A 55456-nucleotide genomic window follows, 5' to 3' on the forward strand; every position below is an offset into this window, starting at 1 on the left:
AGGTACACGTCTAATTGACTCAAATGATCTCAAATAGCCTATCAGAAGCTTCTAAAGAAGCTCGGTAGATCCAAACTTCTTGGTAGTCTTGGTAGATCCAAACTTTTTCCAGTTAAGAATGATGGATGCCACTATGTTCTTTGTTACCTTCAATGCTGCAGAACTGTTTTGGTACCCATCCCCAGATCTGTGCCTCGACACAATCCTTTCTCTGCACTCTACAGACAATTGCTTCGACCTCATGGCTTGGTTTTTGCTCTGACATGCACTGTCAACTGTGGCACCTTATATAGACAGATGTGTGCCATTCCAAATCATGTCCAATCAATTGAATTTACTACAGGTGGACTCCAATCCAGTTGTAGAAATTGTAGAAATCCCTAAAGCCAACACCTCATTTGGCCGCCTTTCGTTCCAGTTCTCTGCTGCCTGTGACTGGAACGAATTGCAAAAATCGCTGAAGTTGGAGACTTTTATCTCCCTCACCAACTTCAAACATCTGCTATCTGAGCAGCTAACCGATCGCTGCAGCTGTACATAGCCTATTGGTAAATAGCCCACCCAATTTTACCTACCTCATCCCCATACTGTTTTTATTTATTTACTTTTCTGCTCTTTTGCACACCAATATCTCTACCTGTACATGACCATCTGATCATTTATCACTCCAGTGTTAATCTGCAAAATTGTAACTATTCGCCTACCTCCTCATGCCTTTTGCACACAATGTATATAGACTCTCTTTTTTTTCTACTGTGTTACTGACTTGTTAATTGTTTACTCCATGTGTAACTCTGTGTTGTCTGTTCACACTGCTATGCTTTATCTTGGCCAGGTCGCAGCTGCAAATGAGAACTTGTTCTCAACTAGCCTACCTGGTTAAATAAAGGTGAAATAAAAAAATAATAAAAAAAACTAAACATCTCAAGGATGATCAATCGAAACAGGATGCATCTAAACTCCATTTTGAGTCTCATAGCAAAGGGTCTGAATATTTATGTAAATAAGTTACCCTACCGTTCAAAAGTTTGGGATCACTTAGAAATGTCCTTGTTTTTGAATGAAAAGCACATTTTCTGTCCATTAAAATAACATCATATTGATAAGAAATACAGTGTCGACATTGTTAATGTTGTAAATGACTGTTGTAGCTGGAAATGGCTGATTTTTAATGGAAAATCTACATAGGCGTACAGAGGCCCATTATCAGCAACCATCACTCCTGTGTTCCAATGACACGTTGTGTTTGCTAATCCAAGTTTATAATTTTAAAAGGATAATTGATCATTAGAAAACCATTTTGCAATTATGTTAGCATAGCTGAAAACTGTTGTTCTGATTAAAGAAGCATTAAAACTGTCCTTCTTTTGACTAGTTCTGTCTGGAGCATCAGCATTTATGGGTTCGATTACAGGCTCAAAATGGCCAGAAACAAAGAACTTTCTGAGGAAACTCGTCAGTCTATTCTTGTTCAGAGAAATGAAGGCTATTCCATGAGAGAAATTGCAAAGAAACTGAGGATCTCGTACAATGCTGTGTACTACTCCCTTCACAGAACAACGCAAACTGGTTCTAACCAGAATAGAAAGAGGAGTGGTAGGCCCCAGTGCACAACTGAGCAAGAGTATATTAGAGTGTCTAGTTTAAGAAACAGATGCCTCACAAGTCCTCAACTGGCAGCTTCATTAAATAGTGCCCGCAAAACACCAGTCTCAACGTCAACAGTGAAGAGGCGACTCTGGGATGCTGGCCTTTTAGGCAGAGTTGCAAAGAAAAAGCCATATCTTAGACTGACCAATAAAAATAAAATATTAAGATGGGCAAAGGAACACAGACACTGGACAGAGGAACTCTGCCTAGAAGGCCAGCATCCCGGAGTCTCTTAATGTTGACGTTGAGACTGGTGTTTTGCGGGTACTATTGTTTTGCGACTACTCTTGTGGGTACTGATAATGGGCCTTTGTACGCCTTTCTAGATTTTCCATAAAAAATCAGCTGTTTCCAGCTACAATAGTCAAAGATCAGATTTTTTTCCCCCAACAAAGCGAGTCAAGATCTGCTGCGTTATGAACTAGGCATTATCATTCAGCACAATTGTTGTTGAAAGTAGTTTCTACAGCTGAATCTTACTTATGGAAAGCTATAACGATAGACATTTAATACATTTCTCTTGAAACCATGGTTTTAATTACCATCATTGTTCTATTTATGTGTGTTTAATGTCTGTTTTATTATGCATGTTCAATGATAATATGAGTACAGGAATTGGTTTGAAGTGGAAATGAAAATACATGCAATATGTAGCATAGGCTGTAGGTTTAAGGGTTAAAGATTAAACGTATGAGGTAGTTGGATATAAATGTCAAGTAAAGGGATAGTCCATTACAAATACAACCTAACATGAGCTAAATTTGATCATTTTAAGGTGTTGTGGACATCTTTTCAGAAAGAATGAGACACCACGGTAATACTGAGAAAAGTTCAGAATTGTTATTAGTTTTCTTTCATGCAGAATCCTCAACCTGAGTCCTCTTCAAAACTCTCTTCATGAATCCGAAACAACGATTTCATGGCGTGCAGAGATCCTATGGACAATGAAGTGTCGTCTCCCACTACTCTTGCAAAAGTGCAGATGACAACACCATCATTTCCCACTCGATGTTTCCAGACAGTATAATAGAAAAGTCATATGCCTGTGGGGAGAAGACCGCCTACAAGATCAATTATAGTTTTGCACCTTACTTGCGGCACCACCTCCTGGACAAGTTGCAAAATAGCATTTTACATTTTAGTAATTTAGCGGACACTCTTATTCAGAGCAATTTACAGTAGTGAGCGGATAGATTTTTCGTAACTGTCCCCCGTGGGAATCAAATTCACAACCCTGACGTTGCAAGCGCCATGCTCTACCAACTGAGCCACACGGGACAGTAATGTGCTGCTTTTTGATGAATCACAGAACAAACCACTTCAGCTTGTTGGATTCGGGCTAAACTTTGAACATTGAGATATTAAAGACATGATAGATCAGACGCATAGTATATAAAGGAGTGTGATCTGTAGAAAGACAGTTGCTGTGGAATGTGCTGGGTGGACGGGAGAGAGTCACCGAGTGCGACTGGTGATACGAGAGGACATCTGTGGATTAGGCAAAGGAGGGGTTGAGTTGAGGAGGTCAGGTCAGATCCCCCAAAGGGAGAAATAATTTTTATATTATCCTGTTACCCTCTTACTGTCGAACCATAAAATGTAAGGATTGGAGAGAAGGAGGGGTGTCTAAAGTGGAGTATATATATTTGTGATGGTGAGAAATGTTTTTTTTTGTCTGAATTACATCTGTAACGACCCTTTGGGAAGAATTAAACTTGGTTAAGCTTCTCTAGTGTCCGTGAATGATTTACTCTGAAAAATTTGAACCTAACAAGCTAAAGCAAATGGATGTTCACGTAAGGTTTTTAAACCCCACAACCAACAAGGTTACCACACACTACCTGGACTCATCTTTCATGGGACATGGCTCAGCAAAGGACTGTCCTTCACAGTGTTGACAGATAAACTTAACACGTTTCACCTCCTACAAATTTCGATGTTTGGACCAAATGCTAAGCACAAGTTTTACAGAGAATTCATATCTAATGCCCTGGCAGAAGACACAGACAGAGAGATAATTGACATTGAAACATGTTCCTTGCAGTGTTCAGAAAGCTTTTCGAAATGCATTTGACTTCATAGACTGGGACATAGTGTCTGAAGTCTCTCGTTGGTTTATCTTGATCAGCAAAGACAAGCAATGACACAAGTATTTAGTGAACAATGCTCTGCAGTCATCCCAGTATCCCAGTACGGTTTGAGTTGAAAGCTCTTATGAATGAAAGGTGTGTGGTGTGAAAAGGATTGTGATGGAACTTCATTTCAAATGAAGTGTTTTGTATCTGTGCCAGTGCCCAGACTCCTTTATTTGTCAACACATGGTTCCCAATTTATACTGAACAAAAATATAAATGCAACATGCAACAATTTAAAAGATTTTACTGAATTACAGTTCATATAAGGAAATCAGTCAATTGAAATAAATGCATTACGCCCTAATCTATGGATTTCACATGAATGGGAATACAGATATGCATCTGTTGGTCTCAGATACCTTGGACATTCCTGCAGTCAGCATGCCAATTGTGTGCTTCCTCAAAACTTGAGACATCTGTGGCATTGTGTTGTGTGACAAAAACTGCACATTTTAGAGGGGCCTTTTATTGTCCCCAGCACAAGGTGCATCTGTGTAAGGATCATGCCATTTAATCAGCTTCATGATATGCCACAGGTGTCAGGTGGATGGATTAATATTGGCAAAGGAGAAATGCTCACTAACAAGGATGTAAACAAATTTGTGCACAACATGTGTGCGAAATAAGCTTTTTGTGTCTATGGAGAATTTCTGGGATATTTTATTTCAGCTCATGAAGCATGGGACCATGATTGGCTGAGATAATGGATGGGCTGGACATATCAGGAGATGAGTTTGGATTCGTCTGTCTATAACATGAGCTGTTCAGTATGTGTTGATAGTCCTTTCTACCGGGCCGTTTTTGAACGATATAACGTTAGTCCTCAAGAACTACAAAAGTATTGCTACTTTTCTCAAAGACATTGAGGCCTTGAATTTAGCATGCACTATCGACAGATCAGTTGGAAAAAGTGATGGGCTACTTTCTGCACGTGCCACGATCAGTGTGAACTGGAGTGACTTGACACAACGCTGTCCAAACAAGATGTAGCTACAAACAAAACTGAGTTAAATGGTTCCAGTCTACCGTAAAGCGTTCATCCATGTATATGAGTATGTCTAGCTACATTTTCAGATATTATACGTTTCTAATTTACTCAGTCATTTTCATTGCAAGTTAAAGCGTACTGTTAGCTAGCTAGCTAGCGAACGTTAGCTTGCTGGCTCGCTAGCTAATGGTATGTGTCTGATCTATGTAGTAATATTATTTAAATCAGAAATTCATTTGGATTGCTAGTTATAGCCTAATGTTAGCTAGCTAATGTTGAATCTAGTTGTTAGCTTTAGCCACCTGCAGATTCATACTATCCTTATGACAATGTTTGTATTGGTAGTAGTATGAGTTGGGATTATGCCGGTTCATTGTTTAGCTAACTAGCTAGTCTAACAAAAGTCAGATGATTACATGACCCATCAAGTTAGCCAGTTGTATCTGGGGGTGATTACGGCCATCTATTGTATTTCATGAACATGTGTACATGTCTAGACAATAGTGACCCATCCACATCTGCTAGATGTAGCTTGGGGGTGGTTCTAGAATTTTCACATGACCCATCAATTTAGACAAGTGTGTCGGAGAAGCTTCATCTAATAATTATACCATTTTTTACCTGGACACTTTCTGGTTTTGCTATGCTAATTACCATTTCACTGAGCAGTTTACTTACACCTTCTGTGTCCTGTGCATGTGAGAAATAAACGTAGATGTTATTTGATATAGTGTGTGTTTACCAGAGACGGTAATGTGAAGAACAACAAGGACGAGAAAGTGTATTTTTACCTGGAGTTTTTCCTTATTGCAGGCTACTACTTTTAGTCTTAATCTTTGGTTGTTTACTAAACTACTCACTCTGTTTAGCACATGGCCTCACATGTGAATCCGTAGTCCCACCCACAGAAATGGGTGGGGCTAAGGCTTAAGAGATGCTGAATGGGTGGAGACAGAGCTCTCCAGTAAGTATACCAAAACATTCAAGGACCAACTTTATCAACTTTCAAAGGAGAATTACTTTCCCATTATTCCTCAACTGCAGTGTATGATATACCATTTTCTAGTTCTGAGTCTCTACTTTTATCCAATGTAAAAAAACAGAAATTCAAATTCTGCCACATAAGACCAAATTGAGGGGGTCGGTCACATTTTTGCTCAGTGTGGACATGAAGAACAAAACGTAAATGCTGTATGTAAACAAGCCTTTATTGATTGAAAAAATGTATTTCCTCTACCTCAGCTAAATTATGAGGAACATTTAAGGAAATCTCTTTTGATTTCTCTCTTACTATTCAACAAACCTTTTGTCAAGTTACTGTATGTCGATATTATGACTTTGCTGTCAATGTGTGAAAATAATGTAAATGAATCCACAATTTATAAGAAAAATAGAAACTTTGATTCTTTGTTTTGACTCTTCAAGGGTGGAGGTGATAGTAAAACAAGTGCGTAATCTACAACCACCAGATCTACATGATCTCTGAAGTACATTCTCCAGGAAAGCTTTGCAACAACTTTTCAAATTTAATTGGTATAAAATGTGTTTTCCAGATATCAGTGGTTCTATTTTTCTACTCTAAACTGACATTTTTGTGTGTGTTAACGTTGTATCAAAATACCTACTCGAGCAGTTATACAGACCACTGGCATTAGCTTGTGTGCCTGACTGTTTTTGCATTCAACACTGCATTGTTCCTTTGATCAGTTTTTGCAGATATACCTAAACACTTCTTGTGGCCCCTTTGTTGATCTGAAAGAATGGATGGCTGGGGGGCTTCCAGAGTTATTGGAGTTTCAAGAACCTGTCAGTTCTTTAAAGGGATACTTTGGGATTTATCTACTTCCCCAGAGTCAGATGAACTCGTGGATACCATTTTTATGTATCTGTGTGCAGTTTGAAAGAAGTTCTTAACAATTGCTAACTAGCTTTAGCGCAATGACTGGAAGTCTATGGGTATCTGCTAGCATCTTTCTAGTTATTGTGTTAATGCTAGTTAGCATTGGCTTGCGAAACTAACTCGAACTTCCTTCATACTTGACACAGCGACATAAAAATGGTATCTACGAGTTCCTCTGACTCTGGGGAAGTAGATAAAGGGCATCATTGCCAAATATCCCTTTAAGGGGTCACTTAGTTGTCTACTCTAAGAATTGAGTTAACAGCCTGGGCTCAGGCCTATGACATTGTTCCTGTTCAAATACCTTAGAATGCAAAGGAAGTGGGGAGGAAGGATGTATTGTAAATGTATTTGAACAAGGCCTTGGTGTTTAGTTTAGTAATCGTCGATCTTGTACTCGTATTTGTAATCCAAGATGGAGTTCGTGGAACTTTCCGGTGCCGACGTTTGCCCCTCTCCTATGAACCACGAGTCGTACCAAGCAGTGGTGGGCTCCGCCTCTATTGTCGTGGGAACCGGCGTGGTCGTCGGGGGCAACGTTGTTGTCGATCTCATCAGTCTCTGTTGCCGTAGACGACGACGGCGGTCGAACTCTAGCTTTTGCTTTTGCTTGCGACGCACATTAGAATCTATGGCGGAGGCCCCGCCGGGATGCCCCACATGCCTGTTGCCATTGGAGACCGTGTTCTGTCTTGTTTTCCCGCCGTTGCCGTGGCTGAGCAGGCGTATGGGCTTGTTGCCGTGCAGGGCCATGATCTGTGGATGAATAGATGGCATTTATATAGTGCTTCAATGGCTCTAAAGTGGCTAATAGGTAATATAATTGCAGGTGTAGCAGTACCCACTTGTTTGATGCGGTCCCAGTTGGACTTGGCCAGGTTAAAGCTGCAGGTAGTTGCCCCTGCCTCGTAGCCCACCACACACAGCTTGGTCAGGGGGGCGAAGCCTTCTGCCCGCACCGTCACACGGTACTCACCTGGGTTCAACAAGCGCCAGTAGTCCCCTGTTACAGCTGTGGAGGGAGCAGAGAGGAGAGGGCTTAGACTGCACACTCACTAAAGATGGCACTTGCAGACTCCTGGACGTCCACTGCATGTACATTTGTTCAGGGGGAAGGGACAACAGGTTGTTACCAATATCTACCCCAGCTGTAGTTTAATGAATATACCAATATAACAGTGCATTCATGTGTTCACAGCAGTCAGAATGCCAAGGGCAGTAGGCTATGGTACATGGTTAACACAAAGCCAGACACTGTACCCACCTGTAGAGACATCATGGTTGACCCCCTCTACAGAAACTGTAGCATTAGCGATGGGGTTCCCCTCATTGTCTTTTACCACGCCCCTGATCCCACGCTGCACCTGGGTGGGGTGAAAACCAGGGTTCAAAAGGTCAGTCACTCTACAGAAGTGGTATACAAACTTTTTCAGTGGGGACCCCATTTTTCCCACAATTTCTTGCGATCCCAGAGATGGATGTCCTTCTGGAAGGTTCTCCCATCTCCACAGAGGAACTCTGGAGCTCTGTCAGAGTGACCATTGGGGTCTTGGTCACCTCCCTGATCAAGGCTCTTCTCCCCCGATGGCTTAGTTTGGCTAGGCGGCCAGCTCTAGGAAGAGTGTTGGGGGTTCCAAACTTCTTCGGACCTTCAATGCGGCAGACATTTTTTGGTTACCCTTCCCCAGATCTGTGCCTCGACACAATCCTGTCTCGGAGCTCTATGAACAATTCCTTCGACCTCATGGCTTGGTTTTTTTCTCTGACATACACAGTCAACTGCGGGACCTTGTATAAACAGGTGTGTGCCTTTCCAAATCATGTCCAATTTACCACAAGTGGACTCCACTCAAGTAGAAACATCTCAAGGATGATCAATGAAGACAGGATGCACCTAAGCTCAATTTCGAGTCTCATAGAAAAATAGAAAAGGGTCTGAATACTTGTGTAAGTAAGGTAATTTTTTATATACATTTGCAAAACAAAACAATTTTCACTTTGTCATTATGGGGTATTGTGTTTAAATTGAGGAAACATTTTTATTTATTCCATTTTAGAATAAGGCTATGACGTAACAAAATGTGGAAAAATTCAAGGGGTCTGAATACTTTCCGAATATTATATACATAATATTACATTTTGGCGACCCCAGATTTGAATACCACTGCTCTACGGCCACACTCCAGGACTGTGTGTGTGTTTGGTATACTCTCAAAATGTGTTAATAGTTTCTCTGTGTGTGCATACGTGTGTCTCTGTGTACCTGCTCCATGAAGGTGAGCATGGCCTCTCTGTTCTTCTCCCACTCAATGACCAGCTCACTCTGATGGGGGAACTTATCACAGCCAAGGAACACTGACAGCTCCAGACAGTTAGTGTGCAGGTAGCTGAAGTCATTCATACCTGAGGATGGAGGGAGAGGGGGGAAGATAGGTGAGAACCCGCAATGCAAATGATGAACCACCAGAGAGCGCCATTATCCCCAAAACTGGGTCCTTTACTCTGATCAATGTTACATTACAGGTTTCAACCTTTTTGAACTACTGTATGTAATGTCGACTATCATAAAAAATGGCTTAATGAACAGCAGACAACAATGGAATAAAAAAGGGATGTTGTCGGTCCTTACTTCCTGTGACGGGCTGCCACTTGGCGCGATTGACGATTCCAACGCCTCCAGTGATGTCATTGCCGTGACAGGAGCCGTGGGAAGTATATGTCATCGACAGGTGAGTAGAGGCATAAGAGATGGCCAACCACCTATAACACACAAACACACACACACAGTCAGATAGGGTAATCTGATCCTAGATCTGTGGTTAACTTGGGCTCCCGAACGGCACGGAGATCTAAGGCACTACATCTCAGTGCTAGAGGTGTCACTGCAGACACTCTGGTTTGAATCCAGGCTGTATCACAACCGGCTGTGATTTGGAGTCCCGTAGGGCGGCGCACAATTGACCCAGCGTCGTCCGGGTTTGGCCGGTGTAGGCCGTCATTGTAAATAAGAATTAGTTCTTAACTGACTTGCCTAGTTTAATAAAAACATTTACTTCATGCTACACACCTGAAAAAGGAGGCATCTGCTGTGGCCCTGGGTTCATCCTCAGGCTCTGCGTACCCCCCTCTCCCTCTGTCATCCTCCCCTCTCCCTCTGTCATCCTCCTCTTCCCTGTGGCCATAGCCATGTCCCCTCCACTCCTCCTCCGGCTGCTGGTATCCTCTGTTATACTGATCTTCTTCTCGCTGCTGGTATCCCCTGTTCCACTGGTCTTCTTCTGGCTGCTGGTATCCCCTGTTCCACTGGTCTTCTGGCTGCTGGTATCCCCTGTTCCACTGGTCTTCTTCTGGCTGCTGGTATCCCCTGTTCCACTGGTCCTCTTCTGGCTCCTGGTATCCCCTGTTCCACTGGTCTTCTTCTGGCTGCTGGTATCCCCTGTTTCTATCGTCTTCCTCCGGCTCCTCGCGGTCGTAGTCCCTCCCCCACGCCGTCACGTCAAACTCCTCGTACCTAGAAGAATGATTTAAATGGAGATGATTGTTTATTTGGTTTCATATCATTATTACTCCTGCCAAAAATACCAAGAGTGCAGGAAGAGAAAGAGAGAAGAAGCGCCTCGTACTGTCTCTTCTTGCGACTCTGTGCCCTCTCTCTCTTGCCCTCTCTGGTGCTGGTGCCGGCGGTCTTGGTTAGGTGGTGATTGTCGTATGGGTACGCCACAAACCTCTCTCCCCCCTGGAAGTTGGCCCCCAGTACGAATGGGTGGCTCTCCATCCACAAGATGATGGCTCGAGTCTCCACAGCAATCTGCAGGACAAGAAGAACAAACAGCAGCCGTCTTTTTAAAATGTAACTAGGCAAGTCAGTTAAGAACAAATTCTTATTTACAATGACGGCATACCCCGGCCAAACCCTAACCCGGAGGATGTTGGGTCAATTGTGTGCTGCCCTATAGGACTCCCAATCATGGCTGGATGTGATACAGCCTGGAATCGAACCAGGGTCTGTAGTGACGCCTCTAGCACTGAGATGCAGTGATTTTGACCGCTGTGCCTCTCGGGTCCCCTTGTTAAGTTGATAAACAGAGAAATGGACTTGCTTGTACTGTCTCTGCTCTTCACACCATCTACATTTCCTTCCCTCCTGTTTCTCCCCTCCTGTCTTCATCCCCTCTCTTTCTCCCTTACCATCCCCTCCCTCCCTCCCTCCACCTCCTTCCTCCACACACCCTGTCTTCATCCTCTCTTTCTCCCTTACCATCCCCTCCCTCCCCTCTCCCTCCCTCCACCTCCTTCCTCCACACACCCTGTCTTGATCCTCTCTTTCTCCCTTACTGTCCCCTCCCTCCCCCTCTCTTTTTCTCCCTTACTATCCCCTCCCTCCCTCCCTCCCCTCTCCCTCCCTCCACCTCCTTCCTCCACACACCCTGTCATCCCCCTCTTGATCTGCAGGGATCTTGACATGGTGATTGGGGATCAGTTTGGGCACCATGCCCTTGTCCTCAGCCTCCCACAAAACACTGTTCAGGTCTGGGAAGTTCTGGAAGATGTCGTGGCCGTCCTCCGTCCAGTGGCCTGTTGTCCAACCACTCAGCTCGGAACCCTATGGTGTCAATGGGACAGGATGTTATGGAGATATGGGCTGCATTTTTACTGCAGTAATATCAATGTGTTAAAACCAAACGTCTTAGGATTTGCTTGAATATCTCTAGTCTTGACTTGAGATATGTTTTCTTCTCTTGAGGAAAATAAAGTTGGGTGCTAGACTGTTCCTGCATACAACAATACTTTCCTACAGGACAACAAGTTGGCTAAATCAGAAACTGTCTGGCACCCCTTTTCCTTAATAGAAGAAAACAGATTTGCACCCTGGAAGTGTAAAGTATAAATACAGGCTGTATTTCCCTGTAAGGGTCGTTCTTGAATTACGGTGGCATTTTGGCACGGCATTTTGGAAAATAATTACTTGATTTTTCATTGAAATGTAGTTGGGTACATCTTCCCATTCTAAATCAACTAATATGGTAGCTTAATGACTTAAAATATGTTTTTACCATTACGTTAACATTGTGCCACCAGTGGAGTAGTAACACCAATGAGGATTTTGTGAAATGGAGGCCACAAATGCTCAAATCTAAGGTTAATCCTTTAAAAATAATTTACTGAAGGGATTCATTATTTAATTTAATTAAATCGGCTGACACAAAATGATAAATGAAATTCTCACGGGAGAAAATGCTCAAGGTCTTTGTATATCTTTGTAATCAGCGATTTTCAAAGTGGTAACACCAACGACATAAAACTGAGGGACACATTATACTAGTAAAACAATAGGCGTTTTTATTGATCTACAGCAAGGTTATTCAACTCTGACCCTACGAGGTCCAGAGCCTGCTGGTTTTCTGTTCTACCTGATAATTAATTGCACCCACCTGGTGTCTCAGGTCTAAATCAGTCCCTGATTAGAGGGGAACAATGAAACAATACAGTAGAACTGGCTTCAAGGTCCAGAGTTGAGTTTGGGAGATCAAAAGTATATGAAATAATTTTGTTTACTGTCTAGCATTCAAAATAATAGATCTCTAAACACCAAAACATGTCACTACACCCCTACACATCACCAGTGGGACAAGCCAATTTGCTAGCCCCCAGTAGTTTCAACAATGCATACAAATAGTTGTTTTGCAGTACATATGTTTTCTTATTAAATAACATTGAAATAAAATTTGAATGTACTATTTTTAATAGTTTGGCCATTTTTAATTGTTTTTACATGGTGCCAAAGTCAAGGGACAACATTTACCACCGCAATCCAAGAATGAACCGTATGATATCCAGTACTGACCACTGTCAGGGCCTTCTCCTGCCCATCAGGGTTGAGTGAGGGCACCAGGTGGATACGTATTTCCTCCACCAGGCGGCGCACTCTGGGGTTGCCATCATTGTACTCCTTACACAGGTACTGCAACAGAAGAAGAACCATCTCCCGCCCCGTCGCCTCGTTTCCATGGAGACCGGCCGTGTAGCGGAACTCCGGCTCACCTAAGGAGAAAAACACAGATTGTCATTGTCTTAGCCTGGAATAACAAACGGGTGCAGTTAGCCTGGAATAACTAATGGGTGCATGTTCTGAAAACTGTGGACACAGACACAATATTTGTTTCATCCCACCTATCTCGTGTTCTGTGGGGTTGCCTGATATCACCATGGCCAGGATGTCCAGTCCGTTGGAGCTGCGACCCAGGCTGTACATACTGGTGATGTTGGGACACTCCTCAGACACGGACTTCATCATCTACCAGAAGAGACGCACAGGGGAAAGCAGCATTTACCAACCTTGGTCCGGGACACCTTCAGTGGGGTCTGTGCAAGTCTTTGTTCAAGCCCAACAAATCGTATTAAATGAATCCCCAAAGTGTCACGACAGAGTTGAAGTCAGTTGTCACAATCTGTCAGACAAAACGTTAGACCTGATTCAAGTTCAAACAGGTGGCACTGATGACCTTAAGGTTTGAAGTCCCCTGAAATGGGAGTGTTCCGTCTCACCGTGACCATGTCTGAGTAGTTGTGATGTCTGAAGTCCAGGTACTGGACTGGAGTCACCTCGTTCTGCAGCCTCTGGTAGGCACTGGTGGGGTCTGAGGAAATAAAAATGCACAGTGTGAACGTTTGCACGTGTTTTACTATCCTTGTGGGGACCAGAAGTCTAGTAGGGTGGGTGCGTGTGTCACTCACCAGGCAGTGGGCATCCTAGTACCTCCAGCCTCATACAGCAACTACCATTCCAGCTCTGAGGGATAACTCTGATGTAGCGTGCTAGTATGGGCTCAGCTAACTGATTCAGCACAGGGGTATCCTTATCGGAGTTACCAAAAAACAACTAGAGACAGAGAGGGGGGGGGGGGTAAGAAGAGAGGGAGAGACAAATATATTTGACATGGTGAACTTTTGTGCCACATTAAAAAAAAGCATGAGAGTGAACCCTGGGACCAAAGTACATTTGAAGCAGCGAGGCTGACAGACTCACCCAGTCAGAGTAACCGTCATGGATGGTTTTCCATTCTCTGCTGTCATTACTGAATTGCACGTAGTACGATGTCACAAAGTCACTCCTGAAACAGAAAGACGCACACACATTTTGTCACCATTTTGTCTTTGATATTTCTGAAATTCACTGTGTGTGTGTGTGTGTGTGTGTGTTTGGTTTGGTTTCACTATCCTTGTGGGGACCAGAAGTCCTCACAAGGAGGGAAAAACAAGGAAAAAGTATATTTTAGTGTTAGGATTAAGGTTAGGGATTAGGTTTAGGGTGATCTGTTAGGGTTAGATTCAGTTTCAGGGTTAAGATTAAGGGTTAGTTTTAGGGTTAGGAGTTAGGGAAAATAGGAATGGGAACTCCTGTTTTGGTCCCCACAAGGATAGTAAAATAAACGTGTGTGTGCTTGTGTGTCTTACTCGTTGCGTGAGTCTCGTCCCTGTGTTATGATCCCAGTAAACTCTGTTGCTCTGCGAGCGTCCATCTCAAACCAGTGAATATTGTCCTCTGGGTTAGGACACCACGCCCCACCATGCATGTCCTCCTCATCATCCGAAGCCTGGAAACCATGGAAACCATACAGTGTTGGAGATGAGGGTAAGGGGGCTTACCGTCAGGTTCGAATTAGTGTGAGGAGTGTACCTGCATGTTGAGTCATGCTCTGTGTTGGCTAGAGCAGTACTGAGACTTAGGGTTAGTCAATGTGTTAGGGTTAGTGTATAAGGGTTAGACTTAGCATGTGAGAGTTAGTGTGTGAAGGTTAAGGTTAGTGTGTGAGGGTTAGTGTGTGTGAAGGTTAAGGTTAGTGTGAGAGGGTTGGTGTGTTAAGGTTAGTGTGTGTGTGAAGGTTTAAGGTCAGTGTGTGAGGTTTAGTGTGTTAAGGTTAGTGGGTGAGGGTTAGGGTCCGTGTGTGAGGGTCAGTGTGAAGGTTAGTGTTAGTGTGTAAGGGTTAGGGTTACCTGTATGTTGAGTCGTGCCCTGGTTTGGCTGTAGCGGTAGTGAGACATAGAGGAGGCCAGCAGCTGGTCTGATTCTATCCTATGAGACTCCATACCCAGGGGAGGACACTCTGCCACCAGGGGAAAACATCTCAGTCACACACACATCACAAAAACTTCAAACCACAATGGAAAACCTCTGAAGCTCTTGCTAAAACTTTTGCTAACAGAGTGTTGTATCATTGGATGGTAGCAAGTTACTTACTTTTGGGCTCCTTGAATACGTGTGGTCTCTGCTTGGCTTTGGCCCTCTCTTCCTCCTCCCTCCTCTGCTGAGCTCTCTCTGTCAAACAGGACCATAGTCAATCACTAACTACAATTCCAGTAATGGATTCTCTCTGTGTGTGTGTGTGTGTGTGTGTGTGTGTGTGTGTGTGTGTGTGTGTGTGTGTGTGTGTGTTTATCGACAAATGCAGTAATGCCTCAGAGGATCCACATGCCTTCACATTGCAGATAGGCAGGAAACCAGATGTATTCTGTTTCTCCAAATTCAGGAATGTGCTGATTAAATTCAGATTGTTCTTTTTTTCTTCAGTAAATCTAAGACAGGCCGCACACTGTTGTATCCGAACTTTCATAACCACCAGTCACATTTTATGGGTAACCCTGCTTAAAGTGTCTATCTCTAACTGGATGTGAAAGCTGTCACATTTTGTATTAAATGTGATTTTGTTCTACATCCACATGTGCAATCACAGATAGTGGTGGACAGAGTATCCCCGCCCCCCATTCTACAAGGTGTTGAATGCGTTCCACAGGGATGCTGGCCCATGTTGACTCCAATGCTTCCCACAGTTGTGTCAAGTTGGCTGGATGTCCTTTGGGTGGCAGACCATTCTTGATACACACGGGAAACTGTTGTGTGTGAAAAACCCAGCAGCGTTGCAGTTCTTGACACAAACCGGTGCGCCTGGCAACCTACTACCATACCCCGTTCAAAGGCACTTAAATATTTTGTCTTGCCCATTCACCCTCTGAATGGCACACATACTCAATCCATGTCTCAAGGCTTAGAAATCCTTCTTTAACCTGTGTCTCCCATTCATCTACACTGATTAAATTGGATTAAACAAGTGACATCAATAAGGGATCATAGCTTTCACCTGGATTCACCTGGTCAGTCTGTCATGGAAAGAGCAGGTGTCCTTAATGTTTGTACACTCAGTGTAATCTCCCATAGACAAAAGTCCCTGGTTCCATTCTGATTATACATTTAGCTGGTTCTACTCTCCTCGCTGTGCAGGAGGTGCAGTACACAATGGAACATGTGGCAACAGCTGTTGGTTCTTATCCCGAGTGTTTCGATCTTCATTCTAAGCTCACGATTTCAACATCTCTCCCCTCCATTACTGTTCGACTCACTACTCCCTTATGTTGTTTCTCTCTTTCCCTCATCTTTCCTTCCAGCATGTTCTGTAACCTCTCTCTGCTGTCCCGTCTCTTCCTTTCTTTCTGCTCCAGCTCAAAGCTTCTTCCATGCACCAATACAGGTTAAAGACGTTTACATTTGAGTCATTTAGCAGACTCTGTTATCCAGAGGGACTTACAGAAGCAATTAGGGTTAAGTGCCTTGCTCAATGGCACAGCAACCGATTTTTCACCTAATTGACTCGGGGATTCGAACCGGCGACCTTTCCTTCCCTCGCAACACATCTCTATGGTTCAGATTTGTCCTGCTCTACACTTTTGTCCCTCGTCATAGCAAGTGGAGCCATACTGAAGCTTCACAGCTACGTGTTTGCAATGCCCAGGTAGAGACTGATATCTGTGTTTTTTTCCCTCATTCGCTTTAAGCGGAAACATGAACCATTAGGGACTGATATTCCTCCACTACATTATGAATCTGTGAGTGACATGGTCATATGTTCACCTGCTTGACTGGGAGCTTTGACAGTGCAAAGTTTACTTGCAATGACTCTGATATGTGGTTGTTTTACCTACCTTAGTTTAATGGAGACAAAAAAATGCTGGGTTGTTTGGCTGACCCATCTGCTGGGTTGTTTGGCTGACCCATCTGCTGGGTTGTTTGACTGACCCATCTGCTGGGTTGTTTGACTGACCCATCTGCTGGGTTGTTTGACTGACCCATCTGCTGGGTTGTTTGACTGACCCATCTGCTGGGTTGTTTGACTGACCCATCTGCTGGGTTGTTTGGCTGACCCATCTGCTGGGTTGTTTGACTGACCCATCTGCTGGGTTGTTTGACTGACCCATCTGCTGGGTTGTTTGGCTGACCCATCTGCTGGGTTGTTTGACTGACCCATCTGCTGGGTTGTTTGGCTGACCCATCTGCTGGGTTGCAGACATTGGGTCACTTTGTTTTTTTTGTTTTTAAAAAAAACATTTAATGTTTTTTTATATTTTTTTACATTGTGACCTTCCATTATAGAATTTTGTTTTGATGTGGATTGAGGCCTATACTGTACATTCATATCAGTTGTGTTCCTCCGTTGTATTCACCTTTCCTATTTCTAATGTGGGATTGTGTTTCTGTGCCCAATTGGAAACTAAAAAACTATGGAAATAGATTGTGATGATACCCATGAATGACTGCTGCACAATGTGCTTGTTTTATTATTTTTTAATCAGGGATCAAATTTGATTTGATATATATGAAATTGTTTGGTGAAATATGCATAAAAGGAGAGTAATTGCCCATAATTCTGCACTTTAGTATCCTTTTGTACTTCCAATTTTGATCATCATGATTTAGTGACTGCAAAGAAACTGTTTTGATCTACTGGGATTTTTAAAAGAAAGACTAACTTTCTGTTTTGTCTGTTTGGACAGAAGTGTGGTTGCGTTGATCTTTTCGCAGGACAGTTGTGTTCCTTTTCATGAATGTATTTGCAATTCCGATGGTATAATATCGTTTTGATGAATGTATTTATGTTTTGAGAAGGCAACTACATTTTGACAACGCATTTTCTGTTCTGCAAACGGGAGTTCTGTGTCTTGTGGACTTTGTTATGAAAATCAACAACGTGATTCCAAGAATTGCTCGTCAACCCAGAATGAAAGTTAATTTAAAAAAAACGACTGATCGTTAAATTAATGTTTGGGTAATCCCAACAACCCAACATGTTGGGTTATTCACGCAACCCAATCGGTTGACTGGGTCAAAATAACCCAGTGTGTGTTCTATCCAATATTTACCCATATTTACCAAAAACCCCAAATTGGCTTGTTTTTAACCCAGCATTTTTTTGTGAGTGCATTGACTGTAAGTTGCTCTGGATAAGAGTGTCTGCTTAATGACCAGCATGTAAATGTTACTGTGTATGTGAAGTATCTACAACTGAAGATAGATAGATCACTGTCGTTCAGATCACAGTGGAAAATAGGCTGTGCACAATACCTCTATCCTCTCGCTCCTTTTCTCTCCTTTGGATCTCTCTCTCCTCCTGTTTTTTCGCTGTGGTAAACAAAGGAGGGAAAAAACAATCATGGCTGAATTTGAGGTTACTTTCCCCCACCTCCCCATTACATGTACCAGTATACTGTGTATGTGGGGTGTTTTCAGTGGAGTGAAACATTTAGAACGTTGCAGATAGAATAAAAGATAACGTCGTGATTTCCTATTGTACCTGACAGACAATCAATCATAATATACACAAACATTCTGTAACGTTTCCCCCTCCTGAACAGGCCCAGGTGTTTCTTAAGGTTTGCCACAATATCCAAATGATAAACATGACAAAGTGTTTGAAGGGGGTAATAATCTTGATCTGACTGTTGTTTGTTCCAGTTACTTGGTATTTTCTTAATTGGGAGTTTGGAACATCAGCTGCCAAAGTCTTGCTTAACCCAAACTTAGACAACAGACCATATAATTGAAACAGTATACACTTATTTTTTTTGTTCATTCTTGTGGGGAATGAGAAGTGTTGGCCCATTACTTTTGACTCTGTGGTAAAGGCCCAGTTCTTTATTGTGTCTATCTAATCTTTATTTCACCACAGGGTCCCATTGAAATGAAAAACATATTTCTATTGAAGATTTGGCCAAGGGTTTATTTTACAGTGCAGAGTGTGTGTGAGTGTGTGTGTGTGTGTGTGTGTGTGTGTGTGTGTGTGTGTGTGTGTGTGTGTGTGTGTGTGTGTTTTTGGTTTTACCTCAGGATGGTAAATCAAGGAAAATACAGACAAGTCGAGACATTTCGCAATGCTATTTTAGGCTTAGGGGTTATGTTTAGGGTTGCAATTATGGTTAAGGTTAGAATTAGGATTAAGGGTTAGGTTTAGGGGTTAGGGTTAGGTTTAGGTTCATGGGTTAGGGTTCGGTTAAGGGTTAGGTTTAGGGGTTAGGGAAAATAGGATTTTGAATGGGAATCAATTGTTTGTTCCCCACAAGGACAGTGTGTGTGTGTGCCCGTGTGTGTACGTACTCTGTCCACCACTGTGCCCGTAGTCATACTCCTCGTACCATGGGCTTTCATAGGTGGGTGGTGGTGTAACAAGCTCCTCTGTATTGGAAGGAGAAAACACAAACCCATCATTACAGTATCCTAGATTGAGTAGCACACTGTTTCTGCATTGATTCAACAGTACATAACCGCCATGGCAAAGCCACAACAACCTGGCTCAAGCAGAAACAGACTTGCAGCCTGTCTAGTAGTACTAATCTATTTTTTACTAAACAACATCACAGAGAGAGTCTCTTTGATTTCATGTGTGCCTTCCAAAGCTCTCTGAAGCTGAAATGCAGTATGTAGTTTCAAAACATTAATACAGTAATCTTCCACTACAGTGATGGTGGAACAGAGCCTTTATTTCTGAAGCGACAACAGACACTCTGTTTGGACCCACATAAAGCTAGCATAACACGCTGCCTGTTATTTGCCTAGTTAAATGTCTCATTTAAGTTTACAAGGAATATCACAGAGCAGCCATCTTGTGAAAGGCTTCTCGCTCAAAAACAAAACCATGAAAAGCCTTTGGCTGTTTAGAACTACACTCTCACCCACTCACTCTCCTCTAAAAAGCAGGGTGATGATCTAGCCTCCTACTCTGTCATTCCCTGGACTAAGAGCTCTATTCAATCTGATCCGCTTTAGCCGACATCAGCGTAGCGGTTGTTTGGGCGGTGTTGGAGGTGGAACTGCATTAGAGCTATCAAATCCACAAGCGTCTCCAGGCATCATATCTAAAGCAGACATTGGCATTGGCTGCACAGAGTTGCATTAACCTCTACGGAATCGGAACGGTTGTTGCTAACATTCACTAATGTTACTAGAATGACATTGTAAGTAACAGACAACTTTCCAGGACATAGACATGTCTTATATGGGTAGAAAGCTTAAATTCTGTATAATCTAACTCATGTGTCCAATTTACAGTAGATATTACAGTGCAAAAATACCATGCTATTGTTTTAGGAGTGCACAACAACAAAATACTTTTATCACGGCAACTGGTTAGATACATTCAACTCTGAAGGTAAATAATGTACTTACATTCAGTAATCTTGCTCTGATTTGTCATCCTGATGGTCCCCGAGATAAAATGTAGCAACGTTTTGTCTGATAAAATCAATTTTTATATTCAAATGTAGGAACTGGGTTCTACAGTTTGAACCCCTGCTGTCTACCCCTGCATTACACCACAGACACCGCCAAAACATCAACTGATCTGACTGAATCTAGGTCTAAGCGTATGGTTTACAGGATCGACTTCCACACTATAAACCCTAAAACAGGGGTTGTCTTTCATTCTTAGAAAGGAGGAATAGCAGCATACACTGTGGCCCTCTAAACGGTGACTGACTGCCTGATTGACCGACCGACTGACTGATTGATTAATTGAGATGTAAGTCACCTGTAACAGCATAGCTCCAGTCATCTTTCTCTGTGGGGACGACCTCTGTACCATCAGGGAAAGGAAGATTCTCGGGCACCTCGTCTGTTATTGGAGAACGGAGAAAACGAGAAAGTGAGAATGGAGATCTCAGAGAAGAAAGAGAGCAGAAAAGAGAAAAGAGAGAGTAAGATCAAAGTGGCACATGAGAGTAAGGAAGGAGGCAGATGGAGAAGTAAGAGTAGAGAAATAAGAGAAAGGAGAGGGTGAGAATGGAGAGATATGGTGGAGTGAGAACAGAGAACAGAGAGAAATGGAGAGTGAGATTCTGTAGGAGGGAAAATCTGGAGGAATGGTAGAGTGAAACAGTGGTGGAGTTATGGACACAGCTAAAGTAATGAAAACCTGTTGCAGCGATCACACAAAGTTCAGATGAATGTCACTGACAAACCTTCACATGAGATGAGATTTCCATCATATAAGGTGGAAAACCTGACTCATTGGTTAAAGAGTCCAGTTGGCAAATACCATAAAGGGTTCGATTTAGAGTGGATCTAGATGAGAAATCGAGAGATAAAAAGTTATTGAATTTTAACCCCATCCCATCCCAAACCTTAACCCTTACCTTAACCATTCAGAGTTAATGCCAAACCTTAAGAATTTGGAGTTAATGCCCAAACTTAACCTTTAACACTTCGAAATTCAACATTTGGAACAACTTAGCAATTTAACATTTGAGAAAAATCTAATTCTGACGAGAGACTGTGAGGGCTGGTAGGTTATACACCTGTAGTACACGTTTAAACTAATAGCTAGTGTTTGAAAAAATACTTTGATAATAATTTTGAAGTAGTTAGTAAAGTGAATTGAAATTGTTATTTTTTTGTCATTGATGCCTTTGTTACATTCATGCATTTATTCCATCCATAGACTGTATACACAGTAAACTAAACATTAGGAACACCTTCCTAATATTGAGTTGCGCATGGACGTCGGGGCATGGACTCTATAAGGTGTCTAAAGCGTTCCACAGGGATGCTGGCCCGAATTGACTCCAATGCTTCAAGTTGGCTGGATGTCCTTTGGGTTGTGGACCATTCTTGATACACACGGGAAACAGCTGAGCGTGAAAAACCCAGAAGCATTGCAGTTCTTGACACAAACCGGTGTGCCTGGCACGTATTACCATATGCCATTCAAAGGCACTTAAATCTTTTGTCTTGCCTATTCACCCTCTGAATGGCACACATACACAATCCATGTCTCAATTGTCTCAAGGCTTAAAAATCATTATTTAACCTGAATCCTCCCCTTTATCTACACTGATTGAAGTGGATTTAACAAGTCAATAAGGGATCATAGTTTCACCTGGATTCTCCTGGTCAGTCTATGTCATGGAAAGAGCAGGTGTTCTTAATGTTTTGTACACTCAGTGTAACAGCTCAGTGCTGCCCCTTCTCATTGAATATCTCAAGTATTGCAGGCTGCCATTAGAAACGAAATTATACTTATATTTCAATATAATTCAATATTATCCTTATTTATACCACAGCATTGTTGAGTACTCGTTTCTGATTGGTTAGAAAGGCATTCTGTGTGTGATTTTAAAATAATCGATTCAAGGAAATACATCTGATGTAATAGCAGCACGAATATTGACCATGAAGATTGCTATTTTCCAATTGCCTATAATGGAGGACCTTGCTTTCTGGCAATAATAGCCCGTAGTACCCCGGTCGACCTTGAACTTCATGGCTTCAATGAAAGGGGGAAGTCGTTCTCCCCTGACTCATTCATTAATTCGGTCAATTGAGTCATTCATTTTAGGACACAGAGGGGGATGAAACATACATCTGGCGTCCCAGTAGTCCTCGTCCACCTTTCCATCCACCACAGGAGTGGGGGGCGTGGCCGTTGGGTTCTCTCCCTTCCAATAGTCATCTTCTGGGTCGACCACTGGGCCTCCGGGCTCCTCCTCATCTGGCTTCCAGTAGTCATCCTCTATCAGAGGGACACATGGACAGTAGAGGTAACTTTATTAGTGTGGAGATTTGTTTTTTAAGCAAGATATAAAACAAAATCCACCTGGTTTTTCAAGGTACAAATAAAATCATAAACAAAGTGGCTATACTATAACGTTTTGAGTGGTATTAGAACACAGGCACCGGCTTCAGAGAAATGATATAATAGTTTGTCATCTGTACACATGATCTCACCGTTGTCTGTGTAGGGGTAGTCTGGGTATGGGTCAGGTTCTGTGGGAGCTTCAGATGGGACAGAGATCAAAGTATTACAAACAACTTTGTTACTCACATAATGCAAAGCCAATAAAAAATCTCATCAACCAATTCTAGTCTGTTTTTATAGAAAACGTTGATTACAGTAGTAGAGTGGTGTGTTACTGCATTACCTGCTTCTGTGTAGACCTCTGTGGTAGTTGTAGGTGGTGGTGTGGTAGTTGTGGGTGGTAGTGTGGTAGTTGTAGGTGGTGGAGTTGTTGTAGGTGCTTCTGTCCGTGGCTCCTTTCCTTTGCCCTTCTTTGGCTTTTTGTCTGCTTTAGGCTTCTTGGTGGCCTTGGGCACTTTGGGCTCCTTGTTCTTCTTGTCTTTCTTGTCTTTCTTGGCCTTCTTTTTATTCCCTTTGCCCTCCTCTTCGGCTCTCCTGACCCTGGCTTGGAGATGGACAACGGGGGGAAAGGAAAGTTAATAAACTTGGTCATTTTGACATGTTAATCCCTGAGGGTCCAATGTCAGGTTTAACAGTATATAACAATCCTCTAACAGTCCGATAAACCAGGATATGACAAGATGGCATTCAATCAAAGGCTATACATCAACACCAACTCTCTGCTACTGAAGTAGACTGATGAGAGATAGAGAGACAGATAAACAAATATAAATAGAGTGATAGAGGGGGCAGAGAGAGATGGTGACAGAGGAAAAACAGTGGGAAACAGAGAGACAGACAGAATGACCGAAATCCCGGACCAGACAGGTGTGGGGAAATCTGCCAGACAGAATCACAGCTGAGCTAACGTCGGACAGACAGGCTTGGTGTTCTGTTCAACAGGGTCCTCTACTCACAGACACACACACACACACACACACACACACACACACACACACACACACACACACATCAAGGAGAAGGACTGCAGTGGTATCATCACACCCAAGGTCAAGGAGCTCTCATCTGGGTTTATGTAAATGTTTACACATTATGTCACATGATATTAAAACATTCAATTATCACATGCTTTTTTCTATCGGATGTGTAATGGATAAGATATAAAGATGTTCTTCTTTCTGCCGCTTCCTCTGAATGTACAGTGAGGGAAAAAATAATTTGATCCCCTGCTGATTTTGTACGTTTGCCCACTGTTAAAGAAATGATCCGTCTATAATTTTAATGGTAGGTTTATTTGAACAGTGAGAGACAGAATAACAACAAAGAAATCCAGAAAAACTCATGTCAAAAATGTTATAAATTGATTTGCATTTTAATGAGGGAAATAAGTATTTGACCCCCTCTCAATCAGAAAGATTTCTGGCTCCCAGGTATCTTTAATACAGGTAACGAGCTGAGATTAGGAGCACACTCTTAAAGGGAGTGCTCCTAATCTCAGTTTGTTACCTGTATAAAAGACACCTGTCCACAGAAGCAATCAATCAATCAGATTCCAAACTCTCCACTGTGGCCAAAGAGCTCTCCAAGCTCTCCAAGATTGTAGACCTACACTGGGCTGGAATGGGCTACAAGACCATCACCAAGCAGCTTGGTGAGATTGTGACAACAGTTGGTGCGATTATTCGCAAATGGAAGAAAGACAAAAGAACTGTCAATCTCCCTCGGCCTGGGGCTCCATGCAAGATCTCACCTTGTGGTGTTGCAATGATCATGACAACGGTGAGGAATCAGCCCAGAACTACACGGGAGGATCTTGTCAATGATCTCAAGGCAGCTGGGACCATAGTCACCAAGTAAACAATTGGTAACACACTACGCCGTGAAGGACTGAAATCCTGCAGCGCCCGCAAGGCAAGGCTCAAGAAAGCACATATACATGCCCGTCTGAAGTTTGCCAATGAACATCTGAATGATTCAGAGGACAATTGGGTGAAAGTGTTGTGGTCAGATGAGACCAAAATTGAGCTATTTGGCCTCAACTCAACTCGCCGTGTTTGGAGGAGGGGGAATGCTGCCTATGACCCCAAGAACCGTCAAACATGGAGGTGGAAACATTATGCTTTGGGGGTGTTTTTCTGCTAAGGGGACAGGACAACTTCACTGCATCAAAGGGACGATGGACGGGGCCATGTACTGTCAAATCTTGGGTGAGAACGTCCTTCCCTCAGCCAGGGCATTGAAAATGGGTCGTGGATGGGTTTTCCAGCATGACAATGACCCAAAACACACGGCCAAGGCAACAAAGGAGTGGCTCAAGAAGAAGCACATTAAGGTCCTGGAGTGGCCTAGCCAGTCTCCAGACCTTAATCCCTTAGAAAATCTGTGGAGGTAGCTGAAGGTTCGAGTTGCCAAACGTCAGCCTTGAAACCTTAATGACTTTGGAGAAGATCTGCAAAGAGGAGTGGGACAAAATCCCTCCTGAGATGTGTGCAAACTTGGTGGCCAAACGCAAGAAACGTCTGACCTCTGATTGCCAACAAGGGTTTTGCCACCAAGTACTAAGTCATGTTTTGCAGAGGGGTCAAATACTTATTTCCCTCATTAAAATGCAAATCAATTTGTAATATTTGTTTCTGGATTGTTTGTTGTTGTTATTCTGTCTCTCACTGTTCAAATAAACCTACCATTAAAATGATAGACTGATCATTTCTTTGTCAGTGGGCAAACGTACAACATCAGCATTGGATCAAATACTTTTTTCCCTCACTGTACATATTCATAGTATGCTGCATGCTAGGTATAGGATGTGGTTGTAATTGTGCTCTTGTACTGCCTAAATCGCCACGGAGGGCATTGTATTGTATTGTATTGCATTGTTTTGTTTTGGGAAACAATAAGTTGTGTAACTACAGAAGTCATTGGAGTGTATTCATTGGTATTTCCCTCTCTCTCTTCGTGGCTATTTGAATACCTGTAGGCCAGTGACCTACAGTTGAAGTCGGAAGTTTACATACACTTAGGTTGAAGTCATTAAAACTCATTTTTCAACCACTCCACAAATGTCTCGATAACAAACTATAGTTTTGGCAAGTTGGTTAGGACATCTACTTTGTGCATGACACAAGTCATTTTTCACTTATAATTCACTGTGTCACAATTCCAGTGTGTCAGACGTTTACATACACTAAGTTGACTGTGCCTTTAAACAGATTGGAAAATTCCAGAAAATTATGTCATGGCTTTAGAAGCTTCTGATAGGCAATTTGACATAATTTGAGTCAATTGGAGGTGTCCCTGTAGGTGTATTTCAAGCTCAGGGCCTCTTTGCTTGACATCATGGGAAAATCAAAATCAGTCACTCTTTTAGACCTCCACAAGTCTGGTTCATCCTTGGGAACAATTTCCAAACGCCTGAAGGTGCCACGTTCATCTGTACAAACAATAATACGCAAGTATAAACACCATGGGATCACGCAGCCGTCATACCGCTCAGGAAGGAGGCGCGTTCTGTCTCCTAGAATGGAACGTACTTTGGTGCGAAAAGTGCAAATCACTCCCAGAACAACAGCAAAGGACCTTGTGAAGATGCTGGATGGAACAGGTACAAAAGTATCTATATCCACAGTAAAACGAGTCCTATATTGACATAACCTGAAAGGTTGCTCAGCAAGGGAGAAGCCACTGCTCCAAAACCGCCATAATAAAAAGCCAGACTACGGTTTGCAACTGCACATGGGGACAAAGATCGTACTTTTTGGAGAAATGTCCTCTCGTCTGATGAAACAAAAATAGAATTGTTTGGCCATAACGACTATCGTTATGTTTGGAGGAAAAAGGGGTAGGCTTGCAAGCCGAAGAACACCATCCCAACCGTGAAGCACAGGGATGGCAGCATCATGTTGTGGGGGTGCTTGCTGCAGGAGGGACTGGTGCACTTCACAAAATAGATGGCATCATGGAAGGAAAATGATGTGGATATATTGAAGCAACATCTCAATACATCAGCCAGGAAGTTAAAGTTTGGTCTCAAATGGGTCTTCCAAACGGACAATGACCCCAAGCATATTTCCAAAGTTGTGGCAAAATGGCTTAAGGACAACAAAGTCAAAGTATTGGAGCGGCCATCACAAAGCCCTGACCTCAATCCCATTGAAAATGTGTGAGCACAACTGAAAAAGCGTGTGCGAGCAAGGAGACCTACAAACCTGACTCAGTTACACCAGCTCTCAGGAGGAATGGGCCAAAATTCACCCAACTTATTGTGGGAAGCTTGTGGAAGGCTACCCGAAATGTTTTACATAACTAAGTTATACAATTTAAAGGCAATGCTACCCAATACTAATTGAGCATATGTAAACTTCTGACTCACTGGGAATGCGATGAAAGAAATAAAAGCTGAAATAAATAATTCTCTCTACTATTATTCTGACATTTCACATTCTTAAAATACAGTGGTGATCCTAACTGAGACAGGGAATTTTTACTAGGATTAAATGTCAGGAATTGTTACATGTATTTGGCTAAGGTGTACTGTATGTAAACGTCCGACTTCAACTGTACCTGTGGAACAGAGGCTCTGTATTCATGTCATATTCATGTGTATTCAATATTCATCTCCGTTCGTAACCCAGCCAAACTGTAATGGCACGCTGTCAGAGCGTCATCAACATTGTCCTGTCCCTGTCCTTAAGAAATCTGATTCTGTGTAGTTGGTGTTTCTAATATCTTTTCAATTGTGCAAGCCATAAATATGTAGCCTATAACAGTAGAAGTAAGTTTTACATATTGCACTACAAGCTATGTAACAATGTGTACCCACAAAATAGTTACAGTACCTACTAGCTAATGTAATTTCCATGTAAATACAAGGTTTTGGTGCAATTTAATTGGGAAATGGGACTGATTAAATCCAACAGATGTGTGTGCTGAAGTTTACTCGATGTTAGGCTGTGAATCTCAGAAACAAAATGTGTTTTATAACTAACACTGCATCATCAGCCCATCTCAGAGGATGAATCCTTCCATTTTGGAGCTGGGATCTGTGGTACAGAACAGTACAGTAGAGTTAGCTGTACAAATCTGTCTCCAAGATGCTCAGCTCAGAGCCCAGCCAGGGCTGTTACTGCAGCAGACTGAATCTTCCCCAGTCCCAGCTTTGGGCCAAGAGACAGTCCAGGTGTGTGTGTGTGTGTGTGTGTGTGTGTGTGTGTGTGTGTGTGTGTGTGTGTGTGTGTGTGTGTGTGTGTGTGTGTGTGTGTGTGTGTGTGTGTGTGTGTGTGTGTGTGTGTGTATGTGTGTGTGTGTGTGTGGAGACACTGTTGGACTTGTCATAGTGACTGAAAGGTGTGTGTGGGTAATTCAGGAAACTGGTGGCTTCTTTCAAGACCAACACTCTCCTCCACCTGCCTTGTGCCCTGTCCCCTGTGCCTGCCTGATGATGTCATATAACGTTCTCCAATCCTCGTCCTGGAAGGAGGCATCTGTTCCAGCCCAACAACCAGATGCTGTTGATGATTCTACTACTAAGATTTTGATCATTAGCTGATATGCTGATAAGATGTGATATTGCTGGGCTGGAACAAAGGCCTGTACACCAGCTGAATTGGGTCCCATCTAGTAGGTAAAACCATCCATGTTTCTAGCCACAACTCAGATGGGATCCAATTCTCCACTTAGTAAAATATATAGCATTATAATATGAATGTTCCTACTAGGCAAAGACTGGTTGAATCAATGTTTCCATGTCATTTCAACCCCAAAATTCAATGTGATAACTTTGAATCAACGTGGTAAACTGATCGGATTTGCAAAAAGTCTTCAACGTAAGAGAATTTTGAATTTTTTTCATCAAACTTTTAACCTCAATGACAGGGTGACATTTTTGGCTGAGTTGAATTCACCCTAGTTGACAACTCAACCAAATGTAAACAAAAACTAGACGTTGAACTGACGTCTATGCCCAGTGGGTTAGCTTTGTTCTTACCTGGTAGGGCATCCTCCTCTGTGGCTCTCTTTTCCTTGCTAGTTTGGCTTTGTGTCTCTGTGAGTTCCTCTTCTTTAGCTGGTTCATTCTGGGACTCCTCTCCATATAGGGCCTCCATCCCTCTCTCCTCTACAGCCTGGCCTAAAGAGACAATGCCTCCTGCACTCTCCCCTGCTTTGGGCAGTAGCACACAGCATATGGCCAGCAGAACCAAACACACCACTGCAGTATGACCTCCCATCCTCCTTATTCTACCTGCCTCAGGATTCTACCTCAATGTTCCACTGAAAAGTTCCAGCTCAGTGTTCCGATTAAGTATTCCAGCTCTGATTTCCCAAAATCTTGCCAAAAGTTCCAGCTCAGAACGCTACTCAGAAATTCTACCGAAGTGTTCTATATCTGAATTCTACCCCAGAATTCTACCTCTCAGTTTTCTACTCTAGTGTTCCATGTCTTCTCTACGGTCAGGAAGATTCTGGAGCTCCAAGCCACAGCCAGACACAGACTCACTCAGAGCATGAGGCAGGGCTGGACACAGAGAGAAGAAAATAGTGAGGGAGGGAGGAAGAGCGAGGGAGAGCAGTCCAATTGTCCTGCAATTTAACTAAACGAGATCCACAGCTCTCCTGGATCGACAGCTGAAAAAGTTATGGCTGAGAGAGATATAATCCCTTCACCTGGCTGACGAGTTTCAACAGGTGCAGTGATCAAAAGGAGATCTCAGCATAGATTGAGCAGAGCAGCTCACTGGAGAAGCCAGGAGAGGGAATGAAGAATCCAGGTTGGCTCTATAGAGGCTGTAACTCCTGGTTGAAGAGGTGAAGAGAGTTTAGTTCAGCAGCAGAGCACTTCTTCCACTTCTTCCGCCTGCTTTCCCCTCTGCAGACTGCCACAAACAGGCAGGAATGAATAGGGGGAGGAGTCGAGGACAGTGTGTTTGTGCTAACAATATTGAAACCCACAAATATTTAAGGAACAGAGGAACATTATATAACTAACTATACAGTATAACTATATAACTACTGCTATACACACCATTATCTATTCAAATACTGTCCATACACACCATTCACATACATATTTATAATTTATATTCCTGTCTCAGGTCTAGAAGCTAATTTCCTGCAATTATATCCATTTTGCTTTTTACCACTATACATTGCATTTTAGTTACACTGTTTATACACACCACATATTTATTTATATACTGGATTCTTGATATATCTCATTCAAATATACCTACTGCTGTACATACAGTGCCTTCAGGAAGTATTTCTTGACTTATTACACATTTTGTTGTGTTACAGACTGAATTCAAAATGGATTCAATATATTTTTTCCTCGCCCAAGTACGCACAATACCCCACAATGACCAAGTGAAAACATGTTTTTAAAAAGTTAGCAAATTTAAATACAGAAATATCACATATACATGCTCTACTGTTCAAAAGGTTGGGTCACTTAGAAATGTCCTTGTTTTTGAAAGGAAAGCACATTTTCTGTCCATTAAAATAACATAATATTGATCATAAATACAGTGTAGACATTGTTAATGTTGTAAATGACTATTGTAGCTGGAAATGGCTGATTTTTAATGGAAAATCTACATAGGCGTACAGAAACCCATTATCAGCAACCATCACTCCTGTGTTCCAATGGCATGTTGTGTTAGCTAATCCAAGTTTATAATTTTAAAGGGCTAATTGATCATTAGAAAACTCTTTTACAATTATGCTAGCACAGCTGAAAACTGTTGTGCTGATTAAAGAAGCAAAAAACTGCCCTTCTTTAGACTAGTTGAGTATCTGGAGCATCAGCATTTGTGGGTTCGATTACAGGCTCAAAACAAAGACCTTTCTTCTGAAATGTGTCAGTCTATTCTTGTTCTGAGAACTAAAACGCTATTCCATGCGAGAAATTACCAAGAAAGTGAAGATCTCGTACAAGGCTGTGTACTACTCCCTTCACAGAACAGCGAAAACTGACTCTAACTAGATTAGAAACAGGAGTGGGAGGCCCCGGTCCACAACTGAGCAAGAGGGCAAGTACATTAGAGTGTCTAGTTTGAGAAACAGACGCCTCACAAGTCCTCTGGCAGCTTCATTAAAGGTCCTGAATGCTCTGGAGCAGGTTTTCATCAAGGACTTTGCTCCGTTCATCTTTGCCTCGATCTTGACTAGTCTCCCAGTCCCTACTGCTGAAAAACATCCCCACAGGATGATGCTCGCACCACCATGCTTCACTGTAGGGATGGTGCCAGGTTTCTTCCAGACGTGATGCTTGGCATTCATGATCTGAGAGTCTTTAGGTGCCTTTGGCAAACTCCACGCGGGCTGTCATGTGCATTTTACTGAGGAATGGCTTCCGTCTGGCCACTCTAACATAAAGGCATGATTGGTGGAGTGCTGCAGAGATGGTTGTCCATCAGGAAGGTTCTCCCATCTCCACAGAGGAAATCTAGAGCTCTGTCAGAGTGACCATCAGGTACTTGATCACCTCCTTGACTAAGACCCTTCTCCACTGACTGCTCAGTTTAGCCAGGCGGCCAGCTCTAGGAAGAGTGTTGGTGGTTCCAAACTTCTTTCATTTAAAAATGATGGAGTCCACTGTGTTCTTGGGGACCTTCAATGCTGCAGAAATGTTTTGGTACCCTTCCCCAGATCTGTGCCTTGACACAATCCTGTCTCGGAACTCTACGGACAATTCCTTCAATCTCATGGCTTGGTTTTTGCTCTGACATGTATGTATGTATGTATATATATATATATATATATATATATATATATATATATATATATATATATATACACATACACACACACACACACACACACAAACAATTTGTCTGACTCACAGACTCGGCCAACCAGCTACAGAAGAAAAAAAACAGCAAAAATAGATTCTAAACAAGATTGTTTAGATGATGAGTAGTACTGTCTCTTGAGATTTGGCCAAAAGGACCTATTGATGAAATGTGTTTAGAGTTATAGCCCACAAATCAAGTATAATATAAGCATCTGGATGGAAATTACTTAAAGTGAGTACGAAGGGTTGTTTTTGACCAATCTTGTTTTTGTCTCTGTTTGCTTGATGAAAGCAAGCTGGATTTATAGTATTTTGGCTGGTTCACATAGCGCCCGATTCCAACTTTAACAATTTACACCTTTCCTACACACTTCTCAACATTTGGTAAGTATTTATTAATCATAAAAAACAGGTTTGGAGAACCTTCAAGCACAAAAGAAAGAAAACAGTGGTTTGATTCATTCAGAAAATTGCCCATGGTAATGTTAGAAGATTAGTGGGCAGAATTATAATAGGGAGAATAGTGTAAAATAGTAAGCTATACCCTCGTCTATTGCCTTTACGACGGAACTGTGTGATGACACGGCCAAATATTGCGCCATATGTCGGGTTCAAACTGTCACGGCTTGGCTTGGTCTGCACACTGCCCCATAATGATTTAATTATGTCTTTTTTTCTACACTGAAGAAAAATATAAATGCAACAAGTTCAAAGATTTTACTGAGTTATAGTTCATTTAAGGAAATCAGTCTATTGAAACAAATTCAACAGAACCTAATCTATGGATTTCACATGACTGGGAATACAGACTGTTGGTCACAGATAACTTAAAATAAAAAGTAAGGGCGTGGATCAGAAAACCAGTCAGTGCCTGGTGTGTCCACCATTTGCCTCATGCAGCGCAACACATCTCAATCGCAAAGAGTTGATCAGGCTGTTGATTGTGGCCTGTGGAATGTTGTCCCACTCCTCTTCAATGGCTGTGCGAAGTTGCTGGATATTGGCGGGAACTGGAACACGCTGTCATACACGGCGATCCAGAGCATCCCAAACATGCTCAATGGGTGGTGACATTTCAGGTGAGTATGCAGGCCATGAAACAACTGGGACATTTTCAGCTTTCAGGAATTGTGTACAGATTTTTGCGACATGGGGCCGTGCATTATCATGCTGTAAAATGAGGTGATGGTGGCAGATGAATGGCACGACCATGGGTCTCAGGATAGTGGTAGATAAAATGCAATTGTGTTTGTTGTCCGTAGCTTATGCCTGTCCATACCATAACCCTACTGCCACCATGGGACACTCTGTTCACAACATTGACATCAGCAAACCGTTAGCCCACTCAACAACATACACGCTATCTGCCATCTGAGCACACACCCCCCAGGGGGGCCCAGTGTTGACGATCAGTGTGGCGGGAGTGTTGTTTCCTCACCACCTGAGGGGGCGACCCATCAGGAAGTCTAGGACCCAGTTGCACAGTTCAGTTCCAGTTCCGGGGCCCTGAGCTTAGTGATGAGCTTGGGGGGCACTATGGTGTTAAAAGCCGAGTTGTAGTCGATGAACAGCATTCTCACATACAGTATATATTCCTCTTGTCCAGGTGGGATATGGTTGTGTGCAATGCAGTGGCTATGGTGTCATCCGTGGATCTGTAGGGGCTGAATGCAAATTGTAGTGGGTCGAGGGTGTTGGGTAAGGTGGAGATGATATGGTCCTTTACTCACTTCGGCCACGGAGATACCACAGTCCTCATGAGCAGCGGGTGGCCCCGTCGATGGCTCTGTGTTATTCTCCTCAAAGCAGGAGATGAGTAGGCGATGAGTTGTGAAACCTGTTTCTGCAGACACTACTGCAGCATTTCTGAATATCGTCCCTGTCATTTTTTGACACACACAGACAAGCATGCACCCTTACCCACACACACACCTCCCTGAGTGGTGAACTGATTCACTTTGTACGCCTCTGGGCCGAAGAGCAGAGAAATAGGCCAATATGTAAATACTGGTAAACAATAGATAAAGACGTCATGCAGAGTTAGATTTAGGAAAGAGCTCTGTTAAACTGTGTTTGTCTCTACGCTCTCTATGGGGATTCAGACTCCAGGGATGACGTTCCAGCCAAAGAATGCTGCAGATTACGATTCCTGTTCAGACTACAGTAAGGTCAAACTGAGAGGTCAGCGTATTTGGCAATGCTACAGGCACAGAGGGGAGTGACTGGAGTTTTACTAATTTGACAGGGGAGCAGAGACAAAAGCCTCATACGTTTCTGTGGTTTTCCCATGCTCTCCTACCCTATCCCATCACTGGAGGATTTAACAGACCCAATGCAGAGATTAAACATACAAGTGAGAGGAAAAAGGTAAATCAAAGTATGTGAGATTGCTGAGAAACTTTTCAGCACTGTCTGTTCTTAGACTACAGCACCATAACGCACAGCATTCTATTATCCCTCAAAACATTTCTTTCTTCTTTGCAAAATGTGATCATTACTATATCTGATTCAGCGTAGTTTCCATAATTCTCTTGAATTGTTCTCCCAGTGGGGGTATTGTGGGACTGCATGGCACGATGCTTAATGGACACCAGCCAAAGATAACTACTCCACATTTATAAAACTCATTGTCATGAGCTGAACCTGTAAAAGCAGTGTGTTATGTAAACTTCAAGATATTTTTGACACGCACATGTGCACACACATAAGCACTAGCCCGTACACACACTTGAACACTTGAAGAACTTGGATCCACAAGGAAATGTGAGCATAAAAGGCCCACATTCTTTAGAGGCCATACAGATGCCATACAGATGTCTCATTACTCAATGAAACACAGATACGCACACAAATGTAATACACTTCTTTGTTCAACTTCCAGGTTTTCTGAAACCTGATTGGAGAATGGGACACAGATGGTCACATTCTAACCCAAGTCGGAAAAGCAAATTCATCTTCATTCTCTTATCCTCTCATGACACTATGTTGATCATTGCTCAATGTCTGTTCATTGCTCATGTCTTATCATTGCTCATGCATGTTGTCTGTCACAGGATAATATGAGTTGAAATGGCTTCCTTCCAGCTGGCCTGCTCCTTGAACATATCACTTATAATTCTATGCTATGTACTGTATATCTATGGCTTTGTCGATGTCTATTCTCTACCTCTAGCAAGCAGCCCTGAGAGAGAGGAGAGAAAGAGGTAGAGAGGGAAGGAAAGAGGGGTGAGTAAGAGAGAGGGGAAGTGTGTGTGTGTGTGTGTGTGTGTGTGAGAGAGAGAGTGAGAGAGTGAGAGAGTGAGAGAGTGAGAGAGTGAGAGAGTGAGAGAGTGAGAGAGTGAGAGAGTGAGAGAGAGAGAGAGAGAGAGAGAGAGAGAGAGAGAGAGAGAGAGAGAGAGAGAGAGAGAGAGAGAGAGAGAGAGAGAGAGAGAGAGAGAGAGAGGAAAGAGGAGAGAGAGAGCTGCCGTATTCCAGAAGGCTCTCTAGGTACACATGGAAACCAATATTTATTTAAACTACTCCCAGCCTTATGCCTTCATTCTCCTTATCTTCCTTAAGACTTGTAACATTCTGAAACCCTCCTAACCCCTTCTCCGACATACCAAGCTACCGTCTGGCTGCTGGAAAATAAATCCCTTTTGCATGCTTCAACATACTTTTATCATCTCAATTTTAGAGTAGGCGGAGACTGTGTTGCCCATTAAAACAATGGGTATGGGTATGAAAGATGGGCGGGACAGAGGCAGAGAGCGGTGGAGAGACTGAAAGTGTTAGTAGCCATCAGTAAGCCTTCATGGCCCCAGGTCCTCTTAAAAGTTATGCATTTCTGTCCAGCTATTTTATTTTATTTTACCTTTATTTAACCAGGTAAGCTAGTTGAGAACAAGTTCTCATTTGCAACTGCGACCTGGCCAAGATAAAGCATAGCAGTGTGAACAGACAACACAGAGTTACACATGAAGTAAACAATTAACAAGTCAATAACACAGTAGAAAAAAAGATAGTCTATTTACATTGTGTGCAAAAGACATGAGGAGGTAGGCGAATAATTACAATTTTGCAGATTAACACTGGAGTGATAAATGATCAGATGGTCATGTACAGGTAGAGATAGTGGTGTGCAAAAGAGCAGAAAAGTAAATAAATATAAACAATATGGGGATGAGGTAGGTAAAATTGGGTGGGCTATTTACCGATAGACTATGTACAGCTGCAGCGATCGGTTAGCTGCTCAGATAGCAGATGTTTGAAGTTGGTGAGGGAGATAAGTCTCCAGCTTCAGCAATTTTTGCAATTCGTTCCAGTCACAGGCAGCAGGGAACTGGAACAAAAGGCGGCCAAATGAGGTGTTGGCTTTAGGGATGATCAGTGAGATACACCTGCTGGAGCGCGTGCTACGGGTGGGTGTTGCAGTGAACTGAGATAAGGCGGAGCTTTACCTAGCACAGACTTGTTGATGACCTGGAGCCAGTGGGTCTGGCGACAAATATGTAGCGAGGGCCAGCCGACTAGAGCATACAGGTCGCAGTGATGGGTGGTATAAGGTGCTTTAGTAACAAAACGGATGGCACTGTGATAAACTGCATCCAGTTTGCTGAGTAGAGTATTGGAAGCTATTTTGTAGACGACATCGCCGAAGTCGAGGATCGGTAGGATAGTCAGTTTTACTAGGGTAAGTTTGGCGGCGTGAGTGAAGGAGGCTTTGTTGCGGAATAGAAAGCCGACTCTAGATTTGATTTTAGATTGGAGATGTTTGATATGAGTCTGGAAGGAGAGTTTACAGTCTAGCCAGACACCTAGGTACTTATAGATGTTCACATATTCTAGGTCGAAACCATCCAGGGTGGTGATGCTAGTCGGGCGTGCGGGTGCAGGCAGCGAATGGTTGAAAAGCATGCATTTGGTTTTACTAGCGTTTAAGAGCAGTTGGAGGCCACGGAAGGAGTGTTGTATGGCATTGAAGCTCGTTTGGAGGTTAGATAGCACAGTGTCCAAGGACGGGCCGGAAGTATACAGAATGGTGGCGTCTGCGTAGAGGTGGATCAGGGAATCGCCCGCAGCAAGAGCAATATCATTGATGTATACAGAGAAAAGAGTCGGCCCGAGAATTGAACCCTGTGGCACCCCCATAGAGACTGCCAGAGGACCGGACAGCATGCCCTCCGATTTGACACATTGAACTCTGTCTGCAAAGTAGTTGGTGAACCAGGCAAGGCAGTCATTAGAAAAACCGAGGCTACTGAGTCTGCCGATAAGAATATGGTGATTGACAGAGTCGAAAGCCTTGGCCAGGTCGATGAAGACGGCTGCACAGTACTGTCTTTTATCGATGGCGGTTATGATATCGTTTAGTACCTTGAGCGTGGCTGAGGTGCACCCGTGACCGGCTCGGAAACCAGATTGCACAGCGGAGAAGGTACGGCGGGATTCGAGATGGTCAGTGACCTGTTTGCTGACTTGGCTTTCGAAGACCTTAGATAGGCAGGGCAGGATGGATATAGGTCTGTAACAGTTTGGGTCCAGGGTGTCTCCCCCTTTGAAGAGGGGGATGACTGTGGCAGCTTTCCAATCCTTGGGGATCTCAGACAATATGAAAGAGAGGTTGAACAGGCTGGTAATAGGGTTTGCGACAATGGCGGCGGATAGTTTCAGAAATAGAGGGTCCAGTTTGTCAAGCCCAGCTGATTTGTACGGGTCCAGGTTTTGCAGCTCTTTCAGAACATCTGCTATCTGGATTTGGGTAAAGGAGAACCTGGAGAGGCTTGGGGGAGTAGCTGCGGGGGGGGGGGGGGGGGGGAGCGGAGCTGTTGGCCGAGGTTGGAGTAGCCAGGAGGAAGGCATGGCCAGCCGTTGAGAAATGCTTGTTGAAGTTTTCGATAATCATGGATTTATCGGTGGTGACCGTGTTACCTAGCCTCAGTGCAGTGGGCAGCTGGGAGGAGGTGCTCTTGTTCTCCATGGACATTTCAGTGTCCCAGAACTTTTTGGAGTTAGAGCTACAGAATGCAAATTTCTGCCTGCTTTCCTGACTGACTGCGTGTATTGGTTCCTGACTTCCCTGAACAGTTGCATATCGCGGGGACTATTCGATGCTATTACAGTCCGCCACAGGATGTTTTTGTGCTGGTCGAGGGCAGTCAGGTCTGGAGTGAACCAAGGGCTATATCTGTCCTTAGTTCTGCATTTTTTGAACGGAGCATGCTTATCTAAAATGGTGAGGAAGTTACTTTTAAAGAATGACCAGGCATCCTCAACTGACGGGATGAGGTCAATATCCTTCCAGCATACCCGGGCCAGGTCGATTAGAAAGGCCTGCTCGCAGAAGTGTTTTAGGGAGCATTTGACAGTGATGAGGGGTGGTCGTTTGACTGCGGATCCGTAGCGGATACAGGCAATGAGGCAGTGATCGCTGAGATCCTGGTTGAAGACAGCGGAGGTGTATTTGGAGGGCCAGTTGGTCAGGATGACGTCTATGAGGGTGCCCTTGTTTACAGATTTAGAGTTGTACCTGGTGGGTTCCTTGATGATTTGTGTGAGATTGAGGGCATCTAGCTTAGATTGTAGGACTGCCGGGGTGTTAAGCATATCCCAGTTTAGGTCACCTAACAGAACAAACTCTGAAGCTAGAATGGGGGCGATCAATTAACAAATGGTGTAGCAGGCGGCAACAGTGAGAGACTTGTTTCTGGAGAGAGTAATTTTTTAAATTAGTAGTTCGAACTGTTTGGGTTTGGACCTGGAAAGTATGACATTACTTTGCAGGCTATCTTGGCAGTTCTATCTTGACGGAAAATGTTATAGTTGGGTATTGAAATCTCAGAATTTTTGGTGGCCTTCCTGAGCCAGGATTCAGACACGGCAAGGACATCAGGGTTAGCAGAGTGTGCTAAAGCAGTGAGTAAAACAAACTTAGGGAGGAGGCTTCTGATGTTGACATGCATGAAACCAAGGCTTTTTCGATCACAGAAGTCAACAAATGAGGGTGCCTGGGGACATGCAGGGCCTGGGTTTACCTCCACATCACCCGCGGAACAGAGGAGGAGTAGTTTGAGGGTGCGGCTAAAGGCTATCAAAACTGGTCGCCTAGAGCGTTGGGGACAAAGAATAAAAGGAGCAGATTTCTGGTCATGGTAGAATATATTCAGGGTATAATGCGCAGACAGGGGTATGGTGGGGTGCGGGTACAGCGGAGGTAAGCCCAGGCACTGGGTGACGATAAGAGAGGTTGTATCTCTGGACATGCTGGTTGTAATGGGTGAGGTCACCGCATGTGTGGGAGGTGGGACAAAGGAGGTATCAGAGGTATGAAGAGTGGAACTAGGGGCTCCATTGTAACCTAAAACAATGATTACTAACCTGAAAGTATACAAGGCATACTGACATTTGAGAGAGACATACAGCGAGGCATACAGTAATCGCAGGTGTTGATTGGGAGAGCTAGCTAAAACAGTAGGTGAGACAACAACAGCTAATCAGCTAGCACAACAACAGCAGGTAAAATGGCGTTGACTAGGCAGAGAGGGTCGGATGAACTACACCCAGAGCCTGCCTGAGTGCGGCTGGGGCCAACAGATAAAAACATAAACAAACAGAATGGAGTAAGTACCGTGATTAATGGACAGTCCAGCAGGCATCAGCTATGTAGCCAAGTGATCACAGTTTGTTTTTATAAGATGACGTTTCCTCTGGTCTAAGCATGCCAACTGTTTTATTGTGCCTATCTAATCGCCTACCTACTGTATATGTACAAGACATAGTTTCCTCAATTACCTCGTAGCCCTGCACATCGACTCGGTAATGCTACTCTCTGTACAGTTGTGGCCAAAAGTTTTGAGAATGACACAAATATTAATTTTCACAAAGTCTGCTGCCTCAGTTTGTATGATGGCAATTTGCATATACTCCAGAATGTTATGAAGAGTGATCAGATGAATTGCAATTAATTCCAAAGTCCCTATTTGCCATGCAAATGAACTGAATCCCCAAAAAACATTTCCACTGCATTTCAGCCCTGCCACAAAAGGACCAGCTGACATCATGTCAGTTATTCTCTCGTTAACACAGGTGTGTGTTGACGAGGACAAGGCTGGAGATCACTCTGTCATGCTGATTGAGTTCGAATAACAGACTGGAAGCTTCAAAAGGAGGGTGGTGCTTGGAATCATTGTTCTTCCTCTGTCAATCATGGTTACCTGCAAGGAAACACGTGCCATCATCATTGCTTTGCACATATAGGGCTTCACAGGCAAGGATATTGCTGCCAGTAAGATTGCACCTAAATCAACCATTTATCAGATCATCAAGAACTTCAAGAAGTGCGGTTCAATTGTTGTGAAGAAGGCTTCAGGGCGCCCAAGAAAGTCCAGCAAGTGCTAGGACCGTCTCCCAAAGTTGATTCAGCTGCGGCATCGGGGCACCATCAGTACAGAGCTTGCTCAGGAATGGCAGCAGGCAGTTGTGGGTGCATCGGCACCCACAGTGAGGCGAAGACTTTTGGAGGATGGCCTGGTGTCAAGAAGGGCAGCAAAGAAGCCACTTCTCTCCAGGAAAAACATCAAGGACAGACTGATATTCTGCAAAAGGTACAGGGATTGGACTGCTTAGGACTGGGGTAAAGTCACTTTCTCTGATGAATCCCCTTTCTGATTGTTTGGGACATCTGGAAAAAAGCTTGTCCGGAGAAGACAAGGTGGGCGCTACCATCAGTCCTGTGTCATGCCATCCTGAGACCATTCATGTGTGGGGTGGCTTCTCAGCCAAGGGAGTGGGCTCACTCACAATTTTGCCTAAGAACACAGCCATGAGTAAAGAATGGTACCAACACATCCTCCGAGAGCAACTTCTCCTAACCATCCAGGAACAGTTTGTTGATGAACAATGCCTTTTCCAGCATGATGAAGCACCTTACCATAAGGCAAAAGTAATAACTAAGTGGCTCGGGGAACAAAACATCGATATTTTGGGTCCATGGCCAGGAAACTCCCCAGACCTTAATCCCTTTGAGAACTTGTGGTCAATCCTCAAGAGGCGGGTGGACAAACAAAAACCCACAAACTCCAAGCATTGATTATGCAAGAATGGGCTGCCATCAGTCAGGATGTGGCCCAGAAGTTAGTTGACAGCATGCCAGGGCGGATTGCAGAGTTCTTGAAAAAGAAGGGTCAACACTGCAAATATTGACTCTTTGCATCAACTTCATGTAATTGTCAATAAAAGGCTTTGACACTTATGAAATGCTTGTAACTATACTTCAGCATTCCATAGTAACATCTGACAAAAATATCTAAAGAAGCTGAAGCAGCAAACTTTGTGGAAATTAATATTTGTGTCATTCTCAAAACTTTTGGCCACGACTGTATATAGCCATGTCGTTTTCTACTTCCTATACATAGCCATATTATTTTATTTGTTATTCACTGTGTATTTATTCCTCGTGTCACTATTTCTATTTTTTATTAGATTGTGTTTCTTATATTTAACTCTGCATTGTTGGTCATGGGTAAGTAAGCACTTCTTCTGTTGTCTACAAAGCACGTGACAAATACATTTTTATATGATTGTTTTAACGGTGGATGTCAACTGTGTGAAATCGATTTCCATAAGCTGACCTAGCTGGCATGACGACTGTGCATAGTGCAGCGATTTAGGGGGAACATGTCTCATTGAACCAGTGACCCTGTTGTAACAGAACAGCAAATTAAATCATCTGTGCCATAAAAGTCCAGCAGACCGTTAAGCAGAGGCTGAGGTACTGCAGACAGGAGGGAGGCCACAATGGTACTGTTCACATCTATACCTGCAACAGCGCTCTGTGCATCTTACGACAGAACAGTCATGGAGATCCTCCTGTTGGATGATCTAACAGTTATCCTTCTGTGATGTTAACCTGTGAGATGTTACCTGTAGCATTCACGTCTTAAGCTCAACTGAGAATATAGCAGCGCTTCATTTCACATAATGCCCTGATGCAGCGACTCCAAAGCCCAGTCATCTGCTGCTGGTCACCCCAAGCCATGACTCCCAGCCTGATTACACACAGATGTAGAACTGAGCAGAGCTAAAGCTCCTTTGGCAGGTTCCTGCCTTTACTCTGTCAGGGCAGGCTGGCCTCTCTGTGATGCGTGGTTGGGGAATTATATCACTATCACTGACTGCCAATAGGCTGTGATTAGACTTCGGGCTTTAAAGAAATAGTGTTCGATCTGAAGGTAGCAAACCTGTGAAATATAGAATTAATGTACTATTATAGAATTTGGCAACTATGGAGTTACCCATCTGGCATTGGTTGGCCAATGACTGCTGGAACCACCATCTAACCCGATCCAAAAACAGCACAGCTGTAGGGTGTATGCTATACTGTAGAGTTTACAAGGAAGAAGGGGAAGTTTAAAACGTTATTACGGTGCAAAAGCACCTTCAATTGCTTGTTAAGTGTCATTTGTCTACCCATTTAAAAGGCAAACTGTAATGCACACAGAGGCCTGAGGGTTTTAATAGTGCCCGTATGTCTGGAAGTCATCTCCACTCTAATATCACACTACATCAGGTCTCATTTCAGGGCTACAGACAGAACTGATGGAGGACAAATTCTTTCCGCAGAAATGAATTGAAATGAGTTACAGTACCAGTGGAATTAAATTAAGGCATATCAAACCATGTACTGTAAAAAAAACATAAAATATACTGACTGTTTCATTGCTTGAATATGGAGAAAACACTTGAAAAAAACATAGATGAGAAACCATTGTGCCTGGTTCTACTCTAGATAAGAGCAACAGGTGCTGGATGGATGGGTCTCAGATCTGGCTGTCCTGTCCTCCACTCTGGCTTAGCTAGAGGACGCCAAAGTCTCTTTATTAGAAAAACACAAGTGGCCATGACGAATGAGACTGAGCTTGGGTTGGCTGTATCTCAGCATGCCATCTTTACTTTCCTTCAAAACACTCCCTCCAGATTTGATTGTGCCTAGAGAGACATTGTACACCTGGAGAATATGAGGAAAACAGCAGTCTATGTAGCCTAACACAAAGCACATTTCCTCCTGGAGGAGAAAGTGGTTTATTATAGTTGATTCAGCGCCAGTGTCACAGATCATCTTCAGTTAAATGGAGGTGAACGGGTCTGATGTCATGGTTGTAAAGGCGCTCCTAAGCAGTCTGTTAAACTACTTTACAGTGTCTCTAACCTGACTCTGCTCTCCTCTCAATACCTAATTTATCTCTTGCTCTCCTTCTCTAGCAGAGGAGAGGTTTGAGCCACGTGTTACAGTCCCCCATGTCTGGTCTACCCATGTGTACCACTGATTCACATATTCCTAGACAGAGGGATAGCCACCCTCACACAGGCCAATAAACTAGAGAGGTAATTTGGAACTCAGTTTGGAAATCAGTCCAGCTTTCAACTTACTCTTGAAAGTTGTAATAGCAGAATGCACAAAGTGCAAAACTTCACCAGACCCAACTATTCTACCCCAGCTCCTGCTGGCTTTCGCAGATTCTGGCATTACTCTCCTGAAGTTGCAGGTAATAGGCTATACGAGGAGTCGGCAACCTTTCTCATGTTGAATGCCAATTTATCTTACCATTTCTACCGATCTGCATGCCAGTTATTGTTTTCATTTGCACATTTTCCTGAAAAAAATTAATTTCATTTTAATTTATAATAACGTCTTCATATCTCAAAATCATTGTCATGTGGTTAATCAAAATTCTATCCAAATCTAAATGAAAACGATACAAACCTAAAAATGTAATTCTATTGCCAACTATGTAAAATAGCCTACATAAAACCAACAAATGAAAACATTACTGATCTTCCAAGATCGCATAGCAGTCAGACATCTTTGTCCTGTTGTGTCCCTTGTATACAGTGCCTTGCGAAAGTATTCGGCCCCCTTGAACTTAGCCAACTAACTACCTACCAGCTATCAGTTAGCAAACCATTACTAGCGGTCATCAGCTAACCTTTATCTCGGAAAGCTCTCGCCAGTTCGAACAAAGTGACTCAAACCAGAGCATAACGAACCTATTTCTCTCCATATCCGCGGACTCCGATCCCAAACTCCGAATATTATCATCTGGATCTTCGCAACTAACTAACCGCAATCCTGGGTGACCACTCCTGGCTAGCGTTTCCATCCCGGAGCAAGCACCAATTCGCCTGAAGCTAGCCCGGCCAGGGCTCCTGCGTTACCACCGAAGCCCACTCCTGGGCTACAATATGCGGACCCCTTCTACTGCCGGTGCGGGGCAAGGAACCCCGCCGATCCTATACGACTGGAATACCGACATAATCTGCCCGAGGATTCCAACAGGCCCCTCAGACGCGACGCCTGCTGAAGACCCATTCTGGTAGCCTGCTAGCTACCTAGAGCTACTTGGAACCCTACTAATTCCATGACTGGTCTATCGACATCACCGCACGAAGAGGCAAAAACAGACTCACCCCCATTGTGACGTCCACCAAAGGCTAACTTGCTAGCCAAGGTCTACTAACTGCTAGCTTGCCTGCCCCGGTCTGCTAACTGCTAGCCCCTGCTAACTGCTTGCTTGCTAACCCGGTCTGCTAACTGCTAGCTTGCCAGCCCCGGTCTGCTAACTGCTAGCTTGTTTAGCCCCGGCCTACTAACTGTTAGCGTGTTAGCATCGGCCTGACACTGTAAAGTCCATGGAGAATAAGATTCTCAAAGATTGGAAAGCTGCCAGGGTCATCCCCTTCTTCAACGTGGGTGACATTCTAGACCCAAACTGCTACAGACCTATATCTATCCTACCCTGTCTTTCTAAGGTCTTCAAAAGCCAAGTTAACAAACAGATTACCGACCATTTCGAATCCCACTGTACCTTCGCCGCTATGCAATCTGGTTTCAGAGCTGGTCGTGGTTGCACCTCAGCCACGCTCAAAGTCCTAAATGACATCATAACCGCCATCGATAAGAGACATTACTGTGCAGCCGTATTCATCAACCTGGCCAAGGCTTTTGACTCTGTCAATCACCACATTCTTATTGGCAGACTCGACAGCCTTGGTTTCTCAAATGATTGCCTCGCCTGGTTTACCAACTACTTCTCTAATAGAGTTCAGTGTGTCAAATCGGAGGGCCTGTTTTCCGGACCTCTGGCAGTCATATGAGGGTGCCACAGGGTTCAATCCTCGGGCCGACTCTCTTCTCTGTATACATCAATGATGTCACTCTTGCTGCTGGTGATTCTCTGGTACACCTCTACGCAGACGACACCATTCTGTATACTTCTGGCCCCTCTTTGGACACTGGGTTAACTAACCTCCAGACGAGCTTCAATGCCATACAACTCTCCTTCCGTGGCCTCCAACTGCTCTTAAACGCAAGTAAACTAAATGCATGCTATTCAACTGATCACTGCCCGCACCTGCTCGCCCGTCCAGCATCACTACTCTGGACGGCTCTGACTTAGAATACGTGGACAACTACAAATACCTAGGTGTCTGGTTAGACTGTAAACTCTCCTTCCAGACTCACATTAAGCATCTCCAATCCAAAATTAAATCTAGAATTGGCTTCCTATATCGCAACAAAGCATCCTTCACTCATGCTGCCAAACATACCCTCGTAAAACTGACCATCCTACTGATCCTCGACTTCGGTGATGTCATCTATAAAATAGCCTCCAACACTCTACTCAACAAACTGGATGCAGTCTATCACAGTGCCATCCGTTTTGTCACCAAAGCCCCATACACTACCCTGTACGCTCTCATTGGTTGGCCCTCGCTTCATACTCATTGCCAAACCCACGGGCTACAGGTTATCTTCAAGTCTCTGCTAGGTAAAGCCCCGCCTTACCTCAGCTCACTGGTCACCATAGCAGCACCCACTCGCAGCACGCGCTCCAGCAGGTACATCTCACTGGTCACCCCCAAAGCCAATTCCTCCTTTTGTCGTCTTTCCTTCCAGTTCTCTGCTGCCAATGACAGGAACGAACTGCAAAAGTTTCTGAAGCTGAGACTCATATCTCCCTCACTAGCTTGAAGCACCAGCTGTCAGAGCAGCTCACAGATCACTGCACCTGTACATAGCCCATCTGTAAATAGCCCATCTATCTACCTACCTCATCCCCATACATCATGTATTTATTTATCTTGCTCCATTGCACCCCAGTATCTCTACTTGCATATTCATCTTCTGCACATCTACCATTCCAGTGTTTAAATTGCTATATTGTATTTACTTCGCCACCATGGACTATTTATTGCCTTAACTCCCTTATCTTACCTAATTTGCACTCACTGTATTTTCTTTTGTTCTGCTGTATTATTGACTATGTTTTGTTTATTCCATGTGCAACTCTGTGTTCTTGTATGTGTCGAATTGCTACGCTTTATCTTGGCCAGGTCGCAGTTACAAATGAGAACTTGTTCTCAACTAGCCTACCTGGTTAAATTAAGGTGAAATAAAAATGTTAAACATTTAATAATTACAGCCTGCAGGTAGAACATTCAATCTCAATCTAAATGAAATGTATACAAACCTAAAAATGTACTTCTATTGCCAACTATGTAAAAATAGCCTACATAAAGTCTGGCTAGGCCACTCCAGGACCTTGAAATGCTTCTTATGAAGCCACTCATTCATTGCCCGAGCGGTGTGTTTGGGATCATATTCATGCTGAAAGACCCAGCCACGTTTCATCTTCAATGCCCTTGCTGATGGGAGGAGGTTTTCACTCAAAATATCACAATACATGGCCCCATTCATTCTTCCCTTTACACTGATCAGTCGTCCTAGTCCCTTTGCAGAAAAACAGCCCCAAAGCATGATGTTTGCACTCCCATGCTTCACAGTGGGTATGGTATTCTTTGGATGCAACTCAGCATTCTTTGTCCTCCAAACACGACGAGTTGAGTTTTTACCAAAAAGTTATATTTTGGTTTCATCTGACCATATGACATTCTCCCAATCTTCTTCTGGATCATCCAAATGCTCTCTAGCAAACTTCAGTCGGGCCTGGACATGTACTGGCTTAAGCAGGGGGACACGTCTGGCACTGCAGGATTTGAGTCCCTGGCGGCGTAGTGTGTTACTGATGGTAGGCTTTGTTACTTTGGTCCCAGCTCTCTGCAGGTCATTCACTAGGTCCCCCCGTGTGGTTCTGGGATTTTTGCTCACCGTTCTTGTGATCATTTTGACCCCACGGGGTGAGATCTTGCGTGGAGCCCCAGATCGAGAGAGATTATCAGTGGTCTTGTATGTCTTCCATTTCCTAATAATTGCTCTCACAGTTGATTTCTTCAAACCAAGCTGCTTACCTATTGCAGATTCAGTCTTCCCAGCCTGGTGCAGGTCTACAATTTTGTTTCTGGTGTCCTTTGACAGCTCTTTGGTCTTGGCCATAGTGGAGTTTGGAGTGTGACTGTTTGAGGTTGTGGACAGGTGTCTTTTATACTGATAACAAGTTCAAATAGGTGCCATTAATACAGGTAACGAGTGGAGGACAGAGGAGCCTCTTAAAGAAGAAGTTACAGGTCTGTGAGAGCAAGAAATCTTGCTTGTTTGTAGGTGACCAAATACTTATTTTCCACCATAATTTGCAAATCAATTCATTAAAAATCCTACAATGTGATTTTCTGGATTTTTTTTCTCATTTTGTCTGTCATAGTTGAAGTGTACCTATGATGAAAATTACAGGCCTCTCTCATCTTTTTAAGTAGGAGAACTTGCACAATTGGTGGCTGACTAAATACTTTTTTGCCCCACTGTATATCACATTGGCTACACATGGCCTGGCTGCAAAAAACGTGAAACATTGTATCAACTATTAAGTTGTGTCTACAAGGCCCCGAAGCTTGCGCTAGCGAACTTACAACATTATATTAAATATAATGATTTTCCCTGCCAATGAGCTCAGGACAGACACAACTATAGGCTATTTGCGCAAGGGATAAAAAGCAGTGCCTGACTTGGACGGGAGCTCACCGGAGCTGAGTACCTGCACCACAAAATTTCTACTGCTTGAATCTCCTTTTCCTCTTATAGATTATTAGCTCAAAGGTATTATAGAAATCCTGCACCTAAATATAAACAGTACCAGCACCCAAAAAGAGTACCAGAACCTATTTCAGTACAAGCCAAGCACTGAAGTAATCAGGTAGGCCTATTTTATGATGTTTCCAATGGATCAGAGCATTACATTTTAAGTGGTTATCGAAAGGGATTTTTCAAGTAGCCTATAGGCCTACTTCTATGCCTATGCGTCCGTACTCAACATTGACAGAAGCGTTCCAAACAAAAGACAATGACTAAATTGACATAACTCGTAAATGGAATGAAATAAACCTAAACTTGTTTCTCACAAGTGCAGCATAGGTTGTGCACTCTGCAAACAATGTGTCCACACAGACAATGAGAAGGGGAAGACTGGAATAATAATATTGAATGCATGCAATGGGGAATTGATATAGACTAACAATCAAATGCAAACAATTCACACAATTAAGTTATGAAGCAATGAATGGGTACAAATTGGCAGGGGAGAGAATTCTGGAGAGAGAAATGCATTGTGCATCTGGGTGCATGGTCAATCCGACGTCTGTATTAGCCATGCAGCATTTAAAGATGGCGCCAGAGAAGAAAGTTAACCAATTGTGTTTTTTTTGTTCATTTCTTTGCGTTGTATGTAACTTATTTTTTTTACTTAATTTGTACATAATGTTGCTGCTACTTCTCTTATGACCGAAAATAACTTCTGGACATCAGAACTGTGATTCCTCACCACGAACTGGCAGAGTTATTTTTTTCCATTAACGAGTCTGACGAGCCCGAAGTGAATGACATTCTGCTTTCCCGGAAACAGGCCCAGATCTCCGTCATTTGCATGAAGAGAAGGCGGAGAAAAAGGGGCTGGATGGCGGGCTGCCTTCTGAGAATTCATAAGGATCGAATAAACCCCCACTACCTTCCATTCTGCTAGCAAGCGTGTAATCTTTGGAAAATAAAATCGATGACCTACGCGGAAGAGTAAACTACCAACACGACATTCAAAACTGTAATATCTTATGCTTCATGGAGTCGTGGCTGAATGATGACATTATCAACATACAGCTGGCTGGTTATACACTGTATCGGCAGGATAGAACAGCGGCTTCTGGTAAGACAAGGGGCGGCGGTCTATGTATTTTTATAAATAACAGCTGGTGCACGATATCTAAGGAAGTCTTGAGGTTTTGCTCACCTAAAGTAGAGTATCTCATGATAACCTGTAGACCACACTATTTACCTAGAGAGTTTTCATCTGTATTTTTCGTAGCTGTCTACATACCACAGACTGATGCTGTCACTAAGACCGCACTCAGTATTCCACCATAAGCAAACGGGAAAACGCTCACCCAGAGGCGGCACTCCTAGTGGCCGGGGACTTTAATGCAGGGAAACTTAAATCTGTTTGACCAAATTTCTATCAGCATGTTAAAAGTGCAACCAGAGGAAAAAAAAAACTCTGGACCACCTTTACTCCACACACAGAGATGCATACAAAGCTCTCCCTCGCCCTCCATTTGGCAAATTCCTGATTCCTGCTTACAAGCAAAAATTAAAGCAGGAAGCACCAGTGACTCGATCAATTAAAAAGTGGTCAGATGAAGCAAATGCTAAGCTACAGGACTGTTTTGCTGTTTTTGACTGGAATATGTTCTGGGATTCCTCCGATGCCACTGAGGAGTACACCACATCAGTCATTGGCTTCATCAATAAGTGCATCGATGACATCGTCCCCACAGTGACCGTACGTACATACCCCAACCAGAAGCCATGGATTACAGGCAACATCCGCACTGAGCTAAAGGCTAGAGCTGCCACTTTCAAGGAGCCACAATTCATAAATAATACTGTGAATATATAGTTTCACAGACATATTGTAGCATTTTTTTCTGGTTTGTGTGAAATCGTTAAGAATAATATAAAAACAGTCTGCACACCACCAAGGTGAATTGATTTAGTCTGTGTTGTGACAGTGTTGGGGTATGGGTAATGTATTGATGCTCGAGTGCCAAATCAACACAAATTTGTTTTTATTTGTCTTTGTTACTTCTTTTTGGTATTTATTAGTCTTATTTTTGTATGTATTTATATTGTTTTAAATGTCGTGATTATTTATTTGTGGTGTTCCAAATGTCTGAATAAAAAGTTTGTGCACAATGGTGCTATTATTTTGTTGTTGGGGGGGGGGGGGGGCTGAAGGGGGGGCTCGCCCAGGGAGCCATACAAGCTAGAACCGTCACTGACCGCACGGCAAGGGGTACCGGAGCGCCAAGTCTAGGTCCAAGAGGTTTCGAAACAGCTTAAGACTCCTGGGGTTTCGAAACCATAAGACTCCTGGGGTTTCGAAACCATAAGACTCCTGAGCATCTAATCAAATGGCTACCCAGACAATTTGCAATGCACCCCACACCCCCTTTTACACCGCTGCTACTCTCTGTTGTTATCATCTATGCATAGTCACTTTAATAACTCTATCTACATGTACATATTACCTCAATTACCTCGACAAACTGTGCCCCGCACATTGATTCTGTACCGGTACCCCCTGTATATAGTCTCGCTATTGTTAATTTACTGCTGCTGTTAAATTAAAAAAATGTAAAACTGCATTGTTGGTTAGGGGCTGTTGTCAAGGAATTGAGTTTGTGTTTATACAGGATGTACCGGCCCCCACCTACCATCAACCAATCGTTTCAATGCAAAGCTATACAGAGCCCTGCTCATTGTTACAAAAATGTTGAGGCTCATGGCAATGTGGTACAGAGCTAGATTTGGCCAATGCATACCTCTGGAGGCTTCACAATTGGCAATTGCGTCACACCCTCCTTTTGGTGCCTTCAACCACATTTTTGGATCAGGCATAAATGTTCTTTTAGTCTAGGCATCCGCAATGGATTAGTTCACTGAGATGAGCGGAATATGTATTTGTTACTACTCGACTAAAACAATATTCGTTGACCAACAGCCTAATGATCAAACAATCGACCAGTCGACTAATTGGGGTCGACCCTAGCGTGTGCAGAGATGTCTCCAATGCTGGAGGGGGGGCCTGAATGAATAAGTTTAGGAACCCATGCTATCACAGACTCTCTTATTCAGATCAACTTGCAGTAGTAGTTAGCACATACATTTTCATACTGGACCCCATGGGAACAGAACCCACAACCCTGGCATTGCAGTTGCAAGCACTATGCTATACCAACTGAGCCACACGGGTAATAGCGGAGGCCTAGCAATCCTCAGGGCCCAGTATTTCAAAAGTTATCTATCCGGATTCTGTCTTAAATGCTGGATTAAATTCATAGAAATAGAATGAATAGAACGAGAGTCCCCATTCAAGTCAATAATTTGTTCATTCTATTTCTTTGCATTTAATCCTATCCGATAGGTGAAATCTGGATAAATAACCTTCGGTATTAATACACTGTCCACATTTAGCCATGCAGGAGATAATTTGCAGTTGTGAATCTGTAGTGAACCAGAGAACCCGGCCTCCCTTCCAGAGGGTGACACTCAAATGCTCCAGACACTTTTGTTGATTTGTCTAAAATATACAGACACAGATCTGGAGGAGGCATCAACCCGTTTTATCATCACACTTTGGATAACCCACAGGCAGCAAACGTAGAAGCCATCAATCACATGAAAGGATAATGAGGGGAAAATTGACTTGTTTCAGGAAACTAGGCACATATCGCACGTCACTACTTCACAGGAGCGGCATTTGAAAGTAAATATAAATTTTTAACAAAATGTGTTTTTTTTGTGTCAGAAATGCATTCTGGAACATGTGAACTTTCATGTGCCTTAATAACAAACTTGTTTTCATCCATAAATATGAATAAAATTGTTACATTACGAGCCTAGTAGGTTTAGCCACGGAAAAAGTCAGGAACCTTCCCACTAACCATGATTGGCTGAAATAATCGATGGCCTGGACATTCCGGGAGATGGGTTTGGATTGGTTTGCCATGTAGCATGCTTCTGTCTATAATGTGAGCTATTCAGTATGTGTTGACAGTCTTTTCTACCGCACTGTTCTTGAAAGATATAACGTTAGCCATCGAGAACTACAAAAGTTTTGCTACTTTTCTCAACAACATTGATGCCCTGAACTTAGCAGGCACTTTCGACAGATTAGTTGGAAAAAGTGATGGGCTACTTTCTGCATACGCCACAATCAGTGTGAACTGGAGAGACTTGACACAATGTAGCTACAAACAAAATGGAGGTAAATGTTTTCAGTCTGCCGTGAAGCGTTCATCCATGTACAGTTGAAATCAGAAGTTTACATACACCTTAGGCAAATACATTTAAACTCAGTTTTTCACAATTCCTGACATTTAATCCTAGTAAAAATATCTGTCTTAGGTCAGTTAGGATCACCACTGGATTTTAAGAATGTGAAATGTACGAATAATAGTAGAGAATTATTTATTTCAGCTTTTATTTCTTTCATCACATTCCCAGTGGGTCAGAAGTTTACATACATTCAATTAGTATTTGGTAGCATTGCCTTTAAATTGTTACATTTGGGTCAAACGTTTCGGGTAGCCTTCCACGAGCTTCCCACAATAAGCTGGGTGACCTTTCAGGTTATGTCGATATAGGACTCGTTTTACTGTGGATATAAACACTTTTGTACCTGTTTCCTCCAGCATCTTCACAAGGTCCTTTGCTGTTGTTCTGGGATTGATTTGCACTTTTCACACCAAAGTACGTTCCATTCTAGGAGACAGAACGCGTCTCCTTACTGAGCAGTATGACGGCTGCATGGTCCCATGGTGTTTATACTTGCGTACTATAGGTCTGCAATTTTTTTTTCTGAGGTCTTGGCTGATTTCTTTTGATTTTCCCATGATGTCAAGCAAAGAGGCCCTGAGTTTGAAGGTAGGCCTTGAAGTACATCCACAGGTACACGTCCAATTGACTCAAATTATGTCAATTAGCCTATCAGAAGCTTCTAAAGCCATGACATAATTTTCTGGAATTTTCCAATCTGTTTAAAGGCACAGTCAACTTAATGTATGTAAACTTCTGACCCACGGGAATTGTGATAAAGTTAATTATCAGTTAAATAATCTGTCTGTAAACAATTGTTGGAAAAATGACTTGTGTCATGCACAAAGTAGATGTTCTAAACGACTTGACAAAACTATAGTTTGTTAACAATAAATTTGTGGAGTGACTGATAAACGAGTTTTAATGACTTTAACCTACAGTGCCTTGCGAAAGTATTCGGCCCCCTTGAACTTTGCGACCTTTTGCCACATTTCAGGCTTCAAACATAAAGATATAAAACTGTATTTTTTTGTGAAGAATCAACAACAAGTGGGACACAATCATGAAGTGGAACGACATTTAGTGGATATTTCAAACTTTTTTAACAAATCAAAAACTGAAAAATTGGTTGTGCAAAATTATGGATGGATGGAGCCAATCGAGAATCTGTGGAAAGAACTGAAAACTGCTGTTCACAAATTCAGTTTAGCCACATGGTTTCTCAATTTGCGGTACGTTTGCCAATCGGTTGTGCAGCCAGACTTATTTGCCAAGTGTATGTAAACTTCTGACTTCAACTATACATGGGTAAGAGTCTAGCTACATTTTTAGATATACGTTTCTAATTTTGTCAAAAGGATATTTTAAATTTAACTTAAAGCGTTCAGAGTCAGTTAAAGCGTTCAGAATGCCAGCTTGCTGGCTAGCTAACGTTACGTGTATAACCTGTGTAGTAATATTAATAGTAGAAATCCATTAGAAATCCATTTCCATTGCTAGTTATAGCCTAATGTTAGCTAGCTAACATTGAATGTAGTTTGTTAGCTTTAGCTACATGCAGATTCATACTACAGCTAACACAATGTTTGTATTGATAGTATTTAAAAACAAATATATATATAACCTTTATTTAACTAGGCAAGTCAGTTAAAAACAAATTCTTATTCACAATGACAGCCAACCCCGGCCAAACCCTAACTACGCTGGGCCAACTGTGCGTCGACCCTATGTGACTCCCAATCACGGCCGGTTGTGATACAGCCTGGTATCGAAACCGGGTCTGTAGTGACGCCTCTAGCACTGAGATGCATTGCCTTAGACCGCTGCGTCACTCAGGAGTTGGGATTACGCCGGTTCATAGTTTAGCTAGCAACCTAGCTAGCTACATGTCTAAACAAAAGACTCCACCTTGGCCGGATTATTATAAGACCCATCAAATTAGCCAGGTGTTTCTGGCGATGATTACGGCCATCTACTGTATTTCATGAACATGTCTAGACAATAGTGACCCATCCACTTAGCTAGATGTGGCTGGGGGTTGGTTTTAGCATTTCCTTCACATGACCCATCCATTTAGACAAGTAGGTTAGGTAAGCGTCATCTAATAATGATAAAATATTCATAAAATATTTTCATCTGGACAGTTTCGGTTGTTGATATTGCTACTTGCAAGTAACCACTTCACTGTAGCGTTTACACCTTCTGTCTCCTGTGCATGTGACAAATAAACTTTTATTTGATATAGCATGTTGAACACATGGCCTCATGTGAATCGTTAAAGAGACAGGTGGTGCTAAGCCTTAAAGAGGGTGTGAACGATGCTGATGTAGACAAAGAAGAGCTCTCTAGTAGGTGTACCAAAACATTCAAGGGCCATTTTCTCAAAAGTAGGGTTACAAGTTTATCAACTTTCAAAGCAGAATCACTTTCCTATTGTTCCTAAACTGCATATGCCATTTTGTAGCTCTAAGTCTCTACTTTTATCTAATGTAAGAAACACAATTTCAAATTTTGCTACATAAGACCGAATCAAGGCGGTCAGTCACATATGACAACAATGCTATGTGTAGAAAATCAGGGTCAGGGTCAAACCATTTAAATGCAGTCAGTTTAGGAGATAAATTCAGTATCTACAGTAAGTGTGACAGCCAGAGAGACAGGACAGATCAGCTATGCATGAGTTACGGATGTGGGGTGGAAATATCGGCCATGACTAAATGTCTCACTTTTCCACTGTAGAAACAGTGCAGGGTTGGAGTCAATTTAGGAACTACTTTGTTCCAGTGTGGAGAAGACGTTTCAATTTAACAGAGTGGAGCTGATCCTGGTACAAACCTACACTTTCCTGTCAAAGGGCGCCCTTAAGTGGTGAAGCTACAAAATTACAAGAAAGAAACCCCATCACCTCTAACAATCACCTTTTTGCGTGAATAGGCTATCAGAATCCTGACAAAACTGGGGGACAGTTTAGAGTGTTTCTAAAAATATCCCTGGAAAAGGTCATAATGTGTACAGTCAATGACAGTGTGTTTCTACCCAAGGACTGAGATGCCTGTCACCTACTATATGTCATTTCCTGTCACAAACTCCTGTCACAAACTCGGATACCTCCTGCGCCTCGAACTGTAGTTTCGGGCCTCTTGTTTCTAACGTTTTATTTATTTTCCGTCAAAACCTGCTACCAACTAGTATCGTGGAAAATGACATAATTAGTCATGCTATCCCCTGTTCTACTGTTTTAAATAATTGTCTCGTTATATGATAGTGCCTCGCTTCTAGTCCTTAGGAAACTTTGCATTATTATTTCTTACATTGTTAGCCCAGAAAATCTTAAGTGTTTTACATACAGCCGGGAAGAACTATTGGATATCAGAGCGACGTCAATTTACCAGCAGTTACCAGCGTATCCTTTGTCCGCACCATCCAGAGGCCGATGGAGAAGAGAGAGACGGAGCGGTCTTCTGGTCAGACTTCGGAGGCGTGCACACCACCCACCGCTTCCGAGTATATTACTCCCTAACGTCCCTGGATAACAAGGTCGATGAAACCAGGGCAAGGCTGGAATTCCAGAGAGACATCAGAGAGACATCAGGGATTGTAACATATTCTGTTTCACAGAAACATGGTTTCCAGGAAATGCTGTCGGAGTTGGTACAGCCACCTGGATTCTCAGTGCGTAGCACCGACAGGAATAAACATCATGAAGTGCTTTGAGAGACTAGTCAAGGACCCTATCACCTCCACCT

The 55456-nt window shown here is 43.0% G+C and overlaps 1 protein-coding gene across 1 annotated transcript; it reads right to left on the minus strand.

Moving 5' to 3' along the window:
- Positions 1-5960: 5960 nt before the first annotated feature.
- On the minus strand, positions 5961-29553 carry LOC110525938 (inactive carboxypeptidase-like protein X2). Its single transcript, XM_036980095.2, has 23 exons — positions 28613-29553; positions 22913-23173; positions 22719-22766; positions 22354-22503; positions 20524-20607; positions 19095-19172; positions 18066-18122; positions 14913-14990; positions 14669-14778; positions 14129-14268; positions 13701-13785; positions 13409-13553; positions 13220-13311; positions 12845-12968; positions 12519-12715; positions 11100-11276; positions 10297-10481; positions 9741-10184; positions 9303-9433; positions 8937-9076; positions 7938-8037; positions 7519-7685; positions 5961-7429 (listed from the first exon to the last, which is right to left on the minus strand). The coding sequence occupies exons 1-23, from the start codon at positions 28851-28853 to the stop codon at positions 7049-7051; spliced, it is 3615 nt and encodes a 1204-aa protein (XP_036835990.2). The 5' UTR covers positions 28854-29553; the 3' UTR covers positions 5961-7048.
- Positions 29554-55456: the final 25903 nt, after the last annotated feature.

Source organism: Oncorhynchus mykiss, chromosome 6 (assembly GCF_057628025.1).
Source record: "Oncorhynchus mykiss isolate SJ-2025 chromosome 6, ASM5762802v1, whole genome shotgun sequence".
NCBI lineage: Eukaryota > Metazoa > Chordata > Actinopteri > Salmoniformes > Salmonidae > Oncorhynchus > Oncorhynchus mykiss.

Excerpts from the sequence above, each read along its gene's own strand:
- LOC110525938 (XM_036980095.2), bottom strand. The coding sequence starts at position 28,853 with ATGGGAGGTCATACTGCAGTGGTGTGTTTGGTTCTGCTGGCCATATGC. Across the intron at positions 14,269-14,668 it reads GGGCACGACTCAACATACAG|GCTTCGGATGATGAGGAGGA; the intron begins GTAACCCTAACC and ends CATGGTTTCCAG. Across the intron at positions 13,786-14,128 it reads GGACGAGACTCACGCAACGA|GAGTGACTTTGTGACATCGT; the intron begins GTAAGACACACA and ends TTTCTGTTTCAG.